Raw genomic sequence first — 54253 nt, forward strand, 5'->3', positions numbered from 1 at the left:
CCAAGACACAGAGCCCCAAGAAATACTCTGGTGGTTGTCACTTGTGTGGCGAGCACTAGGGGAATACAGGTGTGGGCAGATTTTTGTGGTCTCAGCTTATGTGAGCAGGAGCCCCAGGAGTGTAGAAGCGTTGGTGGCAGCCAGGCAAAGTGATCAAGTATGCCTGCTCTGGAGTCCACACCCAAATTCTTTTATTTAAAATTTTTTCATTGATTTGAGAGAGAGAGAGAGAGAGAGAGAGAGTAACATCAATACTGTTGTTCCACTTATTTATACATTCATTGGTTGGTTGATTCTTGTATGTGCCTTGACCAGGGATCAAACCCACAATCTTGGCGAATCAGGATGACGCTCCAACCAACTAAGATACCCAGCCAGGGCCCCACATCCAAATTCTAATCCCTCACGCTGCCACTCACATTACTTAGTGATCACAGGCGAGTTCCCTACTTCTCTGAGTCTCAGTTTTTGCCTGTAAAAAATGGGTATAGTGTTTTCATTTCATGGGCTTGTGGTGAGGATTAAATGAGACAATGTCTATAGAGTGCCCCGGCCACTCCCATTAATTGGGAGCAATTGTTATTGAGGAGCTCATAAACCTCAGTTTTCTTATCTCTAAAGCAGGGATAACAGCAGTACCTGAGGAAGGGGATCAAATGAGAAAAGAAGTGGTGATTGACACCTGTAAATATTAACTTAATACTATTAATGACCACCCTGTGTTGCTTGAGGTCACAGCCTGATAGTTCCCTGCTCCTACCGCTTTCTTCCTCACCCTGTTCCAGTTGCTAGGACGTGACCTTTCTTGTCTTTTTGGACAGAAGATATGCAGAAAGAAAACTGATACTCAGAAAGGAGCTCATGAGGCGAGGAGGAGGAGATGCAGGGTCTCTCTCCATCCTGAGGCCTGCGTCCCTTTCCCTTCCACAGCACTCAGACCCAGGGCTTTCCTACTGGTGTCTCTGCCCAGCAAAGCTCTGGCCCAAGGGTTCATTGCAGTGACTTGTATAATAAAGGATCAGTATTAATCTCCCCCACCTACAAGATGAGTGGCAGCTCGAAGCCAAGTGCTTCCCAGCCGAGAAAAGAAATGGAAGTTTCCCTGTTTTTCCTCCATGTCTCTCTCCCCCTCCCTTTTGCGGGGGAGCTGAGTGTGCTCACTCTGTAGGGACAGAGGGAAGCCGGGCTGGCTGTAATGCAATTTTGCCTAGATGAAGCTGGCAGCTGGGAACCACTTTCCCTCAGCTTGCCCTCTGCTGGGGAAACTCTATGACGGAGACTAGGCAGCTGGCAGGGGGAAGCCTCGGGAGTTTGAGGATGCTGCTGCTGCTGCCGCTGCTGCTGCAGTGCCAAGCCGGGCCACACAGGACCCTGCTGCCACGGAGACTGATGCTGATGCCCATGTGGTTCCTAGACATCCTAGGAAGGCATTGCCTTGAGACCTGGCAGAAAGGATTTCTTTCTTAGGAACACAGTAACAGATACAGAGGAACACAGGGCCTAGTGGAGTGTGGGATTGGGACTCTGAAGATCTGAGTTCCAGTCCCTGTGCTACCACTCATGGCCCTGGGATTTCGGATCAAGTTGCTTAAGATCTTTGCCCACATTTTAGTGTCCTCATTGGTAAAATGCATAGTCTGCTACCTCCCTCATAGGACTGTGGGAAGAATTCGTTGGAATAATGTATGGGAAAGTAGAACAAGTGAGATGGCTAATAAATATTCACTTATTCCACAGAGGGGCTGGGGAGAAAGGAAATCACTGGATTACAGAGGCTTTATGGTTTATCAGCTTCTATGGAATTAAGCACCAGCATTATACCATTTGTTGGGTGCCTGGTTTTAGCTAAGATGTGTGTTTACCATTCACCACGAGATCCTGAGAGGCTCCCTAAATATCCCGGGCCTGAGAACTGGTTTCTCTGGGTGGCTGAGGATCAACCCGTAAGGCAGAAGGAACCTGTTTCTCAGAGGTTCAATCGGCATCTCCTTTAAGCCCTTTCTTTGCTGCCCTCCATGAACCAGTCCTTTTGTGCCACCTGCACCACATCCCCATTCTGGGGGAGGCCAGAATGACACAGCTACATGTCACCCTGTGATCTACAGTGGGAGGAAGGAGCTATGTCCCTGCTGGAACTGAAAAACATCCTTGAGGGTTTCAACTTATACAGGGAAGGTTACCATGCCAACGACAGCCTCCTTGTCCAACAAGGATGAAAAGAAACAAGGCAGTGGGTGATATACATCTATTGTGTGTGTCTACAAATTTGCCTGGAAACTCTTAGGAGCTGCTAACTGCAGCTCAGCAGGATGGGGCTGCAACTGAGAGGCAGGAAGATTCAGGTTGGATTTAAGTGGAACTCCAGGACAGGCAGAACTGATGAGGGCAGAGCAGGGCCAACAAGGGAGGATTGGGAAATGCTTTCCTGAGATTGATACCCATCTCTGGTTGAAATGTGTGGGTGTGGTACTGCAGCAGGCGTGGGAGGCTGCGGTGTCCTAGATACTAGGTTCTGGCTGTGATGGGAACTTCAACTTCCTCCAGGTTCTTTTTGCCCTTGTCCGATGTTCCAGGTCACCTATGCTCTGGGGTAGGTAGAGAAGAGCAGCAGGCAGGAAGGGCAGGTCATTGGGGTGGTGGCTGAACTGAGAAAGGGGAGCATCAGGGCCACACATATGCCTCTGGATAAGGCACCAAATCTGGGCAATAAGTTTCCATAGGTGCCAAAGAAGGGACAGTCTTCCCCAAGAGAACAGGTTTCCAAGAAAAATGGTCAAGTACTCAAGCCTTTCATACCTCCTCCTCCCCACACCCCCCTGGGAAAGTGCACAGAGAACTGAGGAACTGACATTAATGAAACATCTACTCCAGGTCAGGCACTTTACACACATTTCATTATCACAATAACCCTGCAAATCGGGAATTACCATCCCCATTTTACTGATCGGGAAAGTGAAATTCAGAGAAACAAAGTACCATTCTCAGCATCAACCAGCTCCTCAGGGGAGAAGCTGGGACTGGAGTTCTCTGTGTCTAAACCCCACAGTCTGGAAGGGAAAACTCTAGATCTTAAGGTTGCCCTATTTTCTTCTGGAAATATCTCTTCTGAATCTGTCAGCTCCCATCTAAGCCCTTTATTCAGGCTACCCAGCCCTCGTTCAGCTGGGAAGAGGCTAGAAGGACACAGGCAGCAGGTGACAAGGAACACTGCCCCCCCCCCCCCCCTTATGATGTCTAGGAAGACAGGGATATCACTGTTGGCCAACCCCACATCATGGGGTGCTTAACGGGCATCCTCTCGTTTTACCTCCCTAACCCCAGAGGAGGAATCTGAGGCTCAGAGACGAAAGCGTTTTACCCAAGGTCACAGAGTGTGTGTGTGGCGAGGCTGGGAATTCAACACGGCTCACTGTAGCTTCCAAGCCAGGCTGGATGCCTTGCCGCTCGGCCCGCCCAAGCCCCCAGTTCCCGGAGCTCCGGTACAGAAAAGACCCCTGGCGCAGGTGGGGCGTCGCGGGGAAAGGGGTCGGGCGGAGGTCGAGGCCCACGGCTGGGACAGACCTGCAGGCCGGGGCGCTGGTGGGGGTGGCGCGTTGCGGATCCAGCCCCAGGCAGCGGAAACGGCCTCCTTCTCGGGCGGGCTCCCCGCCCCCGGCCCGCCCCTCACCATGTATGGCGCTTCCTCCCTGGGCCCTACAAGGCACTTCCTCCCGGCCGAGGCCCATACAAGGCGCTTCCTTCCCGGCGCGTCTGGCAGGCGGCCCACGGGCGGTCGTGGGCGGGAGCTTGGCCCTCCGCGTCCGCCCGCGCCGGGAGCCAGCCGCCAGGGGACCCGCTTGCCAAGGAGGGGGCGGTGGGCGGGGCTGGGAACGCGGCTGGGAACGCAGGGCCCGGGCTTGGCCGAGGTCAGCACGGGACTGGCGGGCTTGAGAGTCTCAGATCCACACGGTACCTTCTTCCATCCCCTCGCCGCCCCGCAGCCCCTTTCACATTCTGACCCACTTTTCTTTCCCAGTACTGGGCACAGCATCCCTTGCTGGACATCCTTCCGCAGCTCCAGCCCGGGGCCTAAAACCCAAATTCCTAAGCCTGATGTAGGGCCTACCACTCTTCTACTGCTCCTCCCCTCGCCTTCGGCATGTTGGTCTTTGGTATTTCTCCCTTCTTCCCAGCTCGGTTATTTCTTGCTCCTCCTTGCCTTTACTGAAAGCTCTCTCTGCCTGGAATGCCCTTCCCACACCATTCTGGTAGAACGGTTTCATCCTTTACTTAGTTCAGACATCTGACCGTGTGGAAATCCTCCCCACAACCACTCCATAGGCCTGTTATGCACCTCACACAGTATTATACATCGTTTGTTTATTGAGACTGCAATTTGCTCTTACTCATCTCTGCGTTCCTGGTGCCTGGCTCAGTAAGTGAGAGTTATTCTGAGCAAGGGGAAAAAGGGAAAGGACCCTGTTTTCAGGCCAGCCACAGTGTCTCTTCACCTTGGACAGAGGCCCCTAATATCTTCACCTGCTAGACTTCTTGTGATCTTGAGGTTCATGAGCCTCAGAACCCTAATCGCTTTGACTCTGTAGAGAAAGTTGGGAGGGATGGGGTGTCTGAGCCGGAGCTGGGGCAGGTATACACCTCAGTGGGGCTGAGGTCCGGATGCGGTGCGCACTGGATGCCCCCACCATCCAGAATGGCCTCCGTTGCTCAGCCTGACAACTCTGGTTTACCCACTTGGCGAACCGGCAAGCCCCTACAGGTCCCCTTACAGCACTTCCAGAGACTGAAACCTGGCCCAGCCACGTGACTGCCCTGATCTATCTGCTAGGAGATGAGCAAAGGTCAGAGAGAGGGGCCAAACCTCAGCAGAGTTCCGGAACCCTCATCCCCAAGCTCTTCCAGACATCAACATGTCATCAGAGTACAGGTTTTCTGCGGGACCAACCTCTGAGCCCTTCATTGCTCTGCCTTGGGGGAGGCAGGGAAAGAAAAGCTCAGAGCTTGAGTCAGGGAGTGTGCCAGGCTTTTAGTGCCAAGCAGCCTTTGGGCTTGATCCAGGATAAAACCACACTCACAGGCTTCCAGCCTTTGGCCGGGCTTGTGTACACACACACACACACACACACACATACACACTCCACAGTAAGGCCAAAAGATAAGGAGTGTTTTTGGTCTCCTTGGCCACAGGTCAGCTGAGTGCCTGTGGACTGGCTACATGAAGAGCAGATGATTTCTAAGCTCCAGAACTGAAGGGTTAGGGGTTAGATTGGAAAAAAATTGGGGTCTTAAGGCCAAGCTGCATATTCAGGGCTTAGGATGCCTCTGGCCTTTTTTTTCCCCCCGCCTAAAGCTGCAGGCCCTCAGCAGCCTCCTCTTCTCAGCTACCACCCAGGATTGTGGGTAATGTAGTACAGAGCCAGCTTCTCTGTGATGCTGGTTCCTGCTCTCCCACCCTTCTTTTCCCCCCTGCCAGCCACCACCCCCCTCCTGCTCCAGGCTGAGGGCAGCACTGGGTGAGAAGGCGGTGCCTGCTTCTTGCAGGGTTGGGAGATCCCCAGCTGGAAACCAGCAAGCTATTTATAGCTGAGTCTAGCAGAGGGGGAAGTCCTGCGAGGAGCTGGGTGGCTCTAGCAGTCGCCTCTCCAGCTACAGAATTTGCAGGTCTCTCTGCTGGGTAGGCCTGTGTTCTTTCCTGGGTGAGAGGCTCAAAGCCCTCTCACCCAGGAAGATGCTCTATGATGCAGTAGAGATTCTGGGAGGCTCCCTGCCTTGAGAGAGACAGATACTGCCTCTGCAGTGGGGATGTTTGGACCTGGGAGTGGATAAGCTGAGACTTTTGCAACCAATGCCAATATGACAGTCACCTGGTATGTCTTTGCATTTTTCTTCTCATTATTTTCCTATGCATGCCTTCTCAATCAAAGTATGTTCTCTTTAAGGACAGGAACCAAACTGTCTCTTTCCAGAGGCACCAACCCCATCTTCGTGCTGTAACAGGTGATCTTGCCAAAAGGAAAACCAGTCCCTCCCTACCAAGACTAGGTTTTGTTCCTCCAGCCACCCAATCCTCCCTTCAGTGCCTGGTGTCTTTCCCATCAAAGCACAGAATCTTCGCTTGACTGGGTTCGCCACTAGATTGGGCAGGCATTCCTTGTTGACATGGTGTCTCCCTTGCGGACTACTGTATCTCCATTGCCTGACACAATAAACAGTTGTTGAATGAATTTGAACCTATGATAGCTAGTACTCTTTGTAGCATATTTGATACATGCTTCATCGTCACATTTCATCAGTGGTTTACAGATTGGAGGATACCTTCAGCTGCTTAAATATCTTTCACTGTTATAGGAACTGGTGTCTGACTTTAGAGTACTTGTGCCATTTCCCAGTAGGTAGGTACCTCTGGCTCAGAACAGAGTTTCAAGCTCTCAGCAAGGCCTCGAGGCTCATCGCCTTCTGTGCCTGCTGGCCTCTTCTAGCGTCATCCTTCTAGCACACACCCCCTTGGTTCATCCATACTGCTCTCCACCTACCTCCTCAGCTGTACTCACCACTCCCCCACACACATTGTTCTTGTACTTCTGATGCTCTTTCTCCTCTGCCTAGTTAAATCTGAGCTCATTTAAGCACCAGAGTCTTTAGAAAAGCTTTTTGTGGGCTCACTGGCCAGGTCCAATTCCTCTGCAGCAGACTCTCATGTGTGGCCTTCCTGCATGTATTAATTTCAGTAGGGATTTCACATTCATTGGAGTGATCCTGTAGCCTGGAAACCCACTATGTCTCCTTGCAAATGACTATATTCTAGGGTCAAGCACAGTGCTTGGCTGTAGTAGGTGCTTTTATGTAACAAATGAAATCAAAGCTTAGTTTATTTAACAAAAAAACCCTTACTTAAGGAATTAGAAGTAACATGCTCAGGGTCACAGGCTGTGCAGCTGGTAAGTGGCAGAGTGTAACCTGGACATGTGGCTCCAGGGTCTGTGTTGTTAACTCCCTGTGCTGTGCTGCCCTGTACATGTTAAGTGCCTTTTTTTTTTTTTTCTTTTAGAGAGAGAGAGAGAGGAAGGGAGGGAAAAAGAGAGGGAAATATTGATGTGAGAAACATCAGTCAGTTGCCTCCCATACATGCCCCAACTGGGATTAAATCCACTATTTAGGTATGTGCCCTGACTGGGAATCGAACCCCCAGGCTTTTGGTGTAAGGGACAATGCTCCAACCAACTAAGCCACACCAGCCAGAGCTGTTAGGTGCTTTTTGAAAGCAAAGAGAAAGTAGTAAAGAAGAGAAGATAGAACTCCTCATCTCTTCACTAATGGAAATGCAGAACTAGAGATTAAGAATGAAAGATCACATTTCTTTTTTAAAAATATTTTATTTATTTTTAGAGAGAGGGGAAGAGAGGAAGAAAGGGAGAGAAACAACAATCAGCTGCCTCTGGCAGGCCCTTAACAGGGGACCTGGCTCGCACCCCAGGCATGTGCCCTGACTAGGAATTCAATCATCGACCTTTTGGTCCACAGGCCAGCGCTCGATCCACTGAGGCGCACTAGCCAGGACTTACTGTAAGATTACACTTCACTGAAAAAGATAGACTGGCTAACAAGCACATGAAAAGATGCTCATCATTAGTCATCAGGAAAATGCGATTCAAAACCAGAATGATACCAACAATGAACAATACGAAAAAGGAAATTATGAAAATAATTCCACTTACAATAGCACTCAAAAGAATACGTAGAAATAAAATTAACCAAGGAAATAAAGATACTTTGTGCACAGAAAACTACAAAACACAGCTGAAATTAAATACCTAAATAAATGGAAAGACATTAATGTTTATGATTGGAAGACAATATTAAGATGACAATACTACCCAAAGCAACCTACAAATCCAATGCAATCCTTATCAAAATCCCAATGGCCTTTTTGCAGAGAAACTCATGTGGAATTGCACGGAATCCTGTCAGTACCTTGAAGTGTTCACCAACCATACTGGAAGCTCTCTCAGCCCCATTGTGGAGAGGTTTTTATGGAAGTGCCATTACTTAGGCATCATTAATAATTGGCTCTTGGTGATTAACTCAACCTGCAGCCCCTCTCTCTGCCCTCGGGGTGGGGCTGGAAGTTCCAACCCTGTAACCATACCATTCTGGTAACCAGTCCCTGTCCTGAGGCTTTTTAGGGGCCCTCAGAAACTGCTTACAAAGACCAAATATATACAGTTGATCCTACAATAAAGGGATGTAAAACTGAGTACATGGTTCAGACCCAGGAACATACAGGTAATATATTACAGAATTATATACCTGAAACCTATGTAATTTTATTAACCAATGCCACCCCAATAAATTCAATAAAAACAAAAATGAAAGAGCTAAGTTAAAGAAATTTGCTGATGTACAAGACTACATATCGTATTATCCTAATAACAGGAAGCTTCTGTCTAGGAGAGGCAGGACTTACAGAGACAGACAGCAGGTCAGTGGTTGTGCAGGGCTGGGGGCAGGAACAAGGCCTGACTGCAAAGGGGGACAAAAGACCTTTTGGGGTGTTGGAGACTGGATTGTGTGATGCTTGCACAGCTGTACAAATTTATTTCAAGAAATAATATACAGTGGGTGAACTTTATAGTTTATAAACTACATCTCAGTAAAACCGTTAATAAACAACAAAAATGATACCAGGGTGAAACAAATCAACGTTCTGAAATCTGAACGGCTTCCTGGCCTTTAGATCAAGTCAGAACCAACCCATTTGCCTCTTCAAACTCACCTCTCATTTCTCCAGGCTGTCTGGCCCCCGTTCACCAGGCTGGGTGGGCACACCCAGATGAAGTAAGAGACAACTTGCCCTCCCATTGTCCGTTAATACTCCTCATTTTTTGTTGTTACTCCTTGCTGTCTGCCCTGCTGGACCATAAGCATCGACAGGTAGGGATAATGCCTGTCATTCACCACTGTATCCCAGAATCTTGCATGGGGCCTGGTACACAGGAAATGTCTGTACATACTCGCTGACTGAGAAAAGGAGCCCAGGGTTAACCCAAGTCAGATGTAACGAATAGAGATAGCAGGGCTGTGTATATGGAAACTGAAAGCAGGAGACTTGGTTTCTGAGGGCATTCACTCAGTTCCCCTGGGAGGGGCAGAACCCCCCTTTCAGACCTCTTCAGAATCAGTTTGACGGGGGTGGGGGAGGGCCTCTGGCTCTGGGCACAGGAGTGCACCTTTATCTAGAAGAGCTTCAACTCCTCTTCCCCAGACGACATCCTGTCCTAGTACGGAGCCCCTTCTGCAGGCGCCCCAAGTGGAGTTGTGTCCACCTTGTCCACCTCACCCTACTGGGGAGCCTATGCTAGGAATGCACTTGGGTTTGGACAGCCACCTAACACGGGGCAGGTATTCGACATCAAGCCCTGATTTCTTATTTTCAAGCCTGGTTCCCACACATCCCTTTCCCCATGAAGCAGAATATCACTGAATCTTTGCCTTAACCTAAAAAACAAAACAAAACAACTAACCAACCTTGCCGTACCTGCTTAGAATGCCTCTCTGAAATTTCCACCCTCCTTTCCTGGTCTTCAGGCTTCCCTGGAAATGGGTTTGCCCTTTAGGTTTCCTCTGGGTGGGGATGGAGAACAGAGGGGCTGAGCCCAGGTAGGGTAGCTCAGCAGAGTGGAAGAGCCAGAAGTTTGACAGAGGAAACTAGATGGAGCTAATTTGGAACCCTGCGGGCTGGACAAGCAAGTTAATCTATACACTCAAGGCAACTTTGACTCACAGGGAAGTGACTTCAAAACAGCTTTCATAACCCCACCTGGAGGTTGGCCATCTTTCCCCTCCCAGTTTTGTCTTTGGTTTCAGGCTGCTCACTCACTCTCTCTGACCCTCCCTTTTCTCATCCCTAACAAGGGGGAGAAAAAGGCTTAGTTGAAGTGAATAACAAGATCATCCATGTGTTAAGAGCACTGAGTTTGGAATGTAACATCAGGTGATTTCACTGGCTCTAATTTGCTGCTAGAGCATGACAGGTCATCACGTTGCTCTCTGGGCTTCAGCTTTGTATTTCTTTAATGAGGGGACTGGAATTTAAGGTCCCCTTCAGGTGCTAAAATAATTCCTTAAGAAGTGAAAGTATGGAGCAACAGAGCTACATTAAGGATGTGGCTGTAGACAAAAAGACTAGCCTAATGACACTCTTGTCCTTTCTGAGAATGGGCCCTAGGCTCCCAGGTGCAGCTCTGCCTTCTTCCCATCATCCCCAGGGTTCCTTCCCGGGTTCCTTCCCCCCTCCCCACAAAGCCTCTTGATAACTGCCTCATCTCACCCAGCACCAGACCAACCCCAAAGCTAACTTCTGAGGCATGCGACAGCAGCTCCTCTCCTGGCCCTGCCTCTGCTCCTCTTCCAGTTTGGGCCCAAATCTCAGGCTCAGCCCCCACCCCCACCGGCTGATTCAGATTAAGGATTTCTCCTGAACGGAAACAACCCTTTAGTAGACCTCTTTTAAATGCTGACCTCTGACTCAAACCCAAATTCTGAGTTGAATAAAAACCAAACTTGAATAAAGAATCAAACAAGCCCTGGCTGGTGTGGTTCAGTGGACTGAGTGCTGGCACTGCGAACCACAGGGTTGCCGGTTCGAGTCCCAGTCAGGGCACATACCTGGGTCTTGGGCCAGGTCCCCAGTAGGGGGTACACAAGAGGCAACCACACATTGATGTTTCTCTCCCTCTTTCCCTCTAAAAATAAAATAAAATCTTAAAAAAAAAAAGAATCAAACGAAAATTGTGATTTAAATACTTTGTGAACCAGTTAGAACCTAAACGCTCATCATCACACTCGTTCCAAAACGGACGGTCATGACGACCTGAAACCACTGAAGACTGTTAAACGATGCTCTTACCTTTCTCTTCAGCATTTCTGAAAATACAAATGAATGTCTTATTTAATCCCCTTGATACTTCAATGTGTATTTCCTAAGAAAAAGGGTATTCTTCTACATAACCACAGTACAGTTATCAAATACAGATTTAACATTGATACAATACTTCTATCTGTAGTCCACATTCCAGCTTTGTTAATTGTTCTGCTGGCAACATATGCAGGGGCACATGCCCTAGTCTCTGAGAAATTTCACTACATATGTTTTCTTCTTTGAAGATGTTAGATAAATTATAGGGGTCCTCTACAGAGTCCAAGGGAGCTCCTTTTATCCATCTTCAACTGTGGCTGTGGAAAAGCTGAGCTGACCAAAGCGTGGTGTGTTGGGCAAGGTCAGAACTGTTGGTTGGATGCCTTCCAGATGCAATCTGAGCCATTAGTTGTCTCTGCAAACACACGGGTTGGTGAGGTGAGTCCGCCACCTATCTTCTCAGCAGTACCAGCAACTCGTCTCCTTTCTTGGGCAAGGAATGACCTGCATTTCCACTGGCCTTGGAACCTAGTAGACTTGTCCTTGAGTCCCAGATTTTGCCACTTAGTAGCTTATGAACTTGGACTGGTAGATACAAAACAATATCTACCTCATTGTTTTTCTAAGGATTAAATGAGATAATGCACATGACACAGCATCCTGCCTGGTGCTTGGTAACTGTTCAACAAATATTAGTAATTGCAGTTATTTTACAGATGGGTTAGCCTGAAGCCCAGAAGGAGACTCCTGAGCTTCCTCTGTTTACTCATCCCTAATTCCTTTGGTAGTTTGCTTTCTCCAAATTTTAAGGGTAGACAGGCTATACCAGGCACATCTTAATGCTCGTCAGAAATCTCCCCACCAGAAGCAACCCATTTCTTCCACGGCCAGTATCCTTAATTCTAGCACCACCTTGTGGTTTGCCAGCGCAAACTCACCCTGTTTTTTTCTGGAGGACCAAGATTGCTAGAGGTGGGACCATTATCAGAGCAGCTCCCATCTTTGAGCCCCTGCTAAGTGCCAGGCACTGTACTATGCATTTCACATTTCTTATTGCATTGAATCCTTACCATCATTATAATGGAGTAGACATTGTTACAGGTAGGAAAATTGCTGCTCAGACACAGTAACTTGCCAATCTCACTGGCAGAGCCAGATGTCAGGTATCTGGCTCACCATGATGCTGTCCGGATAGCTTTACACCTGGAAAACTCTTTAGATTCACAACCTTCTTTACACAAAAAACTGAGGAAAAGAAACGGACTTACCTAAAACCACAAGCCCTGCTAATGGCCCCAGGACCAGAGCTGTTTGTCCAAAGAGCCAACTCTGCCCTGGCTCTTAACTGAACCTCAGGATGAGCCTGCCGAGCAATTTCAGACTACACCCGCAACCAAGTTCCCAGACAGGGTTTGGTTACCAGAGAACCCTGGAGGTAAACTGCTTTCACATGCACCTCTAATTCCTGTTGTTCACCGACGTCCTCAGCAACTTTGGCACCATCCTTGGCTTCCACACTCCTTGGCAGGTCAATCCCTATGTCCCTGGAGGCACAATCCCATCAGGGTGGGACTTAGCAGGTGGGAAGTCTCAACAGGCACTCAAATTGGCAACAAGGGAGAAGCTGGCACACAGTTTAAAATTCCACCTTGGCACTCAGCCCTGAGTCCACTGTGCTTGTCTGGGAGCATCATGGCATGAGATCTGGAGCCAGAGAACAAAGATGGCAAGTGCTGCAGGCCCAGACAGGCAAGCACCAACAGCCCACATATCCGGCACCACTGTGCTACCTTCCAACTTCTGACTTCAAACAGCATGCAGGGACGCACGAGGAAAGGCATGCGTAGACAGGTCTGCCCTTCCCAAGGGTGACTGGGTTTCACCAATGTTATCATCTAGATCAGATTAGACTATGGGCCAAAGTATACTGAAAATGCAAAGCAACAGATGTGCTATTTATGGGTCAATTTTACTCAAAACATTTTAAGTCTGGAGAAAGTAAATCATGCACCACCATCCTGGTTCTAAGCTCCCTCAAGTACCACACAGGAGCTCCAGCACCCCAACCTTTGGTGAAAATTAACTAATCTTCTAGTGCTGTTGGCCAGTGCCTAATCTTCTAGTGCCCAGAAGCAGTACTCCAACTGCACCAGCCACTGGCTTGCTCTTGGATGGTTATTTACTCTTGTACTCAGTGCCAGGTATGCAAGCTCGAGAGTGGGAGGCCTAGTTTCTCTCCTTCCATCTGTGCCATACTATTGACTCAAAGGAAGCCAGGTGTAGAAAATCCATTTTGAAATTAGGCCCAGGATAAAATTTGGCTTTGCTACTAGAGGTGCTATTTAACCCCCTCTGACCTGTCTCATCACCTGTAAAATGGAGTACAGCATCTATCTCCATGGAATGTTGAGTTACATGGGGTAACATACTTGAAATGCCTTAAAAAAGTGAGGGCAGGTTTTCCTTTGGTGGGCATGTGGAATTGGAGAAGACACAAAGTAGTTTGGCCCCAGCAACTGAACCCTCCTTCCTCTGGTATTAACTTTGAGGTCATGACTTCAGACAGTCTTTGTACATACCCTTCCATAAGGAAAATGTAGCAAAGACAACTAAAATCTAAGGCTGAAAGGTTAGCCACGACTAAACTGACACATGCCTTAAAGAGCTCACTCAATCTCCACATTCAGGCCTTTCTAGGAACAGTCCTAAAGAATCTCAAGCACACAAAGTATATTCTTAAATATGGTTTAATACTCTTCTCCATTTCTGTACATCACAACACCAAGAATTTGCTGCTTAGGATCTCTCTGTAGAGGCTATAGAGAATGCAAAGGCTACGGTTTTTACCCCCTCGTATTGATGTGTTTGCATGTTAAGTGTAATACATATCAGTATATATTGATACACACATCAATATATAATGCAATATATATCACCGAAGAGAACACATTGATTAAAGAAATACAAAAATTTGGCATCATTTCCAAACTTAAATAGTAAAAATAAAAACTACAAAAGGAGCTGCATACCCTAAATGTATCATGTGAAACAACAAGCATATTCAAAAATGTAAATTTACATCCAATTTCTCTGGTCTTGTCATATCACATTAGACCCATTTACAATGGCAAAACCCTAAGGTACTGCTGCGAAGAGAGCATGTTTGCTCGCTTTTGGGTGTTCTGCAAACAAATAGCAGAGCCCAAAGCAAAAGCCTGTTCCAGTGAAGCCTCCGCGTTGAATACCAAAGACTGACTCTTCTCACTGGGGGTTGAGACATCATCAGGTTACACATCGACAGTCATTTGGACCTCATAGTACAGTGTGAGAACCAGAAACTTTACATTTAAGACATACTCCCTTCATTCAAGTGAAACAGGATTATTGGAACGATAGGCAGGTCTGCAACCTGGGAACAAGGAGCTGGTTCAGACCAATAAAGCTACAAGTGACTGAGTCAAGTCAATGAAGAACAGCAGTCAGGCACTAAAGTGTTGAAAGTACCCAATTTGAAAACCAAATGCACCCCACTACCCTATCAGTGTGGGGGTGATACCAATTGACTTTTAAAACCTTTGGTCCTTCAAAGTCCATCTGGTATACTTTTATCCATTGCTACCACTGGGCACATCCCATACACTTTGTTCAGTCACCACCTCGAGCACGCCATGACCTTGCATGTCAGCTGGGGTCAAGTCCAACTCACAGTCCAGCTGTGAAGCATGAGCTTCAGGTTTTCAGGCCCACTTTTGGACCCAACATGGTTAAGTCCTTGGTGCCAGAAGCTGTGTCCCATCCCTTCCCACCCCTGCCCGTCCCACCCCCTTCCCATAATTTCTCATGAGAGGTGTTTGCAAGTCCCATATTCGAAACAGATGCTCCAACCCCACCAGGAGGTCAGGGGTTTAGAATTACATGCAGCCATACATGTCTTATCTGTCGTTCCTGTGAAAAACCTTGCAGTTCATTTCTTAAAAAATCAAAAACATTCACATAATCTCATGCCATCCAACACAAGGAAAACACAACCACCTCCCCTTTACCAAAGACAGACCCAAGCAAAATAAAATATTCTTTAAATTTTTTTGCTTCTACTTAAATTGCATGTTTTATTTCTCCCAATCCCAGCAATAGCACAGAAGCCCCATCACGTCCATCCCAAGCTGGTTTCTAGTAGACTAAGATCTTGGAAACCCTTGTTAAAGCAACTGATGCTAAGGGCTCCCAAACCCCTGCACAAATGTGCCTGCAAACAGATGGAAGGAAACAGTGCAGTGGCTCAAATGCTTCATTTGTCAGTTTGACTTTATAATGCAATTTGCATCCTTGAAACTGACAGTCTGGAGGTGGGAGGGGTAGTGTGAGGGAGTGGAATTGAAATCGCCTATTAGCTCACCCTTTCACAACATTAAACAAGAGACCAAGAGAGAAATGGTTCCAACATTTCACCACATATATTTCTTCTTATGCAGTCTAAGCTGAGAATGCCATGTAAATGGGTCACTGCGAAATGCAGCAATTTAATTTTTTCCAATCAAAATAAGAAACAAACCAGTATGATCTCATTTCTATTAACTTTTGAAGGTTTACAGCAGTTAAGGTATTTTTGCTTCTATGTATGAAGGTTAAAAAAATCATTTTTTTCCATAAAATACAAGAGCAACCAATTTCACCATCGAGTAAAAGTAAAAACTGGGATTCTTGTTTAAATTAGTCCAAAGTGGCATTTAGGACTTAGTTGTAGCTGCTGCGCTGACACCATGACAAACCAAAGTGTAGGGCTGGGTCTGGTTTTGTTTCGGTTTTCTTTTCAGTATCCAATGCTCATGGATTAAGTTCTGGAAATGTTCCAATCGTAAGGCAGGGATCTGTTTGGATTCCACCACGGGTATGCTCCTTGGGTTGGATGCTGGAGGGCGAGGCACATTTTGCCGGACCCATGTCGACTACCTAGTAGTCATCAAGGTCAAAAAATTCATCGTCTCCTCCTTGGTATTCCATTCCCTGGAAATCTACTCGGTACCGCAAGATACCTGGAGACAGAAACCAAAGAATAAATCACCTATGTTCACAGAATGCAGAAGACCCACTTCATTGCAGAATTATAAAAAGCAAAGAGGTATTGATTAAAAAGTGCTGGTAGCTATCAGTTGGTTACAGTGTTGTCTCAATACGCCAAGGTTGCGAGGTTCGATCCCCAGTCAGAGCACATACAAGAATCAACCAACGAATGCTTGTATGAGTGGAACAACAAATGGGTGTTTCTTTCTCAATCAATGCGGGGGTGGGTGGGGGGAATAGTAACATTATTTTGGGATATTCCAGGAAAGGCCTTGGCCTGACACCCTGGCTTTAAGTTTAGTTTTCCAATTGGCTACTCACCTCCAATTCCACCAAATCCTTTCACAAACTGGGATCCTTCTTGTGATTTATCTGTGACAATTTCCAATGTAGCTCCAAATTTTTTATAGTTGTTTGCAAACCATTCCAGCAGGGGCATGCTCTCAATTAGCTCATGTTCTTGTCCTGTCTTCAGAGCAACCACAAGATACAGAAACAATGGGATTAGAATACATCAAGACTGAGTGACCCCCGATCCTGACTCCACCATTCTCCCCGTCATTGTATGTATGTGTGTAAACTCTCTAAGTGAATTCTGGTTTCTGGTGACACAAATGTAACAGCACAGAAATTCCGATGACTTCAAACATTACTCCCCAGGCTTCAGTCTCAATAATGAAATGTCAACATACGCTTTGTAATTTTTCAACTTATGGATCCTGGTGTTGTCTTTAGAAGCCAGGCTGCTGTAAACTGTCTCTAGGCATTCAACAGCTCAGAAGAGACAGGCCAAAACTGCTTTTTGAGCAGCCTTGTTAAAAAAATAAATCTTCGTCTCAGAATTGGAGGAAGCTACCACATAAAAGGACCTGTGCTGGGTAGGTGGCATCTTAAGCTGCAGTGATGCATTTACATCAAACCTGCAGAAGCCATTTCGGTAGAAGAGCTAATACAGTATGAAAACAGCAGCACAGTTTTCGTGGTGCAGGAGAGGCAGATGAGAATATTAAACTACTTTAAAGATAAGGAACCACATCCTGGCCTCCTTCCTTGGAATCAGACTAGTATGTGGCGCGTAGGAGCGGACCACCTCCCGCTGCCCTCAACTGACAAATGCCAGGTTTGGTCTCCTAGGTGGACGGATGCGCTAGGCTGCCGGGGCTCTATAGGGTGTGGGTTTATCTTCCCTTGCATGTACCACTGAACCAAGAACACAATCACATACCTCTTTGTCTGTGAAATGAGATTTATCCTTCTCTTGTTCTGGAGTTAGATAGAGAATTTTCTCCTCTGTAACATTGGGGGGGAAAATATGTTAACCTGGTTCTTATATACTAAAAAGTGTTAAATCCCACGAGAGGAAGTTAGGTTTGATGAAAGGGCTCCTGAACTCATTCTATAAACCTTTTTCATGTTTATTAGTCAGCATGCACTACGTGTCTACTGGGTACCCTGCTCCTATCATGAGGAAACACTGAAGACATTCAAGACACAGTCCTCCTCTAAAAAATATTCAACAATCTTAAGGAGATTTGAATTTATCAGTTCAAACAGAAACTATGTAGGAATATGCTACAGAATGAAAGCGATGGGAACAAGGTACAGATCTGCCTTCTCACTGCTTCTGCATCAGCCACCTCTCCTCATCTCCACCCCAGGATTCCCAAACACACAGGTCAGTAACAAAGAGCAACCTGATTTTCTAATTCTCATACCTTCTGTGCCTTGGCAGTGAAGAACGTATCTCATTATATCCAGATTTTCATAGACTATTAGAATTTCTACAGCTCCCATTTCTAAAGCCTTTAGTGTATCTTCAACTCCAAAACAGTACTTGCCCGTGTCCTGGCTGATTTCATCAAAGTATCGTCCTGTGATTAAGGACAGGTCAATAAGGACATATATTAAAGTTTTCTTTGTAGATACAGACCCTCTTACACTCAAAATAAGAGATAGAGATAGAGACAGATAAGACAGAGATAGATAGAGAGAGAAAGAGAGAGAGAGAGAGAGAGGGGTAAAGTCCAACTTAAAAATGAGTAAGTGCCCCAAATCAGTGACAAATGATACCACTGGTTGAAGCTCCAGAAATTGACTCTAAAGCAGCAACAGCAGGGCCAAACACAGAACCATTCAGAAATGTGTGTGCTCAGTTAAGTCAGAAACAAAGCCATACGATGGCCACACTAATCTTTAACTCAGGCTCTCTACCACTCTATTACAAAGGATAATTAACATGGGAAATAAGAGTAAAATAGGGTTCCTATTGTCAAAGGGTAAAAATAGTGGAAATAAACATATTATTAGACCTAATGACTAAAGGAGGACTAAAAATGATTCCACTGAGGAAGATCTTACATAAAAATGCTAAATCTTCCTCTTACCTTTTCAGCGTCGTGTTTCATACAATCATGTATATACATATAAAAACATTTCACAGAATAAGTAAGTAAGTTGCATTTCACTGATACCTATTAATTTCTTCTCTTGAATAAATTTCACGTTGGAGAGGACTTCAGTAGATAACTCAATAGCTTGGTTGAATCCATTTTCACCACCATAGGATATATCAACTAATTTTAAAACTTTTGATTGCAACCTCTGACACACACAAAAAAACATAATTAGTACTTCAAAAACACCTTCACCAAGACCCACTACTTCTTTTTAAAAAAAGATTATTTATTTATTTTTAGAGAGGGAGAAGGAGGGAGAAAGAGAAGGAGAGAAGCATCAGTTGGTTGCCTCTCACATGCCCCCAACCGTGGACCTGGTCCGCAACCCAGGCCATGTGTCCTGACTGGGAATCAAACTGGTGGCCTTTCAGTTTGCAGGATGATGCCCAATCTACTGAGCCACACCAGTCAGGGCAAGACCCACTACCTCTTAATGGCATGCAAAACTCAGCAACGTGATCACTGAAGTCTAAAGAGGGAGAATATGGGGAAAGAGCCCAATTTATTCATTAAATTAAATCTCAGGGAGCAACACTGCTGGGATGTACTTCCCCAGCTAATCATATCACAAATTCTATTAGACCTGTTAGAGGCTAACTTATAAATACAAACAAAACTAAATTTCTTGTGAAAGAAAGGGAGAACTATTAGTTCCTGTTATCCAAGTGTACAGTACAAGACAGCTTCTTTGGTGAGCTTCTACTATAATGTTACCACCCCCCTCCCCTGAGAACACCCCGGGAATGTGTTTTATGGACGAGCCCATGTCATGAACCAAAAGATCTTCCTGGATTAAATGATTTAGGCTTAATCGGCTCTGTCATATTACTGCTTTACTTACCTCCAAGAATAAATCAGAAAAAGGAAAAAACAGCTCCTAGTTTCTTTGAAATCAAACTCCATTTTAAAGCCAAGTATGGCAACCCACTTGACCATGGGCCTCTCCATAGGACCAGAAAGATCCTATCTAAACACGGTTGATTTCAAAAGAGAAAATGTTCCTAGAAGCGCATGGGAATGTTTCCTAATATACACCTGAAGTCCTGCCAACTCAGAGAGAGTAAAATAAAGATGTGCATGTCCCGGTGCTCAGAGGACCCACTACTCCCACCAGGAAATTACACAATGGAGCATTTACTTCTCACCTGATCAAACATATCAGATTGACTTAGTTCAGTTTTAAAGTCAGCCGATCCAGCTAAAACGAGGCCAGCCACATTCACTTTGTCCCCAGAAATGAACAGCTGCACAGCAGTCTCAGCTACTTTCCGAACATAGTTATGTCGCTTTTCCATTCTTAAACGGGCAAAACGCAAGGCTGACTGACCTCCTCTACCTTTGACACAAAAGTGGTGAGAGGGGAAAAAGTCAATTATTAACTATAAGATGCCCTACTAATTAAAAACTAACTAAATAATTATGCTCTTACCCCAAAACAAGGACAAAAAGGAAAATCACTATTTCTTCAGCTAAATCAGTTTGGCATAAACTTGTACTTGTTTTCAGAGAATGACTACTAATTCTCTTGTCCAAAGAAGAGCCACAAACACCACTAAGTCATTTCATGATACTTCCTCCCATACAAGTTGTTTCCTTATTGCCATACGCAAAGCAAATGGGTTCATATTCTCTTACTGTATTACCGTGTTTCTTTGGGAGATCCACAGTGAATTTGTGCAGGACTTCTCTTGTGTTTCCTTGAAGTGTGCCAAAAAGTGCACCACTACCATCTATTACAATGAAGCCAAACTTGCTATCATCTGAAAGTAGTGCTGTAAGAGCCTGAAAAGCAAACACAAGTACCATACAATCAATCCCAAAGCTTTGATAGAGTCAAGACAAATTCTGAAAGGACATATACAAGCCCTTTCACCCAACTCAGACTGGTATGAATACCACAGTAAAAACCATTTTATGAAGTAATTTACAGACTTCAGCTATCAATATGTAACACAGACAAATCTGAATTCCTGATGCAGGAAAAAGCCAATGATACTGATGTAAAGCCTTTCAGGAAAACTGACCTGGGCCCATTATTACAAAATCTAGAGCTACAGGGTACAAATTCTTCCTAGTTGATTTAGACTGATGGTAGTGTATGAACATAATGTTCAAATTAAAAGTCTAACCTCCAAAAGTTGACTTTCTGTTACCATGAATAACCCCAACATTAATAGAAAGTTCTCATTACAGCAAGTATCTTGTAAATCACCTCTTAAGTATGAGTACAAAACCCAGAAACAGTCTATGGAAAGATCTTCTAGTTTGGAAATGTTTCATTAACTCCTATGCCTTAAGCATCATTAATGATATCAAAATACAAAACTCAATTTTTAAAAAACTATTCTCTAAAAAAAAAGATTGTATTTATTTTTAGAGAGGGGAGGGGAGGGAGAAAGGGGGAGAGAAACATCAATGTGTGGTTGCCTCTTGCGTGCCCCTTACTGAGGACCTGCAACCCAGGCATGTGCCCTGACTGGGTTTGGTCCACAGGCCAGCAGTCAACCCACTGAGCCACACCAGCCAAGGCTCAATTTTTAAAAAGCTATTGTTGACACGATTACATATGTCCCCACCCCCCTACTTGCCCACCTCTACCCAGCCCCCACAGCCCTTTTCTCTGGCTATGACCACACTGTTGTGTCTACAGGTTATGCATATGTGTTCTTTGGCTAATCCCCTCACCTTCTTTCATCCAGCCCGCCATTTTTATTTTGTTCATTAGAGTCCACATATAAATGAGATCATATGGTATTTGCTTTCTCGGATTGGCTTATTTCAGTTAGCATATAATCTCCAGATCCATACACACTGTTGCAAAACATAAGAGGTCCTTTTTTATGGCTGTGTAGTATTCCATGTGTAAACGAACTACAGCTTTTATATCCACTCATCTACTGATGGGCACTTGGGCTATTTCCAGATCTTGGCTATTTTATTTTTTAAAAGATTTTATTTATTTATTTATTTTTACAGAGAGGGGAAGAGCAACATCAACCAGTTGCCTCTCACACCCCCCCAACTGGGGACCTGGCAAGCAACCCAGGCATGTGCCCTGACTGGGAATTGAACCGGCGACCTTTTGGTTTGCAGGATGATGCCCATCCCACTGAGCCACACCAGCCAGGGCAATCTTGGCTATTTTAAATAATGCTGCTATGAACATATGGGTGCATACATTCTTTTTAATTGGTGTTTTGGGATTCTTAGGATATATTTCCGGAAGTGGGATCACTGGGTCAAAAGGAAGTTCCATTTTTAATTTTTTGATGGAACTCCATACTGTTTTCCACAGTGGCTGCACCTGTCTGCATTCCCACCAACAGTGAACTATGGTTCCCTTTCCTCCATATACTCGCCAGCACTTATTTATCAACAAAACTCAATTTTACTTAAAAGGTATTACAGCTACTGATTCTAAGTTTTTATGAGGAAAACTCTCCTTCTGGGCTAGTTTAATATCCCTGTATTTCTGCCTTCTGAAAAAGCAAAGCTAAATAGTCCTGAGACTCACAGATGGGCAAGAATTTTCATAATGGAGCTTGAATACTATAGGCTTGGTAGATGACTAATTGCTAGATGGCAGCCTGTTTATCCATTCCATCTTAACTAAGGAAGAAAACAGCTTCTTCAAGAACTGACTAGAAAGAAAATTAATCCCTAAGAATCAAACCATGCTTGATAATTAGCACTAAGACATAAATATTGCACATGTTAAAAATTCTGCACTCTGGCTGGTGTGGCTAAGTGGATTGAGTGCCAGCCTGCAAATCAAAGGGTTGCTGGTTGGATCCCCAGTCAGGGCACATGCCTGGGTTGTGGGCCAGGTCCCCAATAGGGGGCATGTGACAGGCTCCCATACATTGGTTCTTTCCTTTTCTCCCTCCCTTCCCCTCTCTCTAAAAATAAATAAATAAAATCCTTAAAAAAAGGTGTAATTATCCCTATTAAACAGGAGATAAAGTAATCAACAAAAGAAAAAAAGCAAACAAAATATAACTGGAGACACTGAAATCAAGAACAATCAAACAATAGCCAGAGGGGAGGGAGGAAGGGATAGTGGGGAGAAGGGTTTTCAGGAACTACTATAAAGGACACATGGACAAAACCAAGGGGGATGGTGGAAGCAAGGGTTTGGTTGGGGGTGGGGGGCAGGAGTGGGGAGAAAATGCAGACAACCGTAGTTGAATAACAATAAAATAATTAAAAAAACAAACAAAAAACAGGACATAAATTGCATTGTGCAGTATGTGCCACATTCATATCTAGTTACTGACATTCAACTAAAGTGAAAATAAAGCAAGAATAAATGGTACTTTGGATGAAGCTAACTTAGTAAGTTAAAGCTAGATGACATGAGTAGCAGGTACTATTTAATTCAACAATACTCAAAATCTGCTTTCATCCGATCAAACACAGGTAAGTAGGAAAGGGTGGCAGAGAGCCTCCCAATAAAGGTTTTTGCCTGAAGGAGACTATGATACCCAAGAGAAGAACGGCCTCAACCATCTATGCAACCAATCAAGATCCCACTGGAATTGGACTTCCTGTTGAGTTAGCAAAAATCACCCATTGTAAACTATGTTGACAAATGTCGGTTTTAATTCCACTGTAGAGATTTTCCCCTATGTTGATGAAAAGCCAAGAGACTGAACCAGGAGCCAGCTGCGAATTCCTGATTGTTCTACTGTTGACTGATTTAGGTCACTCTAATGAGGTTTCTTTTCTACCCATAAAGTTCATCTTCTGGCAGCTCTGTCACTCAAAAGTTTCATGCAAGGAAAAACTCTTGCAGTCCTGTTACTAAAGATTTTTCTGAGCATGAAAACAAAGGGTTCAAGGAATACAGGCAAGTATCATGGATACATAGGGTGAAAGGGAGATCATGTAGCCAATTATTTCTTCATCTCTAATTAGTTCTCCAACCCAGCTTATTAGCACTTCACTCAAACATACGGAATGATGTCTTTCAATGTAAACTCTTTTATTTTTTGAAAATAGCCAGCCTTAGCCCTCACCAGTGTGGCACAGTGGGTTGAGCATCAGCCTGGGAACCAAAAGGTCAGTGGTTCGATTCCTGGTCAGGGCACATGCCTGAGCTGCAGGTTCAGTCCCTGGTCAGGGTGTGTGTGGAGAGACAACTGATCAATGTTTCTCTGTTACACTTCAGTTTCTCTTTCACATCCGTGTTCCTCTCCCTCTCTCCCTTCCTTCCCCCACCTAAATATAAATAAATAAATAAAATCTTTTTGAGAGAGAAAATAGCCAGACTTATAAAAAGATACAACTATTTTAAAAAGTCTGGCAATTCCTCAAGTAAACATAGTTATTACTACATGATCCATAAATTCCACTCTTAGGAATATACTCCCCCCCATGAGAACATGGTCACACAAAAACTTGTACACATATGTTTAAAGCAGCATTAGTCACAACAGCCAAATAGTGGAAACACAATGCCCCTCAACTGCAAATATCTAGTAATAAAAATGGATGACGTACAGCTACATGCCACATCATAGATGAACCTTGAAAACATTATGCTAAGTGAAAGAAGCCAGTCACAAAAGGTCGCTATAAGCAAATCTACAGAGGTAGAAAATAATTAGTGGTAGCCCAGAGAGAAGGGATCTTGGGATAGGAAAATGGAGAATGGGAGTGATTAATCAATTGCTAATGGGTATGGGATTTCTTTTGGGGTGATGAAAATATTCTGTTCTTGAACTTCTTACCTCTGTGTGGAATTTGTTGTCACACAAATACAATGATGTATTAATTGGTTTGAAAGGTTCGAAGTCAATGTTGACTTTCTTTTCCTTTCCTTCTTCTGTTACAATTGTACCACAGTAAACAACCAGGCCATTTGGAGGTACTGCAAAGAACACAAACGATTTCTCCACTTAAACCCACAGCTAATTTCCCCCATTAACAGAAAATAAATCCACAGCCTACAGTCCACACCCTTTAAATCATAATTTAAATAAAGCAGAAATATCTATAAATCTTTTAGGCAGAATTCTATCCTGGATTTTGAAACTTACTTGAGATGTTTTAATACTACTTAATTTTCAAACAAGAACAAAAAAGGTTAAATTCCAAGGCCAAACGGACAGTGCCAAGGAAGTCAGCCAAAGGAAACACCAGTGACCAAAAGCATCATGGCAGGATCAAAGTAGAACATACCGATATAATCAAGACAAACGAAGCAGGGGGAAAATGATCAAGCTCCAGATTACCTTTGTTATAAAGTTTGAGTCTTTGTTGTACAGATGTAATGGCTCCCAGGACTGAAAGGCGGTTTACTCGTGACTTAATGTTAGACGCAGTTCCAAACTCATCCGCTAACATTTTCGCCACTCGTGAAATCTGGTCTTTGGGAGGAATGATCAATGATATCATACTTGTGCCATTGCTGTGAAAGGAAGAATAACATCAGAGGATCAAGAACCACGTAAGTCGAGAGTTTAAATTCATGTGTATCATTAGTAAAGGCAACTAGAGTGAAATTTCCTTAAAATGGTCACTCTCGAAGTGACGGGGAAGATAGGGACCATACCAGTGTGATTGAAGAGCTAAAACACACACTTCCCTTATAACAGCAGCTCTTAACCTTTGCTGTACAGTAAAACCGTCTGGGGAAGATCATTCTAGGTGGTTCCTTTTTAAAAAAGGTTCCTGTAAGTTGCATTCCTTAAGGTATTGTTCTCATCTCTGACTTCTACTTCGTTTAGGAAATGCAAATGTAATGAGCTCTCACTAACAACCAAAAGCATGGAAAATTACTATTTACAAGATTATTTAGATCAAGTGGACTTCAGGCAATCTAAACACAGAAAAAGGACAGTGACTGCCAACATGGAATGGGGAATAACTGGTAACGGTGATGGGGGTGGTGGTGGTGGTTATTTTGAGCTGATGAAAATTACATAGTAGTGATCATTGCAAAACTCCGAAAAAAAACAAAGAAAGAAACCCAGTGAATTGTACACTTTAAAAAGGGGGTATATTTTATAGTATGTAAATTATATCTTGATAAAGCTGTTATTTAAAAAATCAATGTGAAAGACTCAGTACATAATAGGATCCCTTCCTTTTAAGGTCTGCTGGTCTCTTAACCTGACAGCTTACTAAAAGAGCTACAGAACAGTTCTTCGTGAGAAATGTTAATTTGTGTTTTAAAAAAAAAACCCCTAAATTATCAATTTTATAAGGAGAACAGGTAGCAATATAAACAGAAACTACTACTACACACATTTACTTAGGAAATTAAAAGCCCCAAATCTGTCCCTACCAGATCTAATGGCTGGCTGTTTAATAATACCTACCGTATAAATTTAGCTGATTTATATTTTGAAGGCAAAAGTTGATCTGAGCCAAAGCATGCTAAAATAATGATAATCACTTTACAAAATGTTTCTACTTGTTACTTCCTGAGATTGGTATAGATCATGCCCTCAAAGGTTATGACAAGTTTAATCATTGTAAGAATTAGTATCATGGGGAAACGGGTGAAGGCTTTCTTTAGGTAACTGGGAAGACTGTCAAAAATGCCTAAACTTCCCACTAATTACTGAGCTTGTGTAATTTCACAGTAGTCCAACACGTCAACTTTAATAGAATCTCCTATATCCAGTGTCCAATGGAAGTTGGCAAGAAAAGTAAATCAGAAAGTTGGGTATAATGTCAAGTCAAATGGGCTTATGTGCCAAGTGACTATTAAGAAAGATGTGAAGCAGTCAGGGGAAGAGGAACAAAAATTATAGAAAAACCCTATATTACCTTTGTAATTGTAGGTGTTTGAAAACGTAAACATCTTCATATAGTAAAGTTAATTTCACAAATACATACCCTGGAATTTGTTTCTCCTCAGCATTAGCACTAGAACAGACCTCATTTACACAAGACCCTGCCTTCTGAAAGATTTCTCCTAGCAGCAGATTCCACACCTCCTGTCAGACAAGTTTTCTTTATAAGCAGACAAGCTTTCCACTACCAAAATAGTTACTCTGAGATTGCCAACTCATAGCTCTAAAACCAGCATTGTTTCTGTTGGGTTTTCTACTTACAACCTAGAGGCTGGTTCAAAACCTTTGTGATACTTCCCCTAATGAACACAAGGCGAGTAATGACAGTGCCAGGGGAAGTATGGTGTGTGCTCTGCTGCCACCCCTTGGATAGGGGAGCAAGTATTCTAGCCAAACCAGAGAATCAAGCACGTTTATGATACGCAGTTTTAGCTGTCATCACTAACACAAGCAAAATGATCATAAAACAAAGCCGTTTCCAAGATACTTCTCATATAAATCTCCAAAACACCAAACCTGACCCATAGTTATTTCTTCATCTCCATGTTATTCCCAATATTCAGATCAGCTACAATTTCAATATAGTACTGACAAACCCAGAACAATCCTTTACTTGTGTGTGTGCAGGCGCATGCGCGCGCGCGCGCACACACACACACACACAAAGTCAGGTGTACTGCTCTTTAAAATGTTTTTCGTTTTAATTTTCATAGCATAACTACATAAAAGGAACTTTTAAAAACCAGGACAAATTACCTAGAAATCAAAAGATCAGACACAAATAAAATTCTACCTGTGGCCTTGTTCCAGTTTCTGAACTAGATATAAAAAGAATTCCCAAATAAAACTGGTATCTTTTATTACAAAAACAAAAGAAAACCCAACAACAGCAGCACTTTACAGTTAATAAGTGTCCTCTGTCCTATTTTTAAGCAGTCATATGTAACGAACTGCTTTTCTTCCAGTAACTTATTTTGCTAGGCTTCTATAGAGAAATTTCAACAACAACAAGCCTTTCTGATCATTCTTTCTGGAGTTATGATAAACCCTACAGGCTGAGGAGGAGAAAGGAGTTTGCTCTGGGAGTGGCTGGAAACACGGGGCAAGTACATTTAACTTCAGACATGGTCTAGACTGCAGGTGCCACCTACCTGTCTCTACAAAAAGGCTGTCAACTCATGCAAATATAATATGAAAATATACAAGACAGTGAAAAAAGAAGATGGAAGTTTGAATACTGACTTTACTGGCTTGTGCTTCCTTTCAGATGAACAATTCTCAAGAGCATATTTCTTCACCCTAGAGAGGTTCTTGGAATCTTTAGGGACCAAGGGAATTATTTCTCAAAAGGGCTCAGTTTTCAAAAGCTGACGTGCTCTGACTTACTGAGTAGTTTCCTAGGAGATGGAGCTAGCAAAGAGGCAATTAGCAGGGAAAGGAATGAGAAGGGGCTACAAGGCTAGCAGGAGCAAAGGCTCAGAACTCAGAAAGAGAACAGGCACCAAACCCCAAAGGATGGAAAGTGTGGGAGCAATTGAGATCTTGTCCCCCAGCACATGTTGTCAGTTTGTTTGAATACTCTTATAAAAATCCTAAAAAACCCCCAAAAGGATGGAAAGTTTGAGGCTAGAGGATGTTGGGACAAATTAACTGACTGAACCCAAAAGGCCTGAAGGAAATCCTTAGAGCAAAATAATCACATGGAGAACAAAGCAAGGACTTAAAGATAAGCAACTATTTACTTCCTACTGCAGATAGGTAAAGAAGATAAGCACTCATTAAGCAACTATTACTGCAGAGCCACCAGAGTGGGGCAACCTTACACTCACATCCCAGTAACTTCTGGAGGGAACAAAGTAGTGAAAATACCTATGAACATAACATTGTTATATGATTCCACTTAAAAATGGTTCATAAGTATAGCTTGCAAAAAAAAAAGGTAGATATTCTACCAAGTTGCTAAATCTGAAACACTACTCCAAATCAGTCTTGGCCTCTCACTCCTTTTGAATTTTGACTAATGTTAAAAAAATCATGCTCACACCCTGGTCAGGTGGGCTCAGTTGGTTGCAGCATTGTCCAGTATATTAAAAGGTCATGGGTTCAATTTCGGTCAGGGCACATACCTAGGTTGTGAGTTTGATCCCCAGTTGGGGCATTTACAGGAGGCAACTGATCAATGTTTCTCTCTCACATCTATGTGTGTGTGTCTCTCTCACTCTAAAAATGAATAAACACATCCTTAGGTGAGGGTTAAAAATAATTACCCCTCACTAGTTTCCCTTTGTGACTCCCTATCCCATCTGGGGGGAAACCTCATCTGTGGGTAACTTGAAAAGTTTCTGAATTCATCTTTATTATAAGACACTTCACTGGCAAAGAGGCAACATGTATTATTAAATGCATGGCTTCTTCTTTATATTTAAAGGTTACTTTATAATCTCTGAGGTTTTCGTACCTTGGGTTTAATACAAGGAGGTTAAAGTTTTTTTCCAGGAAAATTTCCAAACAAAATAAACACTCATCTACCCCACAGGCAAGCCAATCAAAGTTGTTAAACCAGTTTGTGTAAACACCAAAATAAAACCAAGGAAGATGAGTATTTCATTTTAAAGCAGAGTGAACAACTCCAGGAAAGCACGAGAAATAAAGCCAAAGAGCTGCTGACTACATATACAAACTATACCCTTTAAAAATTTTAATATTTTTCATTTGCTCTTCAGCTTTGTCCCCATGTCCCTTTTCTAAAATCAGAGGCACTCATTCCAGAGTCAGTGAACGATGAGGCACAGCAATGAGTGACATACAGGCCACAAATATTAGGAAAAGCAAGACACAACATACAACAATGTGCTCTGAAAGGCTTCCAGGGACCTCTGCTCTCAGATTCGTTCTTGTTCTCATTTTAGGGACACTTTCCCTCATCCAAGAAGGGTTCATCAATGCTTCCAACTAGAGGTCTAACTTCTGAGAAATAAAACAGCTGGGAGACAGGAAGTAGTTGTAAATAGACTAAATACCGAGAATAAATAAAACTAGACAAAACTCAGGAAGGAAGAGAATTAAAAACCACACCAAACAGCTGACAGCTTTTCCTTCCTCCACTCTCAAAATATTGACTGTTGAAGGAAGAGTCTCCCCTAGGTTGGGAGGTTAGGGTAGTACCACCAGTTACTCATCCAACCCAAGGTTTCATGGCGCCTGAGCACTATGAACAGGGTAAACATTCATTCGGTCCCTGGAATTGCCAGGACTAAAAAGGTCTCTAAGGAAGAAAACTCAAGGTAACTGAGCAAAGCCTGGGCTGTCGTGTTTGTGTGTGTGTGTAACTTCAAGGAGTTCCAGACTTTGGATGCAAGGTGCTTTTTGGTCAGTACTAATGACAGGAAAACAAGAAAATGTAGTAAGTACTCGTTGACCTGTAAATATGTTATGAAAGCTCATCAATTAAAAATGCTCAAGAAAACTTTGGAAAGGTAGGTGTAAAAAAATTTGGTTTTCACAAGCTTGTCCACTGGCCATTTTGCACGAGGACCTCGAATCCTTGGGAGAGTTTAAAAAACAAATGAACAAACAAAAAACCAACCAAAAAAAAAAAAAAAGATAAACAAAAACACACACCCTACAACAAAAACCAACCCCCGCCCCCAAAAACAAAACAAAACTCTATAAAAAACCAAAAACCAAATAATCTAGATACAAAAAGAGAGCTCCCTTTCCATTATTCTAATTCAATAGCTCTTGGATAGGGAAAGTGAGGGTGGTGATAGTGGGTAAGAGGGAATCTCAATTTTCAAATACAATCAGATAAATTCTAATGAACAACTAGGACTGAGAATCAATGTGTCTGCCTTGCTTTCTACACCCTTAAGAAAGAAGCCTTGACCAGCTGAAGTCAGAGACTGCACAACTTCACCTCCCCCCCCCCCAAAAAAAGAAAATTCGCAGGTGAGCTGCTGTCATTTACTCTAGCACTAACCACCAGTGACTCGTCAGGGCTCAGAGATGTCCAACTTTTTCCAGCCAGAACACTTCCCTATGAAATGCCCTACCATCCATCTCATCACCCTGATATAATAAAAATAAAAATTACTTTCAGGTTAAGACCAGGAACATTTTAGAGACTGCTTACTACACTAAGTGGAATTTAGAGTATCTGCTCTCAAAGAAGCTTTCATCTCAATGTCTCCTTACCCTACCCCCACCTCGCACTGGCTGAAGAACTTTTATTACTTTTACGTACGGAAAACTCAACAGTGTACACTTTTATCCCAGCTAGGCAATGTGAGCCATTGACTTTGGACCTAGGATGTTGCCTCCCCAGTGGTAGCAGATCTCATTATATCTGTTGTTGTAACTGGTCCAGAGAGCTTCCATCAGCTTAGCCAGAGCTCCTTTGTCTTCCTGTAGACGAGTCACCCCATCCTGACTTTCCCCTTGATAATGCAGGAGCGGAACCATTTTACAGCACAGGACAGGCAGGTCAGCTTGATGGGATCCATGTCATGTGCAATCAAACAGCTGGGACTTCTTGTTCTCCACCAGGGTGGTGACAGTGTTAACTCCTGCTTGAAAGACAGATGGCCTCTTGGTGGGGACATCCCCTTTGCTGGCAGCTTTTTTCTCAGCCAGGGGTCAACAACCTCTGGTTTGTACTTGTGGGTCAGCTTAAGCAGTTGAGTAGCTGTTTGGCAGTCCAAGACCTGGGTCAACTGGTTAATGGTAAGAGGCACTTTCAGACACACAAAATAGCCCTTTGTTGCTGCAGCCTAATGTAGCAGATTTATCTGAAAAAGTGGGTGAAGTCCCTTTTCAGCAGGATGTCCTGTCCAATGCCAAAATTCTTGGGTCTTTTCTCAAATAGGGGATTTACCACCTTCTTGTTACATGACAGCAAGGGCCAGTGCCACCTTCTTCCCCATAGCCTTCTTTCCTTTTAGCATCTGGTTAGTGCCTAGGATATGGATGGCTAAGGTTGCCACCATACTCTTCAAACTCACAAAGAGTAACTTAATCCTCAGATCAGCCCTGGCTGGTGTAACTCAGTGGATTGAGCACTGGCCTGCAAACCAAAAGGTTGCTGGCTCCATTCCCAGTCAGGGCACATGCCTGGGTTGTGGGCCAGGACCCTAGTTGGGGGTGTGTGAGGGGCAACCGATCAATGCATCTCTCATACATAGATGCTTCTCTCCCTCTCTCAATAAATAAACAAACAAAATAAAACAAGCAAACAACAACAACAACAAACCCCAAACAACCCTCAGATCATTTCTGGGAGTTGATAAACTAGCCATATTATTTGGATCACCAGCTGAAAATCACCTACTGTCCAATTTTTACAACCTATGTCTTTATTATTCATCGTGGAGTTTCCACTTTTCGTCTTTTACCGAATGCACAAAGCTGAGTTTAAACTTGGAGACTAAAGCAATCTTTTTGATATGGGTTTAATATGGGAACAGAATAGTAGGGTAGTTATGTGAGAGCAAAACTTTTAAAATCAGACAGATTTTGGTTTATATTCTGTCCTATCTGTGTGACATAGGGAACATTACACAAATCCCTTTGGGCCTCAGTTTCTACTTTACAAGGTCATGAGAATTCCACTAAGATAATATGTATCCACAACAAAGGAAACCATCAACAAAATAAAAAGACAACCCACAGAAGAGGAGAACCTATTTGTTGATACATCTGATGGGGTTACTATCCAACATTTATAAAGTGCTTACAAAACTCAAAACCCAAAAAACCAAACAATCCAAATAAAAAATGGGCAAAGGACCTGAGTAGATGCTTCTCCAAAGAGGACATGCAGATGGCCAATACACATATGAAAAGATGCTCAATGTCACTAATCATCAGAGATGCAAATTAAAACCACAGTATCACCTCACAATGGTCAGAATGGCTATCAATAAATTACCAAACAAGTGCTGGTGAGGGTGTGGAGAAAGGGGGACCCTTTTCACAGTTGGTGGGAATGCAAGTTGGTGCAACCACCGTGGAAAGCAATACAGATACCCCCCAAAAATTAAAAATGGACTTGCCTTTTGACCCAGCGATTTAACTTCTGGGACTGCTGGGTCAAAAGAAACCCAAAGAAACCCAAAACTAGACTAATTCGAAAGAACATAAGCACCCTTATGTTCACTACAGTGGTATTTACAATAGCCAAGATATGGAAGCAGCCCAAGTGTCCACCAGTAGATAAGTGGATAGGACAACCATGGTACATTTACGCAATGTAATACTACTTGGCCAAAAAAAAGAAAAGAAAATTTTATCCTTTGTGACGGCATTGATGGACCTGGAGAACATTATACTAAGTGAAATAAGCCAGTCAAAAAAAAGACAAATATGATACGATTCCACTCATACGTGGAATCTAATGAATAACTGAACTAATAAGCAAAAAAGAGACAGACTCAGAGAGAGGAGGTAACAGCTATTAGGGGGAGTGAGGTTAGGGGGTGGAGGGATGGAGCAAAAAAGGACTCATGGATATGAACAACAGCGTGGTGATTGTAGGAGGGAAAAGGAGGCTAAATGGTAATGGAAAAAATACAATGAAAAAATTAAAAAAACAAAACCATTAACATATATCAAATGCCTAGCATGGATAGTAGGTAGTGTGCACTAAATGGCAACTAGATGGAACTCTAGCTCCTTGTCCCCTACCCTCCTGCCCTTTAATAGCATAAGTCAGAAAGAATTATCATAGCATAGCTAGGAGGAGGGAAAAGGCACTGTTAATTGATGCTAAAGTCTTACTTGAATCTCAGTAAGGTGGAGGGGGGGGAGAGAGGATGCGGGTGAGCTGACCTGGTGGTAGTAGGTGGTGATCACCTTTATTGGCTTACAGAACTTGCCAAAACTTCCCACAGAACAAAGCCCCAAAACAAAAATGTAGTTCAAAACAATATGGCCAGAACACCCGAAACTATTTTGTAATTTATCGTAAGGGAGTAAAATTCATTCCCCTCTAAAACTTTAAACAGTTATATAAAAGCTTAAGCGGGCTCTGTTCTACAGCTGTAGTATGAGCTCTGTATTTTGACAAACCCAGAATTAGTCACTTCAAAGATCTGACCTGTTTTCTCTTCCACCAAGTATGAAACACATTGCTTGTACTAGGTCTATACAAGCTTCTTGAGGGCAGAAATCGTTTTAGCATTTAGTGGAAGTTCAAACATTTGATGAATGAATAAATGGTTAATTCCTAACATAAAGCAGCCTCTACCCTAGAGGACAGAATAACTCAGCTGTCCCAAAATATTTTAGGAGAAAAGTTTACAAAGGTTCATTTTAGTATTACCCTCAAAAGCACTAGGATTACTTATTTATCCAAAACAAAAACGTGTATGTCTGATGGGGTATTGCTTTTTCTACAAATACAGGCATTTACTTTGTCTTTAAAAAATGTTAACAGCTTCACAAAATTAACCTAGTGGAATATTCCACCAGGGAGCAGCAGCAGCTGGAAAATTTCCCTAGTCTTCTCACATCAGTGCAAGGCCAGGAGATATCAATCACAACCAGCATTAGGAAATCACTACCAGTGTTCTACACGGGACCCTATAAATAAAAACCCAGCTCTTATCTTTCTTAACCACTATGTAAATACGATTCAAATAAAACAAAAGCCATTACCTTCCTGTTAATCTTCTCATATACATATAAGCTTCTGGGGAGAGATTCAAAAGCGACTTATTTCCCTCATCATGGATGCTCATTAAGAACAAACATGTTTAGTACCCAAGTTTTTCCTAGGATAGAACTGCAAAAAGCATGCCTGGTTTTTTCTTTCTTTTTAAAAATTGTTAAGTATTGAGAGAAAGAAGAAAGGGGAGAGAAACATCGATTTGTTGTTCCACTTGTACTTTCATTGAGTCTTGTATGTACTCTGACACGGGGATTGAACCACAATGCTGGTGTATCGGGATGATGCTCTAACCAACTGAACTACCAGGTCAGGGCTGCCTGTTTTCCTTTTATTTTTGCTCCTCGATCCTGGGTCTCCTCCTTTCAGAAGGGAGATGTTTCTATTCAGCAAAAGAAATACTAATCAAAGAGCAAGGGGCAGTGTGACATAATAGGATCACAGGCTTTGAAGTCAGAAAAGTACAAACAGAATCTAGCAATGCCCCTTACTAGGTTGTGACAATTTCTCTGTACTTCAATTCCTTTGTCCACAAAATGCAGTAACAGCTATCCTCACAGAGATGTTGTAAGGAGTCAAAATGTATGCTATTCAACTAATCTTCAGAAAACTAGTTTCATTACTTGATGAAAACAACTCAGCCACGAACCTCTAACTCAGTCTTTCCTGAGGATCCTCTCTGCTTAAGTGGAGTCGTAAAGCCCTAAGATGCCAGAAAAGGGGGAAGTCAGAAAAGAAAAGGGTTTTTATTTTTCAGTAAAGTTAAAAATGTCCAGAGATAAGGAATTAATGTTTGGGGATCGGTACATTTTCATTACTTGCAAACTGAAGTTTATTTGGGCTGAAAGCAAACTGTTTTGGGATGGTTGTAACCTCTGTCACACCAACTTTACCAACAAGGTACGCATGTGCAAAGGATCTGTACTATTTCAATACCCTGACAGCTTCCCAACCATCGACCAACACAAAGCTTTTGGATCTAATTTTAGGCTAATAGGTTTTTAATCAAGAATGAGTTTCAATTATAATTTCAAAGTTGCAGATCAGTTATAGCTCCATTCCACCAAGGCACCAATAATACTCTATCAGTCAAAAAAACACCAATGCCCAAGGTAACATTCTTTGACAATACCTGCCTCTCCTAGGAAATGTGCCTGAGTAATTACAAAACCTCGTCTGGTTTCTGAAACTTCCAACACTTTATTCAAGAGCCGAATCACCTACTCACACACTACACCCTCTTCAACATTTACTGGTATTCTGTACCGACTAATTTGGGGCCGAAAATGTTCATATCACACCAGGGCTGTGTGTCAGACCACGTTCTCATCGTTTACACACTTCTTTCAAAATGTCTAGTGCCCAGCCCTGACTGGTGTGGCTCAGTGGTCTGGGCATCAACCTGCAAACCAAGGGGTCACTGGTTTGATTCCTAATTGGGGCACACGCCTGGGTTGCAGGCCAATTGGGGATGTGTGAGAGGCAACCAATCAATACTTCCCTTGTACAGCAATGTTTCTCTCCCTTTCATCCTCCCTTTCCTTTTCCCTAAAAATAAAATCTTAAAACAAAACATCTAGTGCCCAACTCATAGCAGATGTTTGGAGAAGTTTGTAAGCTGACTGGTTAATAATAAAAATGAATTTGTGGGCTTCATTTTTCATATGCCTAGATGTGAGTCTGGGGAAAACCTAATTTAGAAGGCCAGAGATATGACATGAAAAGACAAACTTTTTTTTCATTAGGCAGGCCAGGTCCTCAGTAGGGGGTGCAAGAGAGGCAACCACACATTGACATTTCTCTCCCTCTTTCTCCTTCCCTTCCCTTCCAAAAATAAAATTAAAATCTTTAAAAAATAAAATAAAATAGAAGTGACCTTAGAGCCCTGATTGAGAGCCAGCCTGAGGACTGAAAGATTGCCAGTTCGATTCCCAGTCGGTATATGCCTGGGTTGCAGGCCAGGTCCCCAGTTGGGGGTGTGAGAGAGGCAACCAATCGCGGTTTCTCGCACACATCATGTTTCTCTCCCTCTTTCTCCCTCCTTTTCCCTCTCTCCAAATATAAATAAAATCTTAAACAAACAAACAAACAAACAAACACCTAAAACAAAAAGAAAACCAAAGGAGACCTTAGAAAATCAAATGAAGACTTATAGGACCAATATCCCCGAGTTATCTGTATGACAAGAAGTAGTGTCAGGCATCTGAAAATGGTAAGTCTTCTGAACTGGGTAGGAAGGATGATAACAAGAGTAAAATCCAGGTACACACTGGATGAAAAGCCACATGTCTGAACACTGGTGTTAAAGACATAAAGTAACTTGGAGGGTTAAAAAAAAAAAAAAAAAAGGACAAGCAAACATATACTCAGAAGGTACCTATCACATACAAATTAAGTAAATGAAAGAGAAAGGACTGGATTAAAACACAGGAAGCCTTAATGTCTATTTTAATGTTTTCATCTACAAGAGAATAAAGTTATGGCTCTTAAACTCAATTATGTTTTGGGTTGAGAATAAAAACCAATTATGAGTGGAGATCTTTTATTGATCTCCACTCATTTAGATTCAAAGGAAGAAAAATATACCTGTTTTGAGAAAGTGAAAAAATAAGAAAAAAGGGAATTTTCCTCTTCTAGCAGACAGTAGGCAAGGGTTCGAAGTGTGTCCAATAGTGTAAGATAAAGTTGTCATCAGAGGGAACTCCATTATGCTCTAAGAGGACAATGCCCTGCAGTGAGAAACCTCGATTTCTAACTGAAAGAAGAGCCCTGAACCTCCCTAATCCCTTCTCCCCCTCACTGAGAGCCAGCTGCTGAAGAATTGAGACACCTACAGAATGTATCCCAGAAGCTTCTATTCTGAGATCCCTGGAGAAGATGTTGGACTGAAAAGAAATTTCTATTGTCCTAAATTCTCATTTGGACAGTTCTAGCAGCATATCTAGGAAAAAGAGGCATTTTTTTCCTGCTGACTCTTTAATAAGATTAAAAACAATTTAGTTCTGCTGCAAAACTGACATTTAAAATTATCTCACAATCGAGCACCTTCCCAGCACCAGGGGCTACACTGAGCACACTCAACCCCAAGCTCAAAGAAAAAGGGCCCTCTACTAAAAAGGGTCCAGCTGGGGTGTATGTGTGAGAGGTGGGGTGAGGGATGGCCACCTATAACCCAGACTGCAGTAGGCCTTAAATGGTATTCTAATTAGGTACTCTTGCTTACCTAGGAGAGCGCCCAGAGTAGGCCTTCCTTTCCTGGAAGGGTAAGTATATCTGCTATTACAATGAGAAGTCTGTCAAGCGTTCAAACTCAAAGACAGTCATTGTTCATCAGGTTCACAGTGCACAGAATACCATGCCAGAATACAAGGGCTGTCAGGACAAGTTCAGAGTTGAGGAAGGCAGCCTGTGACACCTGAAGTGGACTGAGGAACACCACCACACCCTAACAAGAACACTCTTTTCTGCCCGTGGCCTTTACCACCCCTTAAATTCATGGCCTTGAAAACATTCCAAGTATCATTTAAGTGAATGTTCTTCAATCAACAATTTTCACTTGGGGAAGATACTCTAACACACTCAATAGTCTTTAATTTATTCAAATTATACTAATGATTTGTACATATTATTTGTAAGATTTTTATAAAACCTATTCAACAATCTCTCAAAATTACCTTTAATTCAACACAATGTAAGAAATTTTGTGGTGATAAAAAAAAAATTACATACTATAACAAGAATTCCCTGTGGGATTGTTTTTGTTACCTATTAGGAGTCCCTTTGGAGCACATCTGGGTTTAAGCTAATTAAGTGACTTAGAGTGGGGCTCCTGGATAGCCTCAGGATGGGATTGGTCACCAGAAAAAACAAGTGTATCCAGGACTGGAACTTTCAGTTCCATCCTTGGACCTTAGGGAAGGGGAAAGGGGGACAGTGAGCTGCAGATTAAACTCTATTAAAATTCCTGAATATGGTGTATTGATCTTTTAGGCTGGTAAATCCAGGTGGCGCACCCCAGTTCCAAAGGGGTAGAAGTACCCACAGCCAGACCCTTCCAGACCTTGCCTTATGTATCTCTTCACCTGGCTGTTCACATGTATCTTTTATAGTATCCTCCATAATAAACCAGTAAACACAGGTAAAGTGTTTCCCCGAGCTCTGTGGGCAATTCTAACAAATCAGTGAACCCCAAATTTATAGCCCGTTGGTCAGAAGGAGGGCAGTCTTGTGGTACTGAGCCCTTTACCTTGTGGGAACTGATGTTAATTCAGGTAGCGTCAGAATGAACTGAACTGTACGACACTCAGCTGGTGGCGGCTAAGAATTGGAGAATTGCTTGGTATGGGGAAAAAACTCACATACCTGGTATAAGAATTCTTGAGAAGAGTAGTTTCCCCACCCGCTAGAGTTACATTTCGAGGCAGGAGACAGTCACGTACAGGCAGGTAATTTCTATTTCCTTCAAAGTCAAGGTATCCACAAGTTATTTTTATTTAACTGATGTGAGAGAGGGAGAGGAAGGGAGGGGAAAGGAGGAAGAAAGAAGGGGAATAGGGAGGGGGAGAGGGGGGGGAGAGAGTGTGAGTTGTCCCACCCACCCATCATGCATTGGTTGATTCTTGCATGTGTCCTGACTGGGATCAAACCTTATCAGGTAGATATTACAAACCTTATTAGTGTATCAGGTAGATCTAACCAAACTGAGCTACCCAGACGGGGGTTACTGTTTTTAACTAAACAGTAAGCTTTAAAAATAACGAAAGACAAAAGACGACAACCAAATGAAGTTTATAAACTTCACTAATCTTCAAACATGGGTCACCTGACCCAGCCCTCAATATATTTGAAATATACAAGGTTCCCGGTATGATGACGGTATGATGACGATAAGTGAATTATTTTTAACACACACAGACACAACTTAGCGCGGCTTAACCTTGTCTGTTCCTCTGTCACATTCACCACTGCTTTGGTTAGAACAGACTGTGGTTATGATTTTACTACTGGAATACCATAAAGCTTCCAACACTATTTCTGGGTCTACTTCTTGCTGGTTCAGGAAACATTAGGAAAAAACCACCACCCAAATCTCCCACCTACCATTCAGCTGCTTTAGTTTCTTATTCAGAATACCTGCAACCACCATTCCATTCACACGGCCTTCGTTCCAGTGTTGGCTAATGCACACATTTATCCTAATTAAACCAACTGTGAAGAATATACCAGGAGAAAGCATAAATCAGGAAGAAACCCCCACTAACTTTAAGTGGGATTTATATAGCAAAAGAACTGTTTGGTTATTTTACTAGCACACAAACAGAAACATTCAACCAGACTTATCTGAAACAACATAGGGATGTCCCGCCCAACTTAAATTCAAACTATACATGTAACACCCCTTTCAACTCACACAATTCAATTAATCCACCACTAAGTTTCACTCTCTAGTGCTAATAACCACACTTGAACACAACCTTAGTTTTGTCCTGAAACCCAGATTGCCCCCAATACAGATTCATTTTTGTCATCCAGTTTCTCTCTGAAGTCCCTGACATTTCTCCTTAAAATATTTTGGCACTGGGTAAAGAAAAAACATTCTCATTGTACACTATGATAATCTGAGTCTGACTGTAACACAACTCAGCCATGAAAACAGAGCCTTGCTACTCCTGAAAAGAAACTGTTATGTACTGGGAAACTTCTGAAGCGAACAGAATAAACTTGTTACTCCCTTACTGATACCTATAGATGGCCAAGATTTTAAAATTTCATGGGCTCACGGTGCAACCAAAACCTGAAAAAAAGCAAAGTAGGCAAAGTAGGACAAGATCATCAACCACTTTATTTGTTTAGATGAAAACTACTCCCCAGCTATTTTCAACAGCTTAATCCTAAAACATCCAAACTAACTCCATCACTTGAAAGAAAGTTGTAAGAACTTCATTTAAACTTTAATGAACTTTGCTAATCAAAGGGAAAAAGCCTTTAAAAGCTTTAAAGGGGAGCTTAAAAGTTTCAAGCAGCTAGGAACAAATTTAAGAATGAGGTTCCCGAAGCAGTAGAAAGAAATGTTGTTATTTATAAGCAGCGTTATTTCTCCTGTGTCATTTTACTCAGACAACAGGAAAACTATAGCCGTGAATTCTACACTTCTTTAGAGACCATGATGTACGTGAATTCTAACATGTGAACATGCTACCAAATTAAGAGAACAAACCTATAGGTCACAGCCAGCTTTACACAACACTGCAACAACTTATAAAAAAGCCATACTCAATTGAAGGATTCAAATAACACAACAGAAGATCCTAGCGAAACAAAAGAACCTGGCCGTTCCTGGTAGTGCATCATTATGGGTCATGACCTATATTACCCTCCTATACAGTATTCTCACACGTGGGGAATAATTAATTCATTCTACCATGTGGCACAGAATTATTTGAGTTCAAATTCCTATAAGATTACTAACGAGGTCTGAATATTCTGTTAAATTCGAAGAAAAACAAACCTAAAGAATAAAAAACTAGTTGCTACTTCAGTTCATATTAGAGTAAGCAAAAGCCCAAGACCACGAATAGGGCCAAACTTTCAGAAGTTTCATTCCAAGCAGAACTGTCACCAATTTATTAAGAACAAAAGACTATGGCTTAATCTTGGGCCTTCCATGGAACTAAGTACACTTTACTTCATGAGGTATAACAATTAAGAGCTTAACAAATCTTACTGCAAATCTGTCAGTCAAGGCCAAACCTGGGCTGGAAACCAAAATGTTCAATGCCTCGGCTGAAAAATTTCATAATGGCCTGGAATAAGTCACTCTTCTATTCTAGAATGCTCAGACCCACAAACATGTAATGTCCCAAACACTTTTTACTTGGTGGCACTTCGTATAAGTAAAAAGTTTCCACGACTGGGAAAGGAACAAAATAATTAAGAAAATTGAAATACCTCTGACACACCTTTCCCCAAGAGAGTAATTAAAAAAAAAAATATATATATATATATATAAACAGCATAAAAAGTCAGTTTTAAGAGAGCTTACCCTTTCCACAGTGGATGCACCTAACAGTTTCTAATCAAAGTTTACAAAGTAAGACTCAAGCCCACCTAATTTAATTCTGAGTTTCAGCAAGCCATCAGGCACTTCTATCCCCAGAAGGTCCAGAGGCGCCAAAAGAGACCCTGTTGCAATTCATATCAGCAGCCCCATTATCCGGATTTTTCCTGGATATACAGATAAACATTCGTCAACCAAAACCTCTTCTGCTCCCTCACCCCGCACACGTTGGCATTTTCAGTTTATAGGTGAGCCCTGAATAGCTAGAACCAGGAAGCTCTGGAGTAATTAGAGGATTTAGAGAAAGTCATCTTGGGAGAGTTGCAAGATCCAGAGAAATCGGGGGATGTCAGAAAGAGGTTGTTGTCCCTGACTACCTCTCCTTCCTGCCCCACGCAAACTTCACCCAACCGGGTCCCAGAAGCCCCGGAGGAAGAGGCCATTTTAATGAGGCCTGGCTGAGGAACGTGAAAGGAGAGGAAGGGAGGAAATCAAGGAAGGGCGTTCGGAAAGGAAGGCCGTGCCCTTTCTCTCAACAGCACCCAAGGTGGGTGGCAGCACCTGGAGCTCTAAGGAAGAGGAGCTGGACTCAAGGGCCTAGGAGGGGTACAAAAGTAACAGTGGCCTGCCACAAGGGGGGCGAGTGGTCCGAGCCCCGTGCCCGGGCCTCTGACCCACAAGCGGGGGAAGGACCCCTTTCTCGTGCCAATCATGTAGACCCTAACCTTCGGGTCAGGGACAACTACCCAAAGGTCCAGAAGGCGGGAGTTGGCTAGTGCCTGGTTCTTCTCATCCGGCCATGCGGCGCGGGGGCGGCCATCCTGAGGGGTCCGGGTACCAAGAGGGCACGGGGGGGCTGGACGCAGCGCTCACCCGCGGGCCGCCTCCAAGCTCTTAATCAGCTTCTTGATCTTCCAGATCTCCACGTTCCTGTCCGCAGCACTGGGGTCGTCCGCCATCTTCTCGCCTCCTCCTCCCTAGAGCGGCCCGGCGGGGCCCGGAGACACCAAGACCACAGAGTTAGCGCCGCCACTGGGGCAGAGCGGCCCCCTTCCTTGCCACCCCCAGAGAGGCCCTCCTCTTTCCGCCCCGCGCGACCCGCCGTGTTGGTTTCTGGTCTTTCCCTCCCCCTGGCTTACCTAAGGGCCCAGTCCTGGGCGGCAGCAGCTGCTCCTCCCCGGCGGCGGCTCCGCGGCGGCGGCTCTGACGTAGGACACCGGCTCCCTCTCTCCAGGCAGCTGCATGTGTTGCAATCCGCTCACATGGGGCCTGTGACATCACTTCCTCCGCCAGGGGGCTGAGTGGAAGTCGGCGGGCGGAAGGGAGTGGGCCGGTGAGGAAAAGGGAAAGGTAGGCGCGCGACGCGACTTTCCATTGGCTCTCTGCGCAGTGGTCAACAATGAACTTGCCGATTGGCCACAGCTGAGGCCGCGCTGCCTTGTGAGATAAGGCCGGGGGCGGGGACATGCCGTCTTTCTTCCGGCCCGGCAAGCCGAGACGAGGAAGCGGGCGGTATCCCGGGGCTCTCGCGAGGATTTACTCAGGCTGTAATGGGGGTGTTTCTTAAAGGGAGAGGCACGTGGGCCATCGTGTTTTGCTTCCGCCCTCCTTGAATTGAGTGAATTGAGGGTCTGCGATGCGCGGCCAGGCGCTCGGGCCGGGACGCGAGGTTTGAATTGCTCCTGAAAAGCCTCAAAGGCGCATCTCGCGGCTTCGCGGCTTTGCAGCTGACGAAGTGTTGCGGCCTGCGTGCGTCGCGGCTGCCTCAACTAGTGTTCAGACTCCCGGCCAGGACGTCCGGATTAGGAAACTTCCTCTGGGTGGTTCGGGACCCCGCCACTCGCAGGGGCCAAAGAGGCACGTTCCTTCTCGCTTCAATGCTAAGATGGGTTCACCTTGGACCCGAGACATTGAGGGGAGGTGGGTGAAGGAGACGCGTTGGCTGTATGAGATTTGAGACTTGCGATGTCTGATCCCGTGAATGGTTGGTCTAATCTGTTCAGAGTGGTGGTGGAGAGAGTGTTGAAGCAAACTGGGCACCTATATAAGTTAGAACTATATGTTTTTGAGTAAGGATTTTTAGTTAGCTACTTTGTCTCTCCTCAACTTAGTGGGTTCATTCAAATATTTGGCCCCAAACTGTGTGCAGACTCGATTTCCCTGAGGATAGTGAGGTGAACCAGGTAACAGTGCCCACCTTCGTGGAGCTTTCAGTTTAGTTGGGTTTATAACCGTTTGTGCCTTCGGACTTGTATGTAATAAAATAAATTAGTACTTCAGATTGCTGTGAGAGTGTAAGTGTGATGAAAGAGGGCCCAAGTTTGGAATGAGAACCAAAGGATGAGTAGGAGTTTGTGAGGAGGGAGCGTAACACATTTGATGAACTACTAAAAAGCCAGTGTGCTGGAGCAAATTCAGGAATCGGGAGAGTGGCTTGAGAGGGAAGCAGGGGACAGATTGTATAAGGCCTTGAAAACTAGGTTTAAGAGTGTGGCCTCTTAAGAACAATGCGCAGCTTAACAAAGGATTTAGAGATGGGGAGGTGCCAAGAAGATATAGTTATGTTTTTAAGGAGATGGCTTTGCTTAAATTGGAGAGAGCAGAAGTGGAAGCCTAGAGATCCTTTTGGCTGCTGTGGTAAATCATGTGGAAGATCTCTGTAGCTTAGCGTAGGGTGGTGACAGTACAGATTGAAGTGAGTGATACGTGGGCTTAGCGTGGATGGGACTGGATGATGGGTTGGATGTGGAGGAAGAGAAAGAAGGGCTCCCAGGGCACTAGTGTAGGTACACTTACTGAGATGGGAAAGATGAGCAGGGCTTGGAAGATGATTGAAAATTTTATCTTGGACCTATTTGAGATTGCTTATGAGACATACAAGTGGTGATGTCAATAAGGCAATTGCATTTGTGGGGGCTTTGTGTCCTTTTTGTATGTTATTGTAACTTTGTCCACTTTGAAGTTGGGGATGTTGTCCCCATTTCATAGATTGGGAAACTGGGACAAAGAAATGTGAAAGGGACTTGCTCAGAGTTTCACAGCTAGTGTATGGTTTCCAGATTCCCTGGTCAGTGCATTTAATCATGCAGCTGCCTCATTACCTATGTTTCCATAAGGAGAGGACCCCGACTTCTGTAGGGCAAGTCTTTTCTCCCACAGCAAATGCATTTCCAGGATGGAATCTCTTCTTTAGTTTCCATGTTGTAATTTTTGGCATGTGTTCACTTATTACATAGTATTTTTGTACTTCTGTGCTCCGTTCACTGTACTTAGTAATGGGCCTTTGTAAATAGTTATAAACACTGCTTACTGACCAGGTGTTTACCATGTCTCTAGCTTTTCCCTGCTTCATTCCCCTGCCCCAGTTCCTGTTTTCTACAGTAGGTTGCTTTGATCTATTTTTCCTGTTCATTTTTGTTTGTTTATAGTGTTGTTTCCGGCGCGTGTTTGATGGCTTCACAGACTTTGTAGACCAGCTCATAAGCTTGCGTTTCTCTGTGATTCATGCAGAAGCAAACATGGTGAATCCCAGATAGAACTACTGTTTCTCAACCTTTGAATCCTTCCAACTCAGTGATTACCAAGATATGTAACTTGTTTCTTGGAATAGTGTAGACTCAGGCAGTTTAACTGTAGCCCCAAAAGTTTACTTGCTCAGTTGCTGCAAATTTACCATCTCCACATTTAGTATTAGAAATCAGTATGTTAGAGGCAAAGGCTGGCATGGACCTCTAGCGGAAGAGATTTGGGAGGAAGAGAACAGGGATGCTATTTCCTTCAGCAACGACAAACCTTTTTAAATGGGACCATGACCATTCAGTGTTCAGGAGGAACCTCCTGTGATATAAGGGTAATACTGATTTTTTCTCAAAATGTCATATGGTGAGACTAGAATATATAACCTCTAGGCACAGATTGTCGTCTGAAAAATGAAGGATTTGTACTTGGTGACCTCAGAATTTCTTCTCTAGCTCTAATGTTAAGTAATGAACTTAATGTTTTATTAAGTATAGGTGACATTCCTAGTCAGGGATGAAGAGAAAGGAGAGGGATGGATTGTCTTGATGTTGAAAACACTAATAGCAGCTTGAGAGTACAGTCCTGTTAGGGACAGAGATAGTTGGTTGCTAATGCGAAGCCAGTTCAAGAGTAGCCAAGATGAAAAAACTATTTCTGGAATTTGATGAGGTTAGGGAAAGACATCTGGAGCTAGGCAGCTGAAGAGTTGAATGCTGATGCTGATTAACTTGGGCAAGTCACTTCTTAAATCTTACAGGATCTCAATTTTCTTATTTGTAAAATGGGGACGCTAATTTGTGGGACTATTGTTGGATTAAATAACTTGTGTAAAGTGCCTAGTACCATTTACAGCAAGCATATGTCATCGGTGAATGTTTTCTTTTTAGTTTCTGCTAATTTGTTCTGTCCTCTAGGACCTGTGACACTCTTTATACTTCAACATTCTCATACTTCAACATTCTCCTGCAGAAAATAAAGTTGAGAGACTAAAGGCAGAGCAGGTCTGAAGTACAATTTCTAGGGATTTTTTTTTTTTCTCATGGTGAAAGAGGGAGCCAGTAAAATAGGTCTTTGGGATCTTTTCCCTGCTTTGATGGCTAGTATGTTAATTGTAGAATTTTGGAATTTTTCAGAGTTGAAGTTTAAAATATTGGGTATTTTTATATGCTGACTATATTAGTAGAATGAATGACTTTTTCTTAGTTATCTTAATAGTTATGTGTGGGTTTTCTCTGCCCTGATACATCAGTCAAAGAGTTTTGTATAAGCTTTTGTTAAAAGAAAAACTGTTTTTGTGCCTAGAAAAATAAAAAATAACTTGAAAAATATCTGGATTAGATTTCCTCACAACTTCACGAAGTAGATGAAGATCAGGAAAGGAATGTCTAGTCTGTCCTGAAGTTCCTGGCTGTACTTAAGAATGATGAATTTGAGGAATGCAGTTCTGTATAGTCTACCCTTCAGTAAAGAAGTCTGTGGTAAATATTGGGTTGGCCAAAAGATTCATTTGTTTTTTTCTGTAAGATGGCTCTAGTAGCACTTAGTTGTCTTTAACTTCATTCAAAACAATTTTGTTAGATTGCTTTGTGACAGTTGTCATATCAGCGTGCATTTTTAAAAAAAAATTTGTGGATTTTTGTGTAGCCATTTTAATATTGAAATGGAAGAATTACGCAACATTTTCATGTATTATACTTTGTTATATCAAGAAATATAAAAAACAACTGAAATGCAAAAAGATTTGTGCAGTGTATGAAGAAGGTGCTGTGACTGATGGGATGCGTCAAAAGTGGCTTACAGAGTTTTGTGCTGGAGATGTCTCGCTGGACCATGCTCCACATTTGGGCAAACCAGTTGAAGTTGATAGTGATCAAATTGAGACATTGAGAACAATCAATTCCATACCATGTGGGAGAGATAGCCGATATACTCAAAATAGCCAAATCAAGAAAGTTATTCATGAAAATGAAAAGAGATAGCCGATATACTCAAAATAGCCAAATCAATAAAGTTATTCATGAAAATGAAAAATGTGTTATTTTACAGAAAAAACTAGGTGGACTTTTTGGCCAACTCGATAAGTGCCAGTGAAGAAGACCTTAAGCTACAGAGGTACAGTATATTGTAGAACTCAAAGGATTTACTATTCATGTAAATTGACATAAAACAGTTGCTTAACTATGGAGTGCAGTGTGTGTGAAAATGATTTGAAATAGGCAAGTGTAAGGCAGCATTTACTCCCCTGTGGACACCTAGTGGTGAAATGTAACCCTTTGGTGGGAGGGGGAACTAACTGTACACTTAGGGAATGGCAGTTTTCCCTCTGTGTGACCAAACATCCTCATATGAATTTGTAGACTTGTTAAGCAGATACTGACTGTTAAGTGCTTTGGCCTTTAATGATTTCCAATTAAAAAAAAAGATTTTTTATTTTTAGAGAGAGAGGAAGGGAGAGAGAGAGAGAGGAGAACATTGATGTGCAAGAGAAACATCAGTTGGCTGCCTCTCACATGCCCCACGCAGGGACCTGGCCCATAACCCAGGCATGTGCCCTGACTAGCAGTTGAACTGGCGACCTTTCAGTTTGCAGCCTGGCACTCAACCCACTGAGTCACACCCTCCAGGGCAGTTGGCAACTTAAGATAACAATACATATAGAGAATTCTTTTTTTATCTTTCTGTTTGGGGGGGGGGGGGCAATTATGTGTGTGTGTGTGTGTGTGTGTGTGTGTGTGTGTGTGAGAGATTTCCTCCTTTTTAAGAACCTTTGTTCTAGGGAACTTTCACTAGCTAGAGTAGTGACTTTTGGCTTTCCAGTAGTAACATGAAAGAATGATTAGCAGGGTGAGACTGAGCCATGCCCTTGAGCGACCTGGGGAGAACAACTGCTTAATGTTTTCAGTGGTGCCTCTTTTGATGCTAGAGACACTCACAGAATATCCAGACAGATGCTAATCTTTTAGTTCAATTCCATAAATATTGTGTACTGTTTTTCTGTTTAGTACTGGGATGAAAATGCTAAAAAGTTTTAAATGTAGTATGGTACTTCAATTTGCATTCTTTTTTTAGAGGATAAAGAGATGTAGGGAAGTTAAATAAGTAGATGACAGTATAAAAGCAGCTGTTCATAAGTCTGAGGTAGAAGTGAACAAAGTGAGCCTGAAACACCTTGTTATATCATAAAGAAATGAAGTTAACAGACTGCTATTCTTTTTTTTAATCAGTACTTTTTTAAAAAAATGATTTTATTTGTTTTTAGAGAAGGGAAGGGAGGGAGAAAGAGGGAGAAAAATGTCAATGTGTGGTTGCCTCTCATGTGTCCCCTACTGGGGACCTGGCCTGCAACCCAAGTATGTGCCCTGACTGGGAATCGAACTGTCAACCCTTTGCTTTGCAGGCCCACGCTCAATCCACTGAACTACACCAGCCAGGGCTTAGTCAGTACTTTTTAAAAATAAAACCTTTACCTGAGGACTTTTTTCCATAGCTTTTAGAGAGAGGAAGGGAAGAGAGAGAAACTAGAATGTGAAGAAGCAGCATCAATTGGTTGCCTCCCATATGCCCCTGGACTGGGGATCGAACCTGCAACCCCTCGGCTATAAGACCATGCTCCAGCCAACAGCCACACCCGCCAGGGCTATCAGTACTTTTATTACCCCATAGTTAATTGGGGTATAATTAACATATAACTTAGTTTCAGAAGTACAATATAATGACTTGATATTTGTATATATTGTGAAATGATCGCAGTAAGTCTAGTTAACAAGTCACCATACACACTTAAAATTTTTTTTTCTTGTGATGAGAACTTTTATTTTTAGAAGATTTAATTTATTTATTTCTAGAGAGAGGAAGAGAGGCAGAGAAACATCATTGTGTGTTTGCCTTTTGTGTGTCCTCTACCGGGGACATGGCCAGCAACCCAGGCATGCATCCTGACTGAGAATTGAACTAGCGACCCTTTGGTTTGTAGGCCAACACTCAGTCCTCTGAGCCTCACCAGCCAGGGCTGATGAGAACTTTTAAGATCTACTCTCAGCAACTTTCAAATATGCAAACAGTATTAACTATAGTTGTCATCCTGTACATTCCACCCCCAAGACTTCATTTTACAACTGGAAGTTTGTATCTTTTGACCCTCTCACTCATTTTGCTGACCTACTACCACCTCCCACTTTCACCCCTCCACTCCCACCTGAGAATCACCAATTCTTTGTATCTGAGCTTTTTTTTTTTTTTTTTGATTTCACATACAAGTGAGATAAGGCATTTGTCTTTCTCTGACTTATTTCAGTTAGCATAATTTTCTCAAGTCCATGTTATCATGAATGGCAAGGTTTCATTTTTATGGCTGAATAGTATTCTGTGTTGTGTGTGTGTGTGTGTCTGTATTTCACATTTTCTTTATCCATCCATTCATCAATGGGCATTTCAATTGTTTCCATAGCTTGGCTGCAGTGAACATGGGGTGCATGTATCTTTTTCAAATTAGTGGGGGGTTTTTTGGATAAAACCCAGAAGTGGAATTGCTGGGTCATATGAGTTCCAGAGTTCTATTGGAAACTCTATACCGTTTTCCATAGTGGCTGTACCAATTTACATTTCTACTGGTAGTGCGTAAGTTTCCACATTCTTGCCAATGCTTGTTATTTCTTGTCTCTTTTTTTAAAAGATTTTATTTTATATTTGGAGGGGAAGAGAGGGAGCAAGAGAGAAAAACATTGTGTGGTTGCCTCTTGCACACCCCCTACTGGGGACCCTGCCTGCAACCCAGGCATGTGCCCTGACCTGGGAATCGAACCAGAAACCCTTTGGTTCACAAGCCAGTGCTCAATCAACACAGGCCAGGGCTTTTTTTTTTTTTTTTTTTTTTTTTTTTAAATAATGACCATTTAAACAGGTGGGAGGTGGTGTCCCATTGTGGTTTTGATTTGTATTTCCCTGACAATAGTCATTTTGGGCATGTTTTCATGTACTTGTTGACCATCTGTATGTCTTTGGCCAAAATCTCTCCAGATCCTCTTCCCATTTTTGATTGGATTTACTGCTGTTTAATTGTATGAATTCTTTATATATTTTGGATATTAACCCCTTATCAGAAATAGGATTTGCACATGTTTTCTCCTACTTCTTAGGTTGCCTTTTCTTTTGGTTGATGGTTTCCTTTGCTGTGCAGCTTTTTAGTTTGATGTAGTCCCATTTGTTTATTTTTGCTTTTGTTGCCTTTGCTTTTGGTGTCAAATCCAAAAAAATTATTGCCAAGACCAACTCATTCTAAAAACAAGTACACAAAAAAGCCTTTCCCATATGAACTATACCGCAAGGTAACTAGGTACTTATTAAATGGGAGTAAATTTCTCACTGTGAAGATATTCCAACTAAAAGAGGAAGATAGACGTAAACTGGTATACTTCTAATGAAATTAAAGATCTATGTAACGATTAGTGGCTGCTAACATCACAACAGAACCAACCAGAATTGTGTACCTGTTGATGGAAGTACATACCACCTGTTCTTGTCAAAAAATTGAATTTGAATCTGATCAAGCAGAAATGCAAGAACATGCTAAATGACATCACAGGAATGCAGTCTGTGCAATGCACAATGTAGGAAATTACAGGCCCACTGGCCCACTTTCTTCAACAAATACTTTGCAGACCAGGGGGAAAAGAGGCAGGGAAACCTATACTTTGAGAGTCTTAGGGAACTACCAACCAATATAGGATGTGGCCTTTACTTGGTTCCTGACTCTTGAAAAAGTTATGAAACAATTCAGGAAATTTGAACATTCAAGTGTTTCACATTAAGCAGTTGTTAATATTTTTAGATGTGATATTTTGTAGAAAAATCCTTTTAGAAGTACATAATGAAATGTTAAAGAGTAAAATTATGATTTCTGGAATTTCCTTTAAAATCAATGAAGGGTGGGGAAATATAAAAGTTACAAGAAGTTGCTGAATTGAGTGCAAGAATTTTTTTAATCTTCACCCAAGGAAATTTTTTCATTGCTTTTAGAGAGGAAGAGAAGCACCAATTGGTTACCTCGTACACACCCCAACTGGCGATCGAATCCACAACCTGTTTATGTGCAATGGGGAATGGAACCTGCAGCGTTCTTGTCTGTGCGACCAAGGGTGACAGAGGCCAGGAGGGTATGATTTGAATTTAAGTGAGTTTACACCAGTAAGGTACATTGACTTACCCTTTAGGAAACCTATGGTTAACCCTTTTTTGGTCACAGATTCCTTCAAGAAATCAATGGGACATTTTCCCAGAAAAATTATTGACCATCTTGCATTTTATCGGTGATTTATGGACTTCCTAAAGTCACTCATACGGACTGTGCATTCCCCATCACCATTGCCTTAAATCTTCCCATTCTGGGTAAAGTGCTACAAGCACCTGTTTAAGAACCTGTGATTTAGGTGAACAGTTTTTTTCCTTGTTTCCTGATCTCACTGAGCTGAAGCTTGTAATTATTAAAGGCTGGTTCAGCTGCAGCGTTCTGTATAGTGTGAAGATATTTTTGCTTCCTGACTTGCTGCTGCAAGTGGACTTGATGATGCATTGTATTTAGTTTAACCATGTGAAATTGCTGATATTCAGTTGTTTTTGATCTATTGAAATGGCTGTTTCAATGGCTCTGTGATTGCTAAATTACTTCTTTCATGCTGTTCAGACTGTAATGTATGTCACTCTATACTACCTCTATCTAGGGCTTTCATTCCTTTCGTTCTGATTACTAGAGGACAAGAAAGGAGGCTACATAGCCCTGACAAAGCGGCCTTAGGACTGGAGAATGCAGTTGCAGTGGTATCTGAAATAGTGAAGGGTAAAGAGTAAAAGTATATTTGAAGTATATTTCCAAAATTTGGGTTGTCTCTTCATTCCCAATCTTGTCATGAACTGTTAAGAATTCACTTTTATCTTTACTGTTCCTTGTTGCTATAGATAGAATCTCTAGTTAATGTTATACTTAAAATTAAGTCACACCCACAGCTTACTTATTCTAGGTTTCTTTATAATGAAGTGTAGAGCAAAGCATAGAACTGACATCTTATTCTCCCTTGCAATTGATGCATCGATAAAGACACAATGCTTACATAGTGTTCCTACTAACAATGTATACATATCTCTGGACACCAGGAAATCATCACATGAATCCAAACAACTGGCCATTCTGCAAAACAAATAGCCTGTGCCCTTCAAAAATCTCAATGTCATGAAAAGAAAAAAGGCAAAGGAACTATTCTTAGATAAAAGGAGATATAACTAAATGCCATGTGTGATCTTTGATGTGACCCTGATGAAAAATAGAGGATATTATTGAGACAATTAGATAACTTAGTATGGGCTGCATGTTAGATAATAGTATTACATCTGTTAAATTTTCTGATTTTTATAGTCGTGGGGAGGAGGTTCTGTTCTTACAAGATGTCTGTGGAGACACTGACCGGTTTGAGTGTCACGACGTTCAGAAAAAAAAACCACCGACAGTGTGAAGGTGCAAGTGCGGCAAAATGCTAATTGGATCCAGGTGAAAGGTGTGTGTGTTCATTATACTATTACAGCTTTTCTAAGAGTACTTTTGAAACTTTCAAAATAGGAAGTTGAGGAAAAAGTTAATTCCACCTGGGTAAATAGTAATGTAAGTTTATTCAAGATCACACAGAATGAGTCAGCAACAGAAATAAAGTATAAAAGATTGTAGACTTATTCCGGTCACTCCTACCCACCCTGTCCACCCCTCCTTGGTCCAGGAAAACTTCAGGCTATATTACTATCAACCTCTCCTTGGCTTTTTAAAAATCTTTTACCAATTAAGTTCTTGTTTCTGGGTTTGCAGAAGTTGCTCCTAGTATTCTTGACAGATGATTCTGACATAAAAACAAAGGGACCTTAATTCACTGTTTTAGACAGTGGGAGAGATCCATTAATTTGACAAGACTTCAGTGCTTATGTATCAAGCAGTTGTAGGTGCTGGGAAATAGCAGTGACCAAAAAGGTTTGTGGTTTTGAGCTTACATGGTGGTTGTCAATCCTTTTGGGCTGTTGTAATAAACTGGGGAGTTTCTAAACAAAAGTTTGTTCCAGCAGTTCTGGAGGCTGGAAGTCTGAGATCAGGGTGCCAGCGTGATCAGGTGAGGGTCCTGTATGGTCACAGACTTCTCATTGTATCTTCACTTGGCAGGAAGGGGACAAGGGATTTCTGGAGTCCCTTTTTTAAGGCCCCACCTCCTAACACCTAACTTAGGTTAGGATCTCAACATACGGATATTAGGTGGGGGTGAGAGGGGTGGCACAGAAATTCAGATTATAGCAGTGGGGGAGAGGGAAAACAAATTAGGTGATAACTGCTAAGAAGAAAGAGAGTAGGGTAAAGAGGGTAAGAAACGGCAGGGGCTTGAGAGGGGGGTGCTATTTTATGAAATTTAAAAACCTGAAAAAAGAGTGAGCCAAATGGAAATCTGGGCAACTTTTCCAGTGAGGGCAGGCAAAGACCACAAATAATTGGAGGGTACAGGCAAAGAGGCAAGTGAGAAGCCTGATCACATGAAGCCGATAGGCAGGCCTCTGACTGCTAACTGCTTGCTATAGGAAAAGAGTAGCAAGGTGTGTAATTTTATGTGGGGATTATTACGTGTAATAATCCAAGTAGTAATTTATACTAAGTGGCTGGAGTGGAGATGGTGATCTGGATATACTTTAAAAGTTGCTAAGATTTGTTCATTCCATTTTTGGGGGGTGGGCAACCATAAGCAGCACATTTACTGGAAAGACCACTAAGGAACAGAAACCGGAAGTTCCTTTTGAGACCTACCAAGCATTTGCCATAAAAGGGAACCTGTATCTAAAGAATAAAAATCCTGCCTTTCAAGGCTGTTTGCAGCAGTGTTTTACTGGTCTGTAACTGGAAAACTGCTATGTTCACTGCACAGTGGGAAGCCTGACGGTTGTGGGTACCTATGCACGTAGCTCTCCTCCCTTATTCCTAACAGAGCCCATAGTGTTCAGGGAATGTTTGGCTCCTCTTCAGATCCCAAGGTTGATCTTTCATAAAAGTCAGTACTTAATTGGAGTGCTTTGGAAATCCTTGAAGGGCTTAGTTATCAGAATAAGGAGATACAAGAGGTGTTTACTGGGCAAGAGCTAACCAGACGCTAAATATCTTAACACACCACAGAACAATCCGTCATGGATAATTACTACACATTCCACAAGGTACCTACCAAGTGCTTATGTGGCTGAGAACCTGAGCCTAGAATTTATTTTTTATGAATCTCAAGAAGCATTTACATGGGTGTTAATGGACAAATTTCCAGGAATGTAATTATGTAAACAATGTCTTTCACATTAGAGCACTGTACTGAACTCCATTTCTAGATATCACCACAAAATAAAAGCATTACCTCTGATGTAATCTAAGCCCCATGTTGTTAAAATTCCTTTAGGCATGGACTACAATAGTAGTCCATAGAACATGAGGCGAAGTCTGTTGGAAGACTTCGGGAAAAGAATTCTCAATACTTAAATATTTGAGATATAGGAAAGATGCAGTCAAATTTCTGCTTTTGAAGTTGTTAGTGTGTGGTAATCAGAACTACAACAGAATTTAGGACAAGGCAACTGGCTGAGAGTGAAAACAACAAACATATGGGAAGAATCAATACCTAATATTACTGAGCCACGGAACTTCTACCTTAGGATTTACAACTAGATTGATATAAAGCTACATAGAACAGAAAGCAACATGAAAATAGTGGCCCCAGTTTTCAAGCT

The 54253-nt window shown here is 42.6% G+C and overlaps 1 protein-coding gene and 1 pseudogene across 1 annotated transcript; both read right to left on the bottom strand.

The window, feature by feature from the left end:
- Nucleotides 1-13643: 13643 nt before the first annotated feature.
- ETF1 (eukaryotic translation termination factor 1) lies at nucleotides 13644-42248 on the bottom strand. The gene is made up of 11 exons (XM_024575132.3): nucleotides 42094-42248; nucleotides 41828-41931; nucleotides 24666-24841; nucleotides 24162-24301; nucleotides 20073-20211; nucleotides 19575-19765; nucleotides 18445-18574; nucleotides 17689-17844; nucleotides 17199-17263; nucleotides 16295-16442; nucleotides 13644-15945 (listed from the first exon to the last, which is right to left on the bottom strand). Exons 2-11 carry the CDS (start codon nucleotides 41911-41913, stop codon nucleotides 15863-15865), a joined length of 1314 nt encoding a protein of 437 aa, XP_024430900.2. The 5' UTR covers nucleotides 41914-41931; nucleotides 42094-42248; the 3' UTR covers nucleotides 13644-15862.
- LOC112318079 (large ribosomal subunit protein eL8 pseudogene) lies at nucleotides 30172-32725 on the bottom strand (annotated as a pseudogene).
- Nucleotides 42249-54253: the final 12005 nt, after the last annotated feature.

Source organism: Desmodus rotundus, chromosome 10, assembly GCF_022682495.2.
Source record: "Desmodus rotundus isolate HL8 chromosome 10, HLdesRot8A.1, whole genome shotgun sequence".
In the NCBI taxonomy this organism is placed as follows: domain Eukaryota; kingdom Metazoa; phylum Chordata; class Mammalia; order Chiroptera; family Phyllostomidae; genus Desmodus; species Desmodus rotundus.

Bases quoted from the DNA above. Each gene is read 5' to 3' on its own strand.
- ETF1 (XM_024575132.3), bottom strand. From the start codon at position 41,913: ATGGCGGACGACCCCAGTGCTGCGGACAGGAACGTGGAGATCTGGAAG. The intron at 19,766-20,072 runs GTAATACAGTAA...TTTGTGTCAAAG, and splicing joins GGATCTCCCAAAGAAACACG to GTAGAGGAGGTCAGTCAGCC. The intron at 17,264-17,688 runs GTATGAGAATTA...CCAATGTTACAG, and splicing joins TCACTGCCAAGGCACAGAAG to AGGAGAAAATTCTCTATCTA.